This window comes from Cyphomyrmex costatus, unplaced genomic scaffold (genome assembly GCF_001594065.2).
Source record: "Cyphomyrmex costatus isolate MS0001 unplaced genomic scaffold, Ccosl1.0 scaffold181, whole genome shotgun sequence".
In the NCBI taxonomy this organism is placed as follows: Eukaryota; Metazoa; Arthropoda; class Insecta; order Hymenoptera; family Formicidae; genus Cyphomyrmex; species Cyphomyrmex costatus.
In genome coordinates this window covers 2,278-74,366 of record NW_017275836.1, presented here as the reverse complement: position 1 = coordinate 74,366, position 72,089 = coordinate 2,278, and the positions used below count along the sequence as shown (strand labels likewise).

General features: G+C 31.6%; 4 protein-coding genes and 1 pseudogene across 7 annotated transcripts in view; 4 read left to right on the top strand and 1 right to left on the bottom strand.

Moving 5' to 3' along the window:
* Window positions 1-10,350, top strand: part of ci (transcriptional activator cubitus interruptus) — a 96,066-nt gene extending 85,716 nt beyond the window's left edge. The window contains exons 8-12 of the mRNA XM_018537729.1: window positions 2,880-3,044; window positions 3,529-3,954; window positions 7,907-8,443; window positions 8,520-8,789; window positions 8,890-10,350. Of these exons, the coding sequence (XP_018393231.1) occupies window positions 2,880-3,044; window positions 3,529-3,954; window positions 7,907-8,443; window positions 8,520-8,789; window positions 8,890-10,350 (2,859 nt within the window). The remainder of the gene's footprint in view (window positions 1-2,879; window positions 3,045-3,528; window positions 3,955-7,906; window positions 8,444-8,519; window positions 8,790-8,889) is intronic.
* Window positions 10,351-19,004: 8,654 nt separating this feature from the next.
* On the bottom strand, window positions 19,005-27,176 carry LOC108772243 (paramyosin). 4 transcript variants are annotated; one of them, XM_018537736.1, is made up of 15 exons: window positions 27,123-27,143; window positions 26,239-26,422; window positions 26,012-26,113; window positions 24,336-25,235; window positions 23,599-23,992; window positions 23,159-23,517; window positions 22,652-23,083; window positions 22,405-22,578; window positions 22,024-22,236; window positions 21,612-21,863; window positions 21,247-21,530; window positions 20,781-20,883; window positions 20,517-20,699; window positions 19,298-20,443; window positions 19,005-19,230 (listed from the first exon to the last, which is right to left on the bottom strand). In XM_018537736.1, exons 2-15 carry the CDS (start codon window positions 26,401-26,403, stop codon window positions 19,135-19,137), a joined length of 4,803 nt encoding a protein of 1,600 aa, XP_018393238.1. In that variant the 5' UTR covers window positions 26,404-26,422; window positions 27,123-27,143; the 3' UTR covers window positions 19,005-19,134. The 4 variants fall into 4 exon arrangements, with proteins under 4 accessions (XP_018393238.1, XP_018393239.1, XP_018393241.1 ...); XM_018537737.1 differs by lacking the exon at window positions 27,123-27,143 and having other exon boundaries at window positions 19,304-20,443; window positions 26,239-26,454; XM_018537739.1 differs by lacking the exons at window positions 26,012-26,113; window positions 26,239-26,422 and having other exon boundaries at window positions 27,123-27,176.
* Window positions 27,177-30,932: 3,756 nt separating this feature from the next.
* Gdap2 (ganglioside induced differentiation associated protein 2) lies at window positions 30,933-57,611 on the top strand. The gene is made up of 12 exons (XM_018537728.1): window positions 30,933-31,095; window positions 42,022-42,210; window positions 42,336-42,478; window positions 42,557-42,689; window positions 44,187-44,296; window positions 44,389-44,625; window positions 44,718-44,883; window positions 50,459-50,612; window positions 54,762-54,901; window positions 55,374-55,428; window positions 55,792-55,935; window positions 56,018-57,611. The coding sequence occupies exons 2-12, from the start codon at window positions 42,026-42,028 to the stop codon at window positions 56,078-56,080; spliced, it is 1,530 nt and encodes a 509-aa protein (XP_018393230.1). The 5' UTR covers window positions 30,933-31,095; window positions 42,022-42,025; the 3' UTR covers window positions 56,081-57,611.
* Window positions 57,612-62,937: 5,326 nt separating this feature from the next.
* Window positions 62,938-66,211, top strand: LOC108772232 (2-acylglycerol O-acyltransferase 1-like; annotated as a pseudogene).
* Window positions 66,212-67,248: 1,037 nt separating this feature from the next.
* On the top strand, window positions 67,249-70,674 carry LOC108772231 (diacylglycerol O-acyltransferase 2). Its single transcript, XM_018537724.1, has 5 exons — window positions 67,249-67,517; window positions 68,206-68,480; window positions 69,060-69,246; window positions 70,185-70,384; window positions 70,517-70,674. The coding sequence occupies exons 1-5, from the start codon at window positions 67,291-67,293 to the stop codon at window positions 70,672-70,674; spliced, it is 1,047 nt and encodes a 348-aa protein (XP_018393226.1). The 5' UTR covers window positions 67,249-67,290.
* The last annotated feature ends 1,415 nt before the right edge of the window (window positions 70,675-72,089 follow it).

The following is a 72,089-nucleotide window of genomic DNA, read 5'->3' as shown; positions in this document are numbered from 1 at the left end:
CGTTTCTTATAGTTCTCGACGAATTCTATCGAAAACTGTCAGGTGAAATAGCGATTGGACCAAGGGTTTGCAAGATACATTTGTCAGAAGATCAACATTTTTTAAAGTGAGTATATCTCGGAAACCGTTGGTCCAATCGCTTTGAGCCCTGATACTTTTCGATAGAACTCGCCGAGAACTGTCCAGAACTCCGAACAGAACTACTCGGTACTCTCAAAAAATTTTTCAAAGATTTTTACTATTTTTAAAAAATTTTATTATTCTTCAAAAATGTTTTTTATGTATCAAGAACTCTAGGTATTCACAAAATAGTCCTGTTAAGCTGATCAGAACTATGCGACCTTGAATTTCGTTAAAAAGTTAGCACCTCATTTAAAAAATATTATTAAAAAATGATTATTAAGCGCATATGTCATTAAAAATCATAGAGAACTCTTCGTATTATCAATAAAGAAACAGGAATTATCATCAGAACTATTGTATCTAAAAATTAATTTTTCAAAAATTTTTTATTTTGTTTTTAATATTCGAAAATTTTTTTATATATCAGGAACTCTAGACAATCGCAAATTGAAGCTATTAAGCTGCTCAGAACTATTCCTCCTCGAAATTCGATAAAAAGTTAGCACCCCACTTAAAAAAATTTTGTTTAATGTTTATTAAACGGAACTCTTGTTATTAACTATAGGGAACTCTTCGTCTCGTCAAAAGGAAGTGGGAACTCTAATCAGAACTCCTGAGTACTATAGTTGGGGTGCTAACTTAACATACCCTATAAAAAATAGTATCCATTATTTAAGATACATATACTTACGTATTTAGAAAACACAATACATACATATACACAATAAATAATACATATGTAATAGATAGACATAAAAATATGCAAAAATTAAATTGGAGTACACATATATATTATTAACCAAGAAAATATCAAATTTCAAATGTGTGTTTTCAGTAGAGATAATCTTGAAAAATTCACACACACACACACACACTGTGATATTTAGATATTCAATCTTTCTTACAATTAAATTTTAAATAATTACAAAATTTTTGGTATAACTTTTTACCATTTAAATTATCATATAATATTTTGTAAAATTTTAAAAAGTTGTAACAAAAAACAAAATATTTTTTACTTTTTTTAAAATGTATTTTAGACTTTGCAAAATTTCAAAGAAGTATAATTAAAAAAGAATATAAGATTTTTATATTTAAATTAATGTTTTATATTCTTACAAAATTTTATTGAAATAAAATTAAAATTGACAAGGGATGCTTCTTTACTCAAATTTAATTTTATATTTTGAAAAAATTTGGTAAATTTTTGAAATTGTAAAAGAGAATTAGAGCGAGATAATATTTTTTAATCTCCTCTCAACTCAAATTAATTTTTAACAATACTTTACAAATTTTCAAGGAGACTTACCGTCGTTGGGTCGAACTGCTTTTATTTCGGCTGTCACAGTAATTTCTCGTTGTCTCTCGACACATCCGTACTACTCCATTACAATCGTGAATTGATCATTCGTGCATTTATTTATCCGGCGCTCTCATTGTTCAATTACACTTGCGACTAATGCGTGTTCGTACGTAAATTCTTCCGACGGAAACAGTCATACGCGAGCAGATTAATTAGGAGTAACGATCGTGGCGATTATCCATGTCTATTCGTCACTCCCGACTTGTTACGCGCGACGCATTCTCGATTGGTACGGGCATTTGGAATTCTAAAAGAAACGTTGACGCAACAGAGAGAACGTCTGTCAACAAGACACAAGCGAGATTATTCGTCTGAATTAAACCAGCATCGCGGCGGCTTATCTCTGACATCCCATCACTTTCCGAACGCGCTTGCCAGAGCGAAATATTCCGCGAAATGCACGTAAATTAGAAAATGAATGTGTGAACAAATGGCGCGGCGCCTCTCCAGCGATTCCGACATGACGCGACGCAACACCAATGTCGCTAAGACTATTAATTGCGGATGTCCGACCGATTCGTACAACCGGACGATTAACGTCGCCAAATTCGACGCACTCGACATTCGTTTGTACGCGGGATTCATCGCGAAACGGGTAAACAGATGCGAAAACCGCGGAACGATTACATTCCAACACACGGCGCGAACTGACCAACGCGGTGACGTCGTGCCTTTTCAAAATTGATTGCGTGAACATAGCTCCGCGTCACCCGCGCGCCGCGCCATGTTAATCGACGCGGGAAATATAGCGCGACATGATAGCGCGTTATTGACCGCGCTCAGCAGGATATCTAAAGTCTACATAAAAGTCGTAGACAACCGTATAGGGTCGCAAATCGTAAGAAATTTATCAATTCTAGTAGAGTATTCTCCTTATATTCGATTGTGATTACTTAGTTTCATACGACTTAAGACTCCGTAACCGTCTATGACTCCTATAAATGTAAATGACTTTATTTTACAACTGATTATATTTTTAGATTTAAAAGAATAAACTGATCTCAATAGACAATCATAAAATGGTTGCAAAATTGTTATGTGCTGCTGAATGCTGTTATTGAAAAAATCGTTAGTAACGATGGTAACTATAAGAGGCCTAGAGAATAGATCCCGATCGAAATTATTTCATTTTCCCCAGGAAACGCAATAGAAATCTAGAGACTTATTAAATAATTTAATAAGAGAGTGTTACGAGGATTTTTTTAATGCAGCTTGCAGTATTTCCCAAAAAACTCTATTTTTTAAATACTTTTTTCTTATCGATTTTAATATTTATACTGATTATCGAATAGTATATTTTCGAATTATAATCGATACATGCTTACATTATGTATACGAACATGTTATATCATTAAGGAACTAACTAAATTTTAAAATATTCTCTTGAATATAGTTCGAGGGTTGCTCCAAAGCCTATTCACGATTGGAAAATCTCAAGACTCATCTCAGATCTCATACTGGTGAGAAACCATATACTTGCGAATATCCAGGCTGTAGCAAAGCTTTCAGCAATGCTAGCGATAGAGCAAAACATCAAAACAGAACGCACTCCAGCGAGGTATTATCTTTTTTCTTATTATAAGTCAAAAATTAAAAAAATTGTTTAAGTTGAAAATTAAGTTAGTAGCTATTATTTTTTAGTATACTAATTTGCAAAAAAATGTTTTATTAATTATTATTAACTAGACAAAGTGTTCTTTTTATAGATTTTTAGGTACTGAAAATAATGGTGCAGGTCAAATTTTACCAGCGTGTCAAGTTTCTGAAATAATTGAAGTTTAATGTGAAAAAAAAGTTGTATTTTGTACCTCTTTGTTTTGTTAAACCTCAATTATTTTGGAAACTTCTTACTGCTGGTGAAATTTGGCTTGCAACATCGTTTTCATCATCCATTTTTTGCTCGTTTTTTAATTAAGTTAGTAAGTAAACTTTGTGTGTGTTTTATCTTTTGATCTATGATAAATGATGTTGAATAATAGCGATTACTATCTGAAAATTTTATAGGTATATGTTTAACTCTTCCACTGGTTTTCTTTGTCCAGAAACCGTATATTTGTAAAGCTCCCGGATGTACGAAAAGGTATACTGATCCATCGTCATTGAGAAAGCATGTCAAGACCGTTCACGGTGCTGAATTTTATGCAAACAAAAAGCATAAAGGCGGCGGTGGTGGTGATGGCGGTGGTAGCGACGAAGCTGGTGCAGGAGGTAACAGTCCCAGCAGGAGCGAGGATCTGCCTCCGAAGACACCCAGTCTCTCGAGTCCTAGCGTCAAGTCTGAAAGTGAAGCGAACAGTCCACCTGGCATCATGCAGCAACAGGGCAGTCCGTTGGTGGGTGGTTGTAACGACGAGGTCGCTGGAATTGGTGCTCTTACTGGCGATGGAATCACTCTTACTGAAGAACCATGGAACGAAGAGCCCGATGATTTAGATATCGCTGATCTCCCCGTAGCGCTGCGTGCCATGGTGAGTCTTTTGAGGATCATTCGACACTTCACTCTCTTCACGAATGATAAAACTTAAAGAATTTAATTTTTTTATTACCACGAATGAATGCCAAGTATTAATTTATGAAGCGACAAATGATATCTCAAGAGTCTGTGATCATCAATTAATGTTATATAGAACAAGTTATTAAAAAATATTCTAAAATTTTAATTTTCAGATATAAAGAAAAAAATTAAAAAATAATTTGCACTCAAAATATTTAATATTGTAGAAAGAAAATTTTATTTTTTAAATGAAATTGTTATAGTAAATTTTTTATTAGAAAAATTAAATATTTTGATTATAATTATTTTTATAAATTGTAATATACAGGGTGTTTAAGAAGTAATAAGAAGAATTTTGTCGCATAGGGGGTCATATCCAGCCGCGCGCTTGCATTTGGCGGTGGGCCGAACGAATTTGGATATTTTTATAAATTAATATCTTAACTATTGGAAAATTTGTAAAATGGTACAGGACTTTTCTCTCTTCTCAGTTTAGTCTATTCTACCCCTGTGCGACAGAATTTTTACTTACTGTCAAACATCCTGTATATACAGAAAATGTACCTAATTACCTATAATATATTAGAAAATGAAAAATTAAAAAAATATGAAAAAAATAAAAATGAAAATGTATATATAAAGAATATAAAGAAAAACATAAAAATGTATTCACAATGAGGCATTTAAAACAGATCACCTGAACAACTCGCTTGTTTTTAACAATAGAAGGAAAAGTATTAAATAAAAGTTGGTTTCTCGAGGGTTTCACATAACGTGATGTCAATAATTGTTTTTTAGATGGAGGCATAAAGGATAGGTAAAGGTCAAATCTGTTTTTTTTTAAATGGAATGATATGTTTTTTTATTTATATTCTGATATTTTAAAACGAATACAGTGACCTATAATTGAAGCTTATTCAAAGTTACGCAAGGTCAATAATAGAAAATAATTGAATGGAAAGTGAATTGTTTCAAGACATTCTTCGAATAATTTTGTGTCTTCTCTGCTTGTTGGTATACCGCTAATCGTTCAAATGTATCACGGTATGTAAATAAATATTGAACGTACGTAGCATTATCCATGATCAGTCTGAATTTATCTATTGATCGAAGTGCATGTCCTTGCGAAATGCGTTATACGAAAGCGAAAAAAGTCGATATGATTTCATCTATATATTTCGCAAGACATTGGTGGAATTTTTTGTTATAATGACTGCCTCCTCGTAGTTATGTCATTCTTATATTATTTTTTTTTCCCGACGAGTTGTGTCACGGCTGTTACTGAACATAAAAAATAAAATTTATAAGATAAAATTTATTCAAAATTTAAGAAAAATCAGAAGCATCATATTATACAATATGCATAATAAAAAATTTAAATGTTTATAAAAAATGATAATTTATTTAACATTGAAACGATAGATAGAAATGTATTTACAAGACTAAATATTTCAGATGTTATTAATATGAGTTCTGGTAAAGAAAACTGATTAATGCCTTTTTTTTCAACAAAGAAGATTCTAATAAAGAGAAAATTATAATAATTTTATTTTGTTAAGTTATGTATTGTTTTAGTTCAAATAATTTAGCAAGTATCGTACCTGGTGTAAGAATGAAATCTTTGATTCCGGTAAACAGACTTATAATTTTATCTGCAATAAAATATCCAGTAGTTATAATAATTCCCAGGAGTAAAAACACTGCGAGTAACGGAAACATCGACCTCCCGTTCGCAAACACTTTCGCAAACACGTTCAAAAACATAATTCTTTTAAGCAAGTGATATTATTACATCCGAACAAGATTCTTGTTAGAAACACAGCTATGAATTGAAGAAACTATGGAGTATATATACCACAGAAGATGTATCATTAATTAGAATTATCATAATAATGACAACCAATAGCATGACGCGACCATAGTAGAGATTAAAAGTAGAGATTAGTTCGATTCTTCAAGAGAAGATATTTATGATTCCTAGAAAAAAAAATAAACATACTTTAAAAGGATGGTTTTGTTGATTATCTAAAAATTTAACTAAATACTGATCTGAAAATAATTTGGTTGGATCATCAAAATAATTATATACAATAGAATGCATAAATGGATTGTAAGAATATCAAAACTTTTTTCAGACTGCTGATTGCTGATTAGGTTTGAAATTTTTACATAATTATTTTGATGATCTAACAAAATTATTTTTAGGTCTATATTAACTAAATTTATAGATATTTCAGCAAACTTGTTCTTTCTGTGTAAGACAAAGGTCGGTAGAAGGGAATTTATTGAGATATGAGAAAGTCGTGCGCGATAAAGAGAGGTAAAGCTTATAGCGCATGAGTGTAAAAAACAAACGCGTTCTTAGTTAAATTTTTTTTTTTATAGAGAGAATATGTACGTATATGTATACTTTTGTATATGTGTATGAGACAAATCAATCATCTTTTTGCATAAAATTGTATTTTACTAAACTCTAAAGCCCAAAACACATGAAATGCATAACAGTGCATAAACATAACATAATACTTCTGGACCCATGAGAATAATGTTATGTAAATCAATATAGCAATTTTATGCTGGATGTTTATTGGTCCAACGGTTTTATGTTATACTTATGCTCTATTATGCATTTCATGTGTTTTGGGCTTAAGAGTGTTTGTTTGTTATTTTTTACATTCACATGCTGTAAGCTTTATTTATCTTCGTCGTGTGCTCATTACATGCGGAAGGAACATAAAATAAAGCTTACACTGCGTGAACGTTAAAAAGAATATAGTTGTTTTTAAATTGTAAGTTACTTTAATTTTGTATTAATAATACGAAAGTTAATGTTTCTCTAAAAATGAAAAAGTTGTTTTTTCCAAACTTAAAGAAAATTTCTTGACAAATAGGTTTTTATCTCTTACAATTAGTAATATAAAAGCATGTTGTTTTTGTATGTTTGGAATAGTTTGTGTTATAAAATCAGCTTCGGCAGTTAAGAATATTATCTATTTAATTAACGGCTCCAAATAGCATTTCAAGAATCGATTTCGAATTTGTAACTTGTTGCATCCAAAGAATGATTTTGGACAACTAGCGAAATGGCATTTTCTCGTTATGGTATGTGAAAAAAGAAGATATGATGGAGTATGTTCAGTTTTTAAATGGGAAGCAATACGAACTGTGGTCTTCAAACTCCAGCAATATATCTTATTTTAATTTCTATAATTTTGTTTGCTTGGGCAGAAAGAAAACTTTCAACTATTGAAATTTTATATTTTAATGACAAACAATATAAAAAAAACAAGATTTCTTTAAAGTCGATTTTAAGACATACAAGCTGTCCTTATCATACAAAAACATGTTTTTATATTTAGTAATTAAGATATGAAGTTTTTATATTTATTACGAGATTTTAAAAATTCTGGAAAAACCTCTTCATTATCAATGAAACATTAGCTTTTGTGAGATATTAATAAAAAAACTAAAAAATATATATTACGAAACAAAGAAAAACTGATGTGAACTTTGAGATATAATTATTTATACATTGATTTGTGAAAAATACAATGATTTACCGAAGACAATTTTATAATTTAAAGTTATAAATGATTTTTTTAGAAAAATATTATTTCCAACTAGAATTTATAATTATAATTTGAGATTGATCTGTGATTTACTTTTTACGGTATTTCGTCTTAAATTTACAGTTGTAACACTGTACATTGTAACAAAGTCATCCATTAAATTAAGTTCCTGAGAAATCAATTTTTTTAATTTTACAATTTTTGAAATAAGGAAGCGATATACTATTTATCGAGTAGAATAAGAAGCGTCCCAACACAAAGTGATTCTTTTAAGGTTTATCGTTCTTGAGACTTACATTTCTTCTGTAATATTTTTTAACTTTAATTTTTAAATAATATTATTTTGATTATTTATAGGTCGGTGGTATGGAATCGCAACAACAATTGCAAGTGCCGGCGCCTACGTCGAGAAATCGCCTGAAAGGAAGACTGAACGCCAAGGGTATGCCGAACATGCCGATCGTAGGCGTAGCTAACATGCGCGGGATTCGTGGAGTTGCACCTCAGGGTAATATCGGTGAACTCAATAAAAGAATCACCGATTTGAAAATGGAGGGCAGTGGTGGTCAGACGCGGCAAACAAGTCTGTCCGATCTTCAACTGAGATTGCAGCCTTTCGGTGAGCCGCGAAGGGACAGCAACAGCACCGTCAGCACTTATTACGGTAGCATGAGATCGACAGATTTCAGTAGCAGAAGAAGCAGTCAAGCGAGCGTCGTTAACGCTGTCAGATTGGGCCCAGGACCAGAAAGTTTATATGATCCGATTAGTCCGGGTACGTCCAGACGAAGCAGCCAGATGAGCACCGCTTCCAGCAGAATCGATCAAAATCATTTTCAGGGACCTTACTCGACGAATAATCTCGTTGTTCAAACGCAGAATATGTCCCTTCAGGTACGTTTTTTTTTTATGATTTTTATATAAACTCGATAAAAAAGATGATCTTAAACACCGCAATATTCTTTTGCAGAATATTCAGGCAATTCCAAGCGACTGGAATAATCCGAGCGGTCATTGCACTCAACCATCGAGCGATAGACGAATGTCCGAACCTATTCGTAGTAACCCAGTCCAAAGGACTTCTCCTCCGATTCCACCTAGACCGAGATCTGCACAATTACCCGAGCTTCAGCCTGAGCTTCATCCCAATCAGGAAGTGATTTTGGACGAGGTGGGTGAAGGTGAAATGGTAGAGAATAAACTAGTTATTCCCGACGAAATGATGCAGTATTTAAATCAGGTAATTACGTTAGCGTATTTTTCTAAATTATTTATATGTATCATGTGTGTCTCTCTCACGCTAATTTCTTTTAATCTCCAAATTGATATTATCGCTACAGGTTCAAGCGGGCGGAAATCAAGTCAGCTATCGTGGCAGTCCTTTACCAATCTGCCAATCCCCGATATGTACGAATCCTCTGCATTACCAGCGACAGATGCAATCGACATGTAATTATAATCAGTCGCATCAGCAGAACTGTTATTCCTCTCAACAAGTAGTACAACAACCCTGTCCGAATTATCAGAATCCCTCTTCTACACCTTATGGCCAATGTCCGAATTCACGTGCAACTCAGCCTCCATCGCAGTATTGCCCGCCGCCTAATTATGGGTCTCAAGTAACAGGTGGACAAGTGGCTAGTCCAGTTGCGGGTCAAGTCATGTCACCGAGTTCCCATTATACCTCGACTCACGTGAGTGATCAGCCGTTGACATCTCCTGCAGCTGGCGCACTGGCACCACAACACGCGCCGCAAAATCTGCCTCAGAACTCCGCTCAACTTTCCAGAAATTGTCCTCAAAGCCACGCACATCATGGTTACTACCCGAGTTACGGTTGCGCAAGCCAAATAAATGCAAACTGTAATGGCACCGGTGGTCAAGTCGGTGGTCAGCATTCTAATCAGACTTGCACACAATCCAATCACACTATACAGATGCGACTAACGAACAACTGTCAGCAATTGTCGCCGCATTGTACTCAACAAACCGTGTCCATGCCGAATCCGTCAACTATTGCTCATCCGAGTGCTCAGTGTAGTCAACAGTCTGGTCAGTGCACAAGGCCAATCGTAACGTCCAACGGTCAAATATCCAACGTACACTCTGCCCAACAATCTCCGATAACTAATCAGTGCAGTCCGATGTCTCCTCATTGTTCTCAATTGAACCATGCAAATCAAGGAAAACCGATGAATGCGATTGCGACAAATCTTCAAAGCTGTCAACAGCAGACTCAACAATCTGCCACAGCGTCCTGCTTGCAGGTCAACAATTGTATTCATCCCAGTGGTGCGCATCATCAAGTCAACGACGGTAGCGGCGGCTCAAAGAGAACGTCACCACAACTTTGTAACGCTCAACAAGCTAACTGCAACAGCAGAGTGCAACAGCATCAACAAACCTGCGCGCATAATTGTCAAACCAATACGAATCCTCCGACTCAATACAATTGCAATTGCGCATGGACTTACGGAAATCAATGTTATCACGGTCAACATGGTGCCGGATCGTTGCCCGAGATACAATGCAGAGATATTAGCCAATCGCAACAAGGTTCGCCGATAAAACCGCCTCAAGGTATGAGACAAGACTCCTATCGCAGAACATTGGAATACGTCCAGCAATGTAGGAACTGGTCGATTAACGCTCAAACCCATGAGACCAACGTCTCCAGCTCGACGCATCCTTTGTCGTTGCCGCAACCTTTGCCAGCTAGTGCCAATATGGTTGTTAATGACATGACATCTTCACTTAGTTCTTTACTAGAAGAAAACAGATATTTACAAATGATTCAATGACCCATGTCTACTAATGAGAAACATCAATTTAATTCCAATATTGATCGATAAAACAATTGCGCTTAAACAATTTTTTACTTGACTGTTACAGTTAACATAAGTTTTATGTTTAATATAAAATTTATTGTACATAAATCAAATTAAAATATTAAACATGAAACATTTGACAAAATTTATGACGACGTATAATTTTATTGTAAAAAATGGTTGACTCGTAATTTACAGATTTTGGATTAATTGTCGCGAGTGTACTATCTTAAATAAAGTAATTATAATCCAATTCAGAAACTAATATATACTTTCAGCAAAATTTATTTTGCTGAAAGTATGTTGTGCGATAAAAATATTGACAATATTTAATAATTCAATAAATTTAATTTTGAATTTAATTGGAAATATTGTATTTATATTATCCCATCACTATGTCTGTCCTAGTAGTGGGGTTTAGTTAAAATTTTCGTGTAAACATACACTAATTTCTCCTTTATCATTCACATCTTCGCGATAAGTTAGCAGACATAATTAAAATAAGTAATCCAGATAGCACAGAGAGTTTAAATAATTCTCATACGTCATCAATTCTGAATTTATTTTTAGATGCAAAAAGAATTCTTTTTCTGGAAAGTTCGGAAAAGAAGAATTCTGAAAATAAACTCAGAATTAATGACATACAGTTGAATTCTTTTGAATTCTTTTTAAACTCTCTGTATTATCAGGGAATATTTGGACTCCGTTTTTAAATATAGCGGATTTTGTAACATTAATATATAATATAATACATACACGCAGTCAACTTTCACATGGATAAAATTTTTACAATCGCGATACATGACAAAGTGCCTTAATTTTAAATAACGTGCATTTTATGAGTGCCACTAATGTAAATTATTATATTTTATAATTGAAAATGTTAATTCATGACATTAAGTACCTCGACAATTCCGCTAGTAACTTAGAAGTAGGCAATAGATTATAAAGATGATGATCCATATATATATTTTATCTACGAATAAAAATAAAATATTGTTTCTCTTTGATACCAGACAAAAATTAAATCAATCACGCAATGTATGATTGATAAATTTTATAGTGCGAAATATTTTTTAAAATAAACTTGTGTACTTTAAATTATTGTAAATATATTTTTATAATATTATATATACTTTTTGTACATCATTTTATTATGCGACAAGCGTGCCAATATAGCATTATCTTACTATAATTAAGCTCAATAAGGTATAGTGTACATCGCCGTACAGTGTGATAAAAAAGAAAGAAGATTCATAAATAATTATTTGTGGTTATCAAAAGTAATAAAGTAACAAAGATTTTAAATATAAGAAATGGATTAATCTCAATAAAAATCCATTTGTATAAGAAACCAATATTGAAATAAAAAATGTAGATATATACAATTTAAGATAAGCACTATAGAATGAGGATAAATGTAAACATAGGAGTGTGTGCGGACACGTTCTAAAATGTCTTTCGTAGATATTATTTTTGAAATTTGAGAAAATAAATATTACAACGCATACAATTGCCTTTGATCAGTAACAATATTGAAAGTATTTTTAAATATCTTCAGTAACTATTAGAATATAATAATTAATGACAACTAATAAAAGATGAATATTTTATAACGTATTTTAAAAATCTGCAAACACATCAATGTATGCCTAATACTGTTTTTGTTATATAAACGAATTTTACAAGAAATTAAATTTTATTAAATTACAATTACAATGTTAATTATTTTGTGAATATTATACATATTTACTGTAGTAGATACTATATGCTAATAAAACATGTATGATAGCCTATTTGAATGAAGATATTAGAATGGAGCCTTGTAGAAGTGTCTATGCATTTGCAAAATTGTTAATTATTTCGAGAATAAATCATATCAAATTTAAAATCATGTTTTTTTCTTAAATAAGATATCCTTTGCGCTTACAAAAAGCCACATATTTAGTATTTTATATTGATTTTATATTGAAACAACTTCATTATTTTTCGTCGAAACAGTGGATCATCCGATTTGTTCAAATTAATATAACACAAAAAATAAATAGATATTTATTAATAGCAGTAAAATTATTTTTTTTTAAATTTTTTCTTTTTACAGTTGTTCAACTGAAATTTTTGATATGGGATATATGTGTATATTGAATTCCTTATTTATATGCCTTATTTATCGAATTATGTGTGTTCCAAAATTTACTGCCAGTACTGAAAAAATGTATAGTCCACATCACATGCATCATAGATTTTCAGTACCGAAAAGGGAGCCGAAAAAAACCGTAAACCGAAAATAATTTTATTGATTCAGTTACATTTCCGGTATTACAAATTTTGTAGAATTTCGTTTCGGTTTCAATTTCGGTTCATCAAAAAAAAGGATTCCGGAACAGTTTTCGGTTTGGTCCGGGTCCCTGTTGTCTATACTAAATTAAATAATATTTTATAAAATACAAAATAATATAAGTTTAAATATTAAACAAAAGATATTAAAATAATATCGATTTTCAAAGGTTCAACATTAAAGAATAAAATAAATAATATACAATATGTGTGGGGTATTAAATTAATTTAAAAATTTTAAAAATGTGAAGTAGAATATTAATTAAGAAAAAAAAGAATACAGACACAAAATAAAGTCATTATTCAATAAAATTACTCAATAAAAAGTCACTGTTCAATTTATTTTATTCTGTTTTATTATTTAATTATTAAATATAAAGTTTTGTGCAATGCAAGTATTAGTTGATATTTTCCTTGTATTATGTATTATTGTAAAATATTTTTTCTTCTTATTTCTCTCCATTATCTTACAATATTATATAAATTATCTTATAATAATTTATTTAACATTGGAAATGACCTGATTGGTATCGAAACGTTTGTAATTGTTTTTATCTTCATATTTTAAAATTTAAATCATAAATGTTCTTTATTATATAACTGGCACTAAGATCTTCAATTGTTCCATTTTGTTTTATATTTACAGAGCCTTATTATTATTTATTACTTTTTCTTCTGTGACTTTTATACATCATTTATGTTAGTATTTTTGCTTTTTAGATATGGAATACATTGCAAACCGTCTTTTATTTATTTCATGCTATTATAATATAATATAAATTGTAATAAATTATTATGTTCTTATGATTGCATTGAATACATAATAGTAAAATAAGAAACGGATGCATTTATTAACTGTAAACAATTATGTTTGCTTTTATTTTACTGCATTATAAATTTATTTTCAATATATAGTAGTATATAAAATATATGTTTTGTGTACCGTGGCAAAACATTCTAAGGACGAAATAAACAATCCACCAATTATCATACCAAAACTTTTACTACCTCTTTGTAGTAGAATCAGTATTAGCCTTTGTACACGTAAAGAAGTTACGTACCATCGAACTTTATATCTAAAATTAATGACAAAACATAAACAATTTGAAGAAAATAAGAACACTTACATGAAGCTTTTTTATCATATATACATATACTTACTGCTATACTAATATTTAAAAATTTAATTGCTAATGTTTTTTATTTTTATAATCCAGGTGCCTATTTCGTAACTATAAACGATTGTAACTGTATAATCATTCAAAATTACAGAATAGACTCCTAAAAATTTCTTTTATAATATATAACTACAATATAAAACAATTTATATTACTTACGCAGTGACAAATATGTTATTATTATGATCTATAATTTGCTGTCCCATCAAATTAGCTACAAACATGTATATTAAAACAACAGATGCAATTATGAAGCATACGATAAATTCTTCAGTACTATATTCGAATAATATAATATAAAAGATCTAGCAAACGAATATATTAGTAAGATTAACCTGAGAGAATATAATATAAACGTAATTGATAATTATTTAGATTAGGGGACACCTCACCGATGACCTTGACCTTGACAACATATGTCAAGGTCAAGGTCATCGGTGAGGTGTCCCCTAATTTAAATAATTACCAAAATTTCAATAGATTTTCATGTTCAACTCGCCAGCCTTTATAGAATCTAGCCCCTCAACTTAAAGATTCATCAAATTTATTATATTATAAAAAATCAAAAACTGTATCAAGTGAATTTCTGACATTAAAATTAATAGTTATATCTTATTTTCGACATAATCATTTTTATTTAATATTCAAAATTCCGATATTTCAATAATTTTAAATGAGGATGTATGAATTTGAAAGTTATGTCAATGAATAAAAATATGTATACCTATATCTCAAAATTGAAATTTAAATAACCTTTTTGTAAATTATTATTGTATATATTCTTAAAATATTGATCTGATCTTCATCAATGTTTATTAAAAGAAGACATAAGAATTATTAATCTAAAGCAACGTAACGAGATAATATGTGCAATCATTAACGTTAATTCATAAAAAACAAAACTTACTCGAAAAATATTTAGGCTCAAAGAAAGAACTCCGACTGTTATTAAAAGCATGAATGAGATTTGAAATCTAGATACAAAATAGTTGGAGAACCTAAAAACAAATGTATGTTATTACGAATGTTATATATTTATTACAAAATATGTAGATACCAACGTCATAGATTTTCGATGCATATCTATAGCACGAATTAGACCTTTATAAACCAAAATCTCTTCCTGCATACTAATATTGTTTGATAGATAAATATGTATCGCTCTCTCGATACGGTAACTGTAAATAATTTAATATAATTACCCCAACTATAGTAAGAAGTAAAAATAATTTTAAAGAAATAAAAGAAAACAATAGCTTGTGCGTGCGTGCGTGTAAAATATCAAGTAATAGACTCATAATCATTATGTAACGAATGGAACACACACACACACACACACACACACACACACACGGGCGGGTGCAAGAGGGTGGCCTTCGCCCCTCCCCCCCCCCTCGCACCCACACCGTCGATAGAGGTCTGCCCCGACAGTACTATCATAGCAACAGTACAATCGTAGAAGTCGTGTGCCCCTGTGCAGGGGAGGGGGGTGGTAAAAGTTACTTCGCGTAGAAAGTTCAACGTTTCTGAACAGGGAAAGGTGTAGAATTATACTTGATATCATACGTATATAAAATGAAACGTATATTTTAAAACTATGATTGTTAATAACTTTTTAACAAAGGACGAGCGACGGCTAAAACCTGTTGTAGGTTACTCAGGGTCATGACCTTGATAACATATGTCAAAGTCAAGATCATCGGAGGGTGGTCCCCTTTTGTAAAGGTTTACCAAAAAAAAACTGATTTCTACAGACCCTCTCGAATGACCGTCTCGAAACATTTTTCTCACTACGCCACTGTCATACTATATAGATTTTTATTACTTACTGTTAATTGTGTATATACACATTATAGTCTTATAATACTTTGTTAAATTTGTAATTATTCCTATGTTTATTATTTTACCTAGCAATTTTAAACATTCCGCAGGCATGTTGAAGAAATGCAATGAGTAATGTTCCTGTCGCAGATATTACTGTACACCCTATAGCCACAGTTGCGTTTACATGGAAAAATAATAAGTAAAAATATTTTTGTTGATTGATAAAATATTCTGTTGAGATTTGTAGGTGAAGTGATCGAGATACGTTTGCAGATAATACAATATCGATAAAAGTCGTCCACAGAGAGGTGCCAATAAAACCAGATATGCTACAAACAAGAATTACTAAACAATATTATAAAGTGTGTGTGGTAATATAAAATATATTTTTTAATACGTTGAAATTTTATAAAATTATATTACTATAAATATCATATGTCTAAAATACGTTATACATATATGAAATTTTTTACAAGTTAACTAAATATACAATGAATTTAACAAACAGATTAATTTCTTGTTCTATTATTTTTAATAATTATTATTCTTAAATATATCGATTTGAAGAATAAAGTTTATTTAATAACGTTTATTGAATATTTGATATATTAGATGATATATACATTTATACGGGAAGTGTTTCATTTTTATTTACTACTTCCAAATATTTTTTTATTTTAGAAAAGAATTTAGGTAAATGATTCAGGTAAACACACGTAGAACAATTTCGAGGAGGAACCTATCTTCAACACGTCGTTTTTCTTTCATTGGTGGAAGCGCGAAAGGATATGAAGGTCACTTTCACTTTTTAAAATAGAATTATATGTATTTTTTTAAATAATATAAATCCTCTATTCTGCATATACAAATTTAAGTTAAAATATGGAAAAACCCGATTGCTTAAAATGAAATGAAATATTTTATACTTTATTTTAATATATCTTAATACGAAATATTGAATGTCTCGTTTTAATAAAAATATTATTAAATAATTTCCAACATAAAACGAAATAAAACGATGTCTTACTTGTTAACACAATCGTATACTGTTTCGCATTATTTCCATATTTTTCTATGATAGCAACTTCGTTATTGTCGTTTAAATCGTTATAGATATGTTGAAGTTGTTCCATTAAATTTTTTATCTATCCTATCAATATATTTTTATATTATATGTCTTATTGTTAGTAAAATTTAAAGAAATGATAAATAATATTATAAATATATATATATATTTTTTTTTTTACTAAAATAGTTATTTTAACAAATATAGTAGACAACTTGCCGTTTGACTGTTAATATAGAAAGAATTATATTTTATAACAAAGCTGCTAAAAGCAAATGCAGTAGAAAGAACTTTAATGATTAATTCAGTAGAACATGTTGAAGTCAAAATTGTTGTAAGCTGTAAATAATAATTTTTGTAAGAAGAAATGAAAAAAACATTGTTTTCTACTTTAACATATTTGAACATAAGTATTTTATACAACAATTTTTATCAAGTTGTATAATTACGTTTCTTGGGTTAATTTACATTTAAATTTATTATTAAAATGCCAACATTACGTAAACATTGCGATTTATTTCATCAGGGATGAGAGCAATCTGGTACCGTGTCAGATTGGTACTGATGAAGTAAACTTCAATGTTTACAGAAAACATATCATTTTAATAAATCTTCTTACCTGAAATATAATACAAGTTATCAAGATGCTAAGTATACAGATTATTTGCAATCCAACAAATTTTGATTTTTCATATGGCCACAAACCAACTATCAACAAGAGAGTTCGATTTAGACTGAAATATCTATCCATGACATTGATCATGTCTCAGCTAGTTCTAAAATGCGTTTAACAGCATTGAAGTCAACAAAGTGCTTTTATTCCCACCATTCAGTTAATCGATTAAGTGTTATCATTTTTTTTTCTTTTAACTTAGAACATATTCCACAATTCAAGTCAATTTCAATAATTCAGCCAATTAGACTAAATTTACTTTTTTAGACTTTTAGAAAATTTTTTAAGTTTTCAATGGAAAAAATACTGTGAAATATGTAATAAAATACTATTATAATATTACAACCCTCGCAATTTAATATTGCTTTTTTAAAATATTGTCGCCGTTTAAGTGTTCGATTCAATTACGAAGAAATTCGACAGATGTTCTTTTCTCGTAGAATAACATCTATAAGAAAAATTGCGTAAAGCATAAAGTAAATAATAAAACCAGCGCAAGCTCTGTAGTTACTTTTTCAATAACGTGTATTCTCATGTTCTATTCTAAAATACGCTCTTGTAAGTTACGTTTGATTATTTAGGGCCACTACTAGCAACTTTAAAATATAGTAAATTAATTATAAAATTATCAGTTCGTATTTACATCTTACTTTTAACAATAAATGCGCGCATATATTTTACGCTACATATTTTTAACGTAGTTGTTAAAAATAAAGTGTAAATTTTAACTTAAAATCAATAAAAACGTATAGTGGACTTTCTAATGTCTAATTTCTTTATCTCTAGATAACTTTATCCAGAAGATATCTCCAGGAATACAATAGAAATATCTCTTGGATAAAATTATCCACAATTTATCTAGAAGTGAGGAAACTGGACGTATATAAGACATGTAATAATGTTAAAATTAGTATTTTTATACAAAAAATAAATTTGCATTGTGTACATATAGATAAGTATATGAAGTATGAGCATAGACTATTTTATGAACGTAATTAATATTGTTTTGTATACTTTTGTAGTATCTACTTCGTTCTCCGCGTGGAAAAGAAGATATCTTAAAATATGACAATATGACTAATTGTAAGTAAAAAGTTTTTGCAAACTGGACATAATAAAAATTTTCTTATTGTTAAGCACGTTTCATTTTATTAGTATTTTTTTGAATTTAACTTCTTTTCTTTTATTTTAAAAAATTATTTAAAATAAGTTATCTTGTACATAAATAAATATCGTGTAAATAATTTTTTATGTTATATTGGATATTTTTTGGACTTTTCTTTATTAATTATGTATGCGAAGTACAAAATAGAATCTAACAGAAAAATCACATAAATTTTCATTCAACAACAAGAAGAAGAAACCTGTTACATTGTATACGATATAAAATTAAAATATAAATAAATAAAAGTGAAGTTCCTTTATTTTTTAAAATTAAAATTGAAAGCATATTGAAAATGAAGATCAATATAGGATCATGTTTTAATACAGCCTATTTTACAATTAGCTGCATTAATATTACGATAAATAAACTTTAATTATATTCGGGATACGTCACGATATAAAAAATACATTGCTTAGCGATGCACTTTTGTATACAGAGAGGGGATTGCAGTTTTATTTGCTCAAAAAAAAGAAATATTAACTAATTTTTTTGCAAGTAAAAGGTTATAAATGTTTTATGGCACATTTTTATTTGACGTTAAAGCATCATTGCTCGAGCTTTCATCTTCGATATTTTTCATATTGTTAGCAGCGGATGACGATTCAGGTACCTACGAAAAAAGATTAAAATATTAGGAAATAAAAATTGAGGATATTATCTATAAAGTTATTACATACTTTTACCTGATGAGGTAGATCGGACAAGGTGCATGGTAACCTACAGCTAGGTAAAACGTCTGGCATAGGTGGAGGAACCGGCGGTTCACCATAAGTATTATGAAGTTCCTCTAATCTTGTGCAGAGAGCAGTACCACGTTTACTCGTAGCGTTCATTTTTTTCATAAGCCAATCAGCCTGTTCCTCCAAACGTTTCAATCGATCGGCCCGTGTCGATAAAATTTCTTCTGGAGTTCGAGGCTTAGAAACTTCTTTTTCTGTTTGCGCGCTTACTTCGCTTTCCTGTAGCTCGTCTTTAAACACCGATGTAGACGAAGGCATAGAACTAATGTTGGCCGTAGGAGATTCTCGGACCGTATCCAAACTCGAAGATGAATCCACGGAGATGCTATCAGAATCTACGATGTTGTCTATTAGTTTGGAAGATCGTTGCGCCGTACCTTCTATCGACTCCTCTTCTTGACTTGATACTACTGACGAGGAAGACCAAACGTTTGACGAGGAGATAGAATTATCCGTAAAATTTTCCATTTCTGTCGCGGTCATACCAAAGACTGGAGCAAGAAAACGATTAGACGGGCCCATGATTAAGGGATCGCTAAACTGCACGCTTTTTATTGACGAGGACGATACATTAGATATAGGAAAAGGTCCAATGGAAAAGACAGACATCGTGTTGGTTGTATTTGTAACAGTAGTACTGAGTGTTTGAGAAACGGGCGATGACGGAATACTTTCGGATTTTATTGCCTCACCGTCATCGTCTTCATCACGTTGTTTTGACAAATTTCTGGTCGACGAATCATATGATTCACTATTAGACACTGTTGAAGGCAGGTCAATAATTGTAGTTGTTTGTTTTAATATTTTCACATCGGGTGACGAATATTGAGATTCGATAGTCGGAGATTGCCAGTTATTGTCATTTAAATCTGTCCTAGAAGTTGTCGTTTGATCAGTTTTTGTGACATCGCTGGTTTCAAGGACTGAATTGTCGCATGGATCTTCGAAAGACGTTGTCATATTCTCTCCCGAAGCCAAGACATTCTCACTTGATTCTCCATCAATTTTTATAAGATTTTGTATAACGTTGGTGAGTGCTTGATCCAAAGGATCCAGAATCTCTTGCGTACTTTCCATAATGCTCTATTCAAAATTATATCGATTAAGTCATCAATAAAATAAAAATTTAAATACCATTTGCTGCAATTTTGCTTACATCAGCTTCCGTCATGTTAATAAGTTCCGGATGCACGATTTCTGCTTCGTCTAATTCCGCTTCGGTTTCTGGAGTCGGTGTGCGTTGTTCCAAAGTCGCCGAGGAACCAGTCTTCGACTCTGATAATTCAGTATCTGTCGGTTGTTCGGATTCTGTGTCCGATGTAGGCGCTCTAGAATTCTCCTGCATTAGTTTAAGCAATATTTTATTTTAAAATAATGAAAAATTATAAAAGCTCGTATAAATAATTATTATAATAAAAACCTTTCGTGTCCGTCTGCGCGGGCCGTGTCTAATTCGTCCCTCAATTACTTCTTCTTCTTCGTCAGTATCATCACCTCTTTCATCACTGAAACCGCTTTCAGCGCTGTATAAAATGATTAAAATATGAGTTAAGAATTGCAGAATAATCTTCGTATTAAATAATAAAATAATAAAATTAATTCTGCAATTCTCTTTAATTTTTCTATAATGGAATACTAAAATATCTTGCATAGTTTTGAGATATCTTATTAAAAGAAAAGATCTGATACTATTTTTAGAGTTTCTAATAACTAATAATAAAATTTTAAATACCGAGATATTAATTAAAGTAAAAATATTCTTAAAGTCTGCTTAAAAAAATAAAATAAATTTTCAATATTTTTTATTCTTGTTATTTAAGGGCATTTCATTATATTAGTATTAAATTAAAACAGTAATATATACAATAAAATTTTAAATAAATGACCTATTGAAAGAGTCATGAACAGCTAAAGCTTTTCGTGCAGCGAATTCGCGACGTAAATTTCTCCATTCCCGTTCAGTATTTGTGTTTTTTTGTCTTGCCGATTCCCATTTCTCTCTGCAGTATTCTAATTCCTGTTTTAATTCTTGCAACATTTTTCTCTTCTCCTGCAACTCGTATCTTAATATCTCTTCATGCGTGTGCAACTGCTGATGTTGCATCTGCATCCGGCCAACAATATTCCATGTTTTTGTCAATTCGACCGATACCGTGGAAAGTCTCTTCTCCTAGATATAAAAGAAGCAATAAATTTTGTACAATTTCGTATCATATCATATCTCATATAAAAGACTTAGAACACCATTTACCTGTTCGCCCAGTTTACTTTCCAAATGAGTGTTCAGCTGCTTCATGCGGTTCATCTCTTTCTCCAAATGTTTTTTCTCCAGGATTAATTCCTTCAAACGAATATACGTTTTGCTCACGGATATTACCAATCTTGGGCCGGCCGGAGTGTCAACAGACTTGTAGCAGCTGTTCGGGTCAGAACAGGATGCAACGGAAACGCTCGGAGAGGTCACCGCGTGACAACTAAGTAGTTCCAATAAAACGCGCCACACCTACAACGTAATTGCACAATTATTTTAACAAAGTCAATCTATGTATTAAGCTTTTGAAAGCACGCAATCATATAATTGTCAATATTACGGTGACACAGTATTTAAATTAGTATTTATAAATATATAGAAATTATATTAGGAATTAATTATTATTTGTAACCTTCGGTAAATTATGAGCGATATCTTCTTCTTGAAGATCATCTTCCTTTCTATCAACTTCGTCAACATTTTCTATACTATTGTCTTCACTTGCATGTTTCTGGGACGCTTTACCGCCTTCGACTTGCTCAATCAAATCTAAAAGAAGTTTAGGAAGAGCTGCTGCTTCGGTACTTTCTTCCCTGGCTATCTCACTTATAAGATCGTGATTCTCCTACAGCGTTAAAATCAAATTAATTATTATCGTTACTTTTGTTATTTACACTCTCTTTCACAAAATTTAGTATAAATTTTTTAAATAAATATTTAAAATAAATTTAATTATTTCTCTCTCTTTTATAATTAATTATAAATTGTAAATACTAAATCAGTATTGCAATACCTGTAGCAACTGAGTTAATCGATCAAGATCCATGTCCGCAGAAGAAGCTCCGAGCAACATCTGCGTGAATAATCCATTAATGAGAGACATCTGATTTTGAAGATCTCTGCAATCTGCCTTGGTTAATCCCAATTGCGATTCTAAGTTCGTGATTTCCGAGTCTTGAGTGTCGACCTGGCGCGTATAATATAACATAAGAATCTCAAATAATTAAAATGTGTGAAATCGAACGGTAATACCTTAATACCTTGTCTTCGGCTCTCTTAAGCTCCTCTTCTAAATTCTCCGATTTTTTAAGAACATATTCCATTTTTTGTTTCACATCCGTCAGCTCCCTAGTCGCGGAATCTTTCAACTCGGTCAAAACCCTCAATCTCTCGTTGTAAAGACTTTTCAACGCGTTTATATTCTCCAATTGTCGATCGCATTCAATTCCCGCGTCATCTTGAATTTCCAGGAAACTTCTATCGCCCAATCTAACCAGCAGTTGTGCTAGATAGTTCTTCAACTCATTGGTTTGACGATCTCGCGCAATGAGAGACGTGCGTGTCTTGTTGGTCACTTCCATCAAACAACGAATACGTTGTCGGTGACGCTCTGGATCGTTCTCCAGGTGATAACGAAGATCATCCGTCTTCTCAATTTGATATCGCACGTCTCTCCTTAATTCATCAGATACCTGAAATAAACCTATGTTTATTATGTGTACTTATTTACGAATTTTAAGCAAGTAAAACGTATAGCGGACACAAACTTTTAGGATACGCGTCAATCGTTGCGCTTCCGCGCGTTTTAATGCTTTCTCGCTTTCATCCGTGTGCTTGCGTTCTTCTTCTTTCATCATAGTCTTCACAAAATCGCTATTCGCGGAATCGAGATATTGCGGATTTCGATTACTACAGACCGAACGTAACTGAGTCAACATGTTCGACGTTTCGGAATGAGACTTCTTCTCAGCATCCAATTCTCCTCGAAGTCTTTCCATCTCAGATGAGACCGCCGCGATAGCCCTATGTCTAGCTTCTCTTTTCAAAGTTAATTCTTTTCTAAACTCGTCCATACTGGAACTGGCAGGATTTGGGTTCGATATGTCATCTATTGATTCGACAATATCTACAGCACATAAACATCTAATTATATTTTGCGAGTTAAAAGAACAATACAAAAGAAATTGAGAGATAATATAAAATATACCAATATCTTCTCTTGAAACAACATCATCTTCATTTCTTCTTTCAGTCTTCATAATCTCTTTCAGTCTTTGAATCTCCTGCAAAGCGTCTTCAAGAGCCTTAATTTGTTTCCTTTTATCAGAAAGTTCATCGGACAGTTGTGTTCTCAATTCTGATATCTTTTGGCTTTCCACATTCTTAATCCGTTCAGTATCGAGCAATGATTTGTGCAGGTTCTGTTCCAAAATTGAAATTCTCGCATCGGCAGTGTCTTTTTCCGATTGAAGGATATCGATCTCTCTCAGTAATTTCTCGATTTCTTTCTTAGCGCAGTCTAAATGTTTCGTCAGTTCGTCGTATTGTTGTCTGCTTTCATGCAAATTGGTTTCCATTGTTACGTATCGCGTTTCTAATTTCTAAAAAAAGATAATTTTTAGTTATCTAATCTATATATTTATTGTTTTATTTTAAATTAACCATTTTTTATATTATATTGATATTGTAATGTAACCCTTTACAGAAATTTAATACTAGTTGATTCAAAATTGAAAGACTATAATTTATTACTTATTTTAAATATTAAAAGCTCTGTTCAATGTTTCTATAGTATTCCAAACAAATTATTAATTACAACTTTTCGGTAATAAATTAGACAGTATTAGATTTTCTGTAAGAAACGTCTTTCGTTTACTAAACTAAAAATAGCAAGAGTATGTATGGTCAAGATTTTCCAAATTAAAAAATCTTAGAACATCGTACCTCGTAATCTATGCTTAATTTTTCTACCAAATTTTTCTGATCCGTCAAGCTGCACAGTAGTCTTTCGTTCGCACTTTGAAATTTCAATCGATCCGTTTTTAATTTTTCAACTTCTTCGGATAATCTGAATATTTCTTTGTCTTTTGTAAATATTTCTTCACTTGCTGAATTTCTTGTCGGATCTTCGTCATTTCTCAACCTTGCGCGTCTTCTGCGCATTTTATCTAAATCTACGTTCATAGAACACAAGTTTTCGTTTAACGTAGGAATATTCGTCTCGAAATCATCGGAATGAGCACTACAGTAAGTATGAAAATCCGTTTCCTTGCTGGCAGTGCCTCGATGATCACCAAAACCGTCATCGGGTACTTTACCAATGGCTTCCGTCACAGTGTAACTTGTTTGTTGCTCGGAGAATTCACAAAGCGGTTCTGTGGAACTCGAACAAGAATTCTCGTTCTTTATATCTTGAGTTTTCAGCGAATTCTCCGATCCATCCGTTCTAGAGCGCAGTTTACTATCCTCTTGCAAGCGTTTACACTGTTCAAAAAAACTCGTCGCCAGCAATTCTTCTAGTTTAAGAACACGCTGCTCCAATCTTAGCATTTCTTCATTTTCAATGCTTTTATCGTACAATCTTTTCCGAGGAATGTCCCCGCATAATTCCAGATTTTCTGTTGAAATCTTTTGCTTCCGGTTCTCTGTATCCTTCGACAATTCTAAATATAACATTTCCATGCGCGCTAGCGTTGCATTATGCGTACTTGCTAATTGATGATTGGCCATGGCCAGCTGCGAAATAATTCGCGAAAGCTCGACGATTTCATTATTCTGTTGACACATTGGATGATCGTGACCATCGGCGGACTGCCAACCTGTCATTTGCGTAGCACACGTTAACTGTAATATAAATAAGCAGTTTGTAATTTCAGATTATAATTCGTTAAAAACTATATAGAATATATCGAATCATTAATTATTCCAAATTAACGATTAATATATCGAATAAAATACGTTTTGAACATTTAGGTACACGAAGTGTACAACACATAGGTCACAAATGATGAATCACGCAATTTCAAACAAAGAAATCTTTGTTTCTTTTTCCGGTTTCTTTTTCTTGTGAAAAATTTCACGCAAATTTACGTTTTCAGGGGAAAAAGATTTTACTGACGTGTTTGAAAGACAATGATCCGGTCTCGACGATTCGCAATAGTATACTGGCATGAAACACAATGCTCCCGCGAATCGACTGAGAATAAGCACGTGATTGCGACCGATGACTGTGGAGACAGCTTTTCGTGACTGTGAGTCAGCGTGTTCTCCCGAAAACGTGGATTGGAGAAGAGCCAGCTTGTCGCGACTAACAGAGGAACCGGCTTTCGCGAGACAAAGCCGCGTAATTTTTCTCCGATAAAACGCAGGTGCAACTTGACGATGGCAATGCCCGAGTTTAATTTAGCTGCCATCGTATACAAGCAAACTGGTCACATAACTATACAGTCGAGACATACAGCAGTTGGTAGCAGTTTAGCAGTATACTTATATCTCGATGTCAATCTTGGAAAAGTATATTTGCCAGATCCGTTGTTTCTTATAATTAATGAAAATAACGTAAAACATAAAATTAAAAATTGAATATAACAAAAGAAAAAAAAGAATGATCAATGGTTTACCAGAGTTCCGCGTTTAGAAGGCAGTACATTCGATAGGCTGGGTGCCGTTGGCCTCTGACCCCAGAATTCGCTAGTACTCAAGGTCGCGTAGGGGTTTAGACCCTGTGTGCCAAAATATTAAATAAATTCATAAAATTTTTCTCTTTCTCTATCTATCTAGCTATCTATCTCTTTATCCATTTCTATCTCTTCAAATACATATATTCATACTTTGGTTTGCAACGTACTTGTGACCGTGGCTGATCCTCGTCTTTGTAGATGCTTGTTCCGACGTACGTTCTTTGTCTTTCGTCGTTCGTGGAACAAGCATCTTCCGGATACAGAGTTTCTACTTCATGCTTGCTCGTAGAGATTAAAGTCGGCGGACCACTACTGCTACTTGATACTCCCATTATTTAAACTTTTCACTTACTATGTACGGAAAATATATGGAGACTTTGATTAATTTTTTCAGTAAATTTTACATGTTAGTATGCTGTTATTCATATTCCTAGTAATGAAATTAATGATCACTTTTTCAGATAGCAAGCTGGTCATTATTTGTCGTTATTTTACACTACTTGGGTTCTAATTATGAGTAATATAAGTATAGATATAGATATATACAATCTTGTGATTGTCTTTAAAATAAATTTGGATTTTAAATGTATCAAAAATGATTTATAAATTAAAATGTAATATGTTTCTCAACAGTACAAACTACATATTTAATGATACATAAGTGTAAAGTTGTAAGAACAAAAAGTTTGGATTGTGTCAGCTTTTATTTTTAGAAACTAGTTCGATCTAAATTGTATCCCGACTCTCTGAAGACTAAGTAGGGTAAAAAGAACTAGATTAATGCAGTAAAAATAGAAACACAAGTCGATTTAAAGTTTCTAATTACGATTCGAGGATAATAAATAATCGTTTGACAAAGGTAAATATAATATGCTGCAATAGTATGCAATACGTTTATACATATCATATAGAAAGATTTGCTTAAATAAGGTTTGATGTATTAAATAAATCAAGCTAGAGATAACAACGAAGATGTGTTTTTACGAAAGTGACAGCCGCACAAGAGAGTTTTCGAATACAGTGAGTCGGAATCCAAGTAAAAGTCGCTCACCAATGATCAATTGAAAAATCGTGAAATTCGTGGTTTCAGCTTCTCCGAGGGTCAACGACGACTCTGTCTGACTGCTGTCGTCGTTGCTAGCGGGCACCGACTCGGATTTCTAAAAATACCATTTCGAAAGACCGCCTGCGCAAAGCCGACGATACATCTTTGCATCGAATTCGTGCGCAGAAGCATCGCTTCAGACTTCCGCGCGTATTTCTCATCTTAGGAAGTCGTCCATCGAGCTCTCTTCCGATAATAAGAAAACAAATTTATGTCAAGAAAGATTTTCCGACAAATATCAAACAGATATTGCGTAGTTTTAATTTCGTATCATTAAAGGTTGATGTCTTTATGTAACGACAATTGATTCTTCAAACTTTTATTTTAACATGAAATTTACAAAATTAAAAAAGATTAATTTAATATTCTAATCACAATTTTTCCAGATTTAGTATTTTCAGATTATTAAAATTGTGTTTAAAAAAAAAAAATACACGTTTATTGTTCCTTAATATTTTCCTAATGAAATATGGCAATAAATCGTTATAAACCGTTGCAAAAGTGGCTTAGGGTACTAACTTGATTTACCTCAGTCCATAAATTGAGCATGCAACATTTCACGCTCTGATGGCGATAGATCCAGGTTTAACGCAGCTTAATCGCCAGAGAACTACAATCTCGTCACATAGGGACGGAGCATGCATGCTGACAGTGCCGAACAATGTACACGTTGCTATTCATATTATGCTTGCTGCCATATCCGGCGCCGTTCAATAAGGCGACTTCAATGTTGAACCACCAAACAAAAAATGATCTCACGTGCCATACTCTCTTCCGTAATGACTTTCAACAGAGTAATGGCGTTACGATTATTCGTCATAAACATTTTGCCTAAACGATGGAAAGGAGATTTCCACATTAATAGTAGAATATGCGAAATGTTTATGACAAATGACCATAATGCAATTTCTCTGCTGAAAATCATCGCACGGAAGAGTGTTTGACACGTGGATTATTTTTGTTTGGTGGTTCAACATTGAAGTCGCCTTATTGAACGGCACCGAATATGACAGCAAGCATAACACGGATAGCAACGTGTACATTGTTCGACACTATCAGCATGCATGCTCCGTCTCTATGCGACGAGGTTGTATAGTTCTCTGGTGATTAAGCTGCGTTAAATCCGGCTCTACCGCCATCAGAGCATGAAATTGTTGCAAATTATCAACCGCCAATTTCGCATCATGGCGTGATGGCGATATTAGCTTTTGGATCGTCGGTTCTCGTCCCGGCCTCCAATACTGGACTCATTAGTAAGGCATTATACTGGATGCCTACCTTATATAGGCCTACCTTATAGGCCTGAGAGTTATTCAATCGAGATTCTATATAAAGAGATATACGCGTGTTAAAGCACTTGCGAGAATTTGCGAATATCGATAGACCTTTGATCGGGGATATAGACCTCTGGCGGGTCGACGTAGTAATATTCTTCGCAATATTTACCTAAAGTAAGAACAACGTCCTATTAATAATTAACCAATATACGTAGTCCCCCAAATTTGCGCGCCAAACATTCGTCGGTCTTGAAACGCAATTCTAATAATCTGAAAAATCCCCCCCAAATTGCGCGCCGAATAATCGTCGGTCTTGAAACGCAATTCTAATAATCTGAAAATACTAAATCTGGAAAAATTGTGATAAGAACGCATATTTTCACCCGCGTAAAGTAGTAGTGAAGGCCGGGACGAAATGCCAAAAATTACGCAATATATCAGAATAAAATTAAAGATTGTAACGAATTTATTGGCTCGTAACCCTGTTTCTCTTTATAATTAGTTTTAACTCAATATAATAAATATTTTACAAACTAAATAAAAATATCTAATTAATATAGATTTGATTTAAAAAATAATTTTGTTGATTTAAGTAATAATAAATAATTCAAAGATTGCAACGTGAATTATTGTCGTCACAAGCTCTATCTTGAGAGATGCAGATCTCACAGTTAACAGAATAAACAACTATTTTAAGGTGCTTTCAAGCTTTCAGACAGTAATTGCTCTCGGAAAATGTAAACGTCCTAACAATAGCTCCACATGTATTCTATGTTCATGTTTCTGATAAACTACTATAGTTCATCAATATAATGACAAATATTCGTCATTGTTATCGCTGCATTTAACATTATATGTCTAATCCAACAATTAAAAGCACTTAGATACATTTTTATTTTTTATCGTATTTTGTCTTTAAAAAGAATAGAAATATGATTTAAATAAAACTTCGTTCCAAAAATTTTTATTTTTCGTGATACAATTTCTAAAATTTTTTAAAACAATTCTACGTGTGTGTATATTAATATTCAATTTTAATAATTTAAAATACATATATAAAATTTTATTTAATATTAACGTATTAACAAAATAATAAAATTATAAGTTAAAATATTCTTATCACCACAAACAAACATTAATCTTTTCTTTTATTTCTAATTTTTCAAAAAAACGGGAAAAGTTCTTTTCATTGTATATAAATATTAAAAATAAAATATAAAATAAATAAAATAAATATAAAACAAAGTGATTGGAGTAAATAATATGCTAGGATCGAAGTACATTTATTTAAAATAATGAAACAGAAAAGGGTTACAAGTCAAAAGTGTCGTTATACAATTGTTAGTAAATAAACGTTGCCATTTCGTTGCCATTTCGTTAGAATCAAACATTTATTTAACAATAAAGACGAATGTCGTAATAAACGCTAACAATTTGCTAACAAATTGATCAACTGCGGATAAAGTAATATTCTATATTATTCTATCATTCCTCTGTAGGTAAAAGGTGCACGTTGTTAAATTTTACCAACAGGACATTCGCTAAGACATTATCGGTAAAGTGTGAATTTCGCTGTAAAGTTATCGAAAAGCGGAAGTGTATCTAGATAACGCATCGTATAGGAATCATTACAAAAATGTTGTTCTGACATCTCATTTCGTTCTTCCTGTTGTGCATTTCGGGTCACGAATGAAAAACAAAATAAATGAGAATTCATTATAAAATTCATAGCTTCGTACTATCTAAAACTTTTAGAGTGAATCCCATTTTGAAAAGTAAAGTCTCATTTTCAAAGATTAAAAATTGAGCTACTCTTTTCCAAGATTAGCTCAATTTTCGCTCTTTAAAGTAATACTCCACGCCAAAGAAAATTTATAGAGTATATGTTTAATAATAAATTCCAAATGAGAGAGACGTGGAGTTTTCGTGGATAATTTGAGTTGCAAATCATATGTATGTATAAATCATTATTTTACACCCGAAGCTGAACACCTCCGCGATTATAGTGTCGCATTACAGCGGTGTGATCCAAGTACTCTGTGTGTGTGTTGTGTGTTATACTTCTTATCCTCTAATATTCCTGAAACATTTATAATGTCTAGATACGCCGCGTTCGACCCGCCAGAATGACTTAACTCCAGGCGCGACGCACTCGCATACTCCGCTCCAATGTGAAGGAGCGCGCGGCCGCGCTCGCGCGTTCCGCTGCCGCACTGCCGCCAGCCGTGTACCGATCGGCTTGGTCTGACAAGGCCGACGCGCGCGTCCGTCAGTCAGCGTTCGCGCACGAATGCGACGGTACGGTCGTCGGTCGTCGTGGCGGGTTTTTACTCGGCGCCGCGCTCACGGGTGCTCCAGCTCGGGAGAGCAGAGCTGACGTTTCTACGCGAAGCGGGAAGAGAAAGTGGTTCCGCTCCTCTATCTCTCTCCCTCTCTCTCTCTCTCTCTCTCTCTCTCTCTCTCTTTCTCTCTTCTCTCATTTTTTTTCGCAAACTTTCCCCTCGATCTTTTTACTTTCCTCTTGCATTCTCGCAAGTCTGTTCACCGAAGGCGTTTCGCTGGGCATCCGTGCTACCGTTGGGGCTGTGACCTGCTTCCGCTCTATCCTCGCAGCGGTCCGACAGGCGGACGAGCACTCGCAGGTGAGAGGCGCGTGGCGCAATATATACGCGGACTCCGCATCGCCGTGACGGATGCGGAGGATCCTCCGCATCGTCGTATGCGCGACAGATTTCCTCCGCCTCAGCGCGACGCGACCGATTTTGGCGCGTACGCGACCATATATCATCGCGCGGCGCATCTCGGGAGAAACGAATCGGGATACGTTTGACAGATCGAACACGTCCCTTTCGGGGTGTTTCGAACATCCGCGGCGAGAATGGCCATTTCCAATCACACGGTACCGCGGACGCAGTGTTACATGCTCGGGATAACACGCAATTAACATTCCATTGCTAGATCGCGCTATTGTGATACATGCGCGGTCCATGTCAAAAGGGTTAAGCGCGATTACTGTGTGAACCGATTACGCGATATGTGTTTGTTGAACAACAGGAAGGATTTATGACCGAAACAATTACCGGTCAATTACGTCGGAAATTTCGCCGAGATACGATCGCTATCTGATAAAGATATAAGTGGACTGATTGCGCGAGACCACGTTCACCAAATTCAATCCTCTCACGCGATCACTGTATATATAGCACGACGAGGGCCGCGCGCCTTTTAATGTACAAACATGGACAATCCGATACGGCGCATTCTATCCGAAGGATATCCCGAGGATATTCTGAGAACGTTCTCAGAACATTCTCTAGACGTCTTTAGGGCATTCCTTGAAGGTCTATGGTGGTAAGGAACGTTAAGTATTCCCGGATCGTTTTGTTCTTTCGTCTCGGCGGTAAATCTCAGATATCGCGGAAGAAGGAGCGTTCGAGGAGCGCGGCACAAAGGTCAAACGCGACCTATCGAGTAGGGGTATCCCGCAGGTGTGTCTGCGAATGTCATCCCAGACACCTGACTCGTGAGAAATCTAATCGCGCAGGTGTTGAACACGCCGATGTGGATCGTCCCTGCCAGCGCAGCAGCGGTATAGAATTTCTCGCGGAAACTCTCCTCTTCATTACGGAAGGTCGAGAAGTCGATGCTCATCGACTACCCGATGTGGCAAGCGGCGCGGCGCGGCGCGGCGCGGCGCGGTGCGCCGCGACCTTGATCGCGCACATCGGCTGCCAGTGTGCCACCGGTATAGAGGTACGCACGGCCTGCGCGTCAACGTCGATAATTCGCGCGCGGCATACATTCTCTCCGCGTGTCCTCGTATACTCGATGTTCCCCCCGCGCCTCCCTCTGCCGCTGAAACGTTCTTTCAGTAGCGGATCGGGGAATTATTTCGGAAAACGCGGAGCTCTCCTCTGTCGCGTTCGATATAGGCCCTCGCGCCGCGCTCCAGTTCACGATTTGCCACGAAAATCGAATCGATATTCGATAAGACGCAATTCGTTTTTTTTTTTTGGGGGGGGGGAAGAATTATTAACTGCGATCACGTATGGTCAGCCTATTACGGTGACCTTTCTCATTTACATTTGCATAGAAATGTATGTCTTCCTTGGAATGTCAATCTGAAAACTTGATGTAATGCTCTACCTGCGCGTGGTTCTCCAAACACTCGAATCAATATATGATTTTAATTGGCTATAATTATATTTCTCAGAATTTCCATATATAAATTACTTTTAATAATAAGCATTCTCGTTTATATCAAGTTCACCAATTAAAAATGATGAAGACGAAACATATGATCTTTGCTCATTTATTACAAAATTATTTTAATATACAAAATTCAATATTACTGTATAATTATTAGACCACAATTTTGTACATTACTTATTTTGATATCTAATCATGAAAAGTAAAAATAATGAAAATACGACGTTGAATGAAATTTCCATTTCAACGATCTGATAATCTTGTCAAGAGCTTAGCATTAACATTTTAAACAGTGCACGTGTATTACTTTGCAATTCTAAATAATTATTTACATATTAAAGATAAATGCATGACGCAATAAAGTTTAACTTGTTATGTCGAACATGTAACTCGTGTGTGTTATATGCTTACTATTTAATCCTACTATATAAATCAATCCAAAGTAACTGCTCCCAAAAATTGTTCTCAAAATTGTGTATCTTATAAGCAGCTCTATAAATTCGGATTAATCCTCATTTTCGCGATACCACGACTATTGGTGGGTCATGCCTGTCGTATCTATCGTGAGGTCGCATATCGATAATATAGGTCATGCATTTTCGGCCTTGCACATTTGGCATCTATATGTTGATTGGTTCGCGCGTCCCTGTGGACCGATTCGGCTGCTGTTCCAGGAGATCTATTGTTCTACCTATATTAGCTTGACGAACTCTAATACGAAGCAACTGTCAATTTGCGGTTGACAGTTTAATTTACTTGTAATGCGTAAAATTGCCTTGTAATCACTGATTACGTATCTTCGCTATTTTCTGTTAAATAGAAAAATTTATTGTTACTTTCATTCGTAGATAGAGTGTGTGCGTTTTTTTTCTTAGTTTGACAATTAAAGTGCAAAAATCTCAGCGAAACTTAATTTAATACATTAATTGCTAAGATTGCCTAACTGTATTTAATCATATCATCTTATCGAAGATATCGAAAAGTCATATTTTCCAAGTATCCTTTTTTAGATTTTTTTAAACAGGTGTTTTATCTGATATAAGAGTATGAAACGATAAACTTCTGCCAATATTTTTGACGCATTCATTACGTCAGCTGTAGATTACATTAGATTACGTACATTTTATTTAATATACGTTATTTAATATTCTCTACTAAAATTCGATATCCATTTGCTTCTAATAGAGAGAGAGAGAGAGAGAGAGAGAGAGAGACAGAGAGATAGATCCAATTCAGGTCATACGTTCGTTCATATAATTGCGTGTCATCTCAATGTCCTTCGGTTCAATGTGTATCGTTGATAATTCAATGTATTAATTTATTCGAACACTTGAGAATAGCAGAACGGTCATCTTTTATTACATCATATTCGTTATTCGTATTTCTAGGCACGGTCATTGCTCGAACGCTTTCGTGACGCTCGAATGATTTATTGTGTCGGGTTATAGCTTTTTATGTCGTTTGGCACAGCTCGATCCTTGTATTTTATATGTGTATTATTCATTACTTTTTAGGTTATATTTCATTATTTTCCGCCTGTCGGCTGCTTTATATATACTTGCAACGAGAACGATATATTTATCTTATTTTGCTTAGCTTGTAAAGTAGTTAAAGAAATAATTACAAGAATCCGACAATTACAAATATAATGCGCAGTATCTGAGTTTGACGTCAAAATACGATGTAGAGCTTTTTTTAAATCGATGCTGCAATAAAGTTTATGAATCCGCCAAAGATAAAAGAACCGTCATACGAGAAAATCGCGCAAGAAAAATAATTGCTCTCTCATAAAGATAACACTATTTTTATTTCTTCCAATGTAAAATGCGCTTGAATTGTAGATCTAACTTTGATATGCTAATGGTAATAATATATATTAAAAAAAACTGTTTTATTAAAGTATTGCAAATTTCAGCTAGATATACAGATCTGAAAATAATTTTGTTCTATTATCAAAACAATTGTGTAAGAAATTCAAGCACCTAATATACCGCAAAAATTTTTACTTTTTAACAATGAGCGTTCTATATAATTATTTTGATAGTTCGACAAATTATTTTCAGAGATGTGTATCTAGTAAATTAAATTTTCAGATACTTCAATAATAACACTATTTTAATATATAATATTTTTAAAATATTTTCTGTTCTTTTCATGTGTATATATATTGTTGCAGAATTTATGTAGACGAATGTATGAATTTTTAAACATTATTTAAGAATATATCTGCATATGATGCAGTAATGTTTACTTCTATCTTTATAATAAAGTTATAAAAATACGTGAATACATATATATATGTATACATTATAAATAAAAAATAAATTTTAATATTGGACGCAGAGCTGATGATATGTACAATATGAATATACATATAATATATATATATAATATATAGATATAAAATTATTAGTTTTGATTGAAGTGCAAGAATTTTCCAATATCGAGACGCTTGAAAAGTATTATATACGGAGGAATATTAAACGTTTCTACTTAATCTCTGATAGTTTCTTACAACTTCTGTTAAAACAATGTTTCTCGTAGGCGTTGGTAGATATTCTGAGATGATGCAGGATATGTTTTTCAACAGTTCCTCCATTTACTCAATAACAAAGTGTCTTTCAGGATAAATCGACAAACAGAAAAATCAATCTAAATGTTATGGATGCCAGAATGTGACTTGTTTTTGAAAGCACAGCGTCGAAACTTTACGAATCATAATTTTGCGCTTTCTTCAATAATAAGTTGGAAAAAATTAATCTACGATTCCCAGTAAAAATAGACGTGAGAATTAATCAGTTGTTTACAGCTATTAGTCGAAAAAGAGAAAATTTGCCATATTTCATAAAACTATTTTATTAAATTGTGACACGTAAAGACAGTAATGTATTTCAGTACGAAAATGTTAAAATATAAGAGAGAGAACAATTAATATTTTTTTATTTTTAACTATAATTTCCTGTTATTAAAGGTTAGAGGCTCTTTAAAGACTCTTGTAATTAGTTTTAAAAAACTGACGTGGAATAAATTATTTGTTAATGACTGCGGCTTATTCACCGATAGTCTTGAGTGTCAGGAAAAACATTGTATGATATAATACACCAAATATGTCATTGCCATTGTGTGTTAAACGTCATCATGTGATACATAACTGGCGCTTTACCAATACTGTCGCATTTGTGCTTCAAACAGATCATTAAATCAGAAACATCTCTCAAAAATGTCAGGGATAGAGAGAAGAATGAAATTTCTCGTTTAAGTTAAAACGTAAACTCTTATCTAGGTGAGAACGAAGTAGTCGGAAGCATGAAATTCCTATGTTAATTACGATGGATATCTGAATTAAAAATAGTTCAAATTTTTATGATGAATTCAGACATATCTATGGTGACAAATCGATATTACTAATATTTAATAATAATTAATTTGATTGGTAATTTTTTCGTACGTATTCAATGGACAAAGTATTGGACAAAAGAATGTTGTGAATATATTTATCTTGCGTCATTTACTGAGTCACTGTTGGACTTTTATTTCTCGTACTTACAAAGTCACGTAGTGTGTTATAAAGAAGTTAGATAAGTTTTATACCAATTTCTTCATATCATGTTAGGAACAAACCATATAATAACGAGATATAAGAGCAAATAAACGTGACACGTAAACGCGATAGTCGATACACATATAGGGTATCTCAACTGATTTAAAATTGAGACTTAAAGTAACTCTATATCTTGAAGGAATTAATAAAAGGCACACATATATTAGATAATTTTTTATATTCAATTATATATTAGCAAAATTTTTGAACAAAAAGAATATCTTTTGTATTTATTCTTTATACAAGGATTTGTTTCGCCAAAAAAATGTTCTATGACACACAAATGGAAAACTTGTGTTAAATTAACACATTTTATTTATCCAAAATGGGCCATTTAAATATTTATGTTAATTTAACAGAAGATGTATGTGTTGAAAGTAACATAAATATTATGTAAAAAATTAACTCAATATTGTAACACTGATACAATTTGTAAGCAAATTGTGGAAGTGTATTTCTTTAGTAAAATAAGCATTTATAATATGTTAAACATTTAGTTTAGTGAAATTAAGATATTTATAATACATTAAATAAATACATTTTATTCATTTATTTTAAAACATAAGTGTTAAGATTATTTTTATGTTGTTTGTTCACTTATCAATAAATTAGGTTATTTTAATAAAAAATGTTGAATATTAATGAAAATTGATTAATTCAAGACAAAATATTCAAACAACACAATCACATTATGTTAAAATAATTTAGAAATGTGTCAAAAAGTTCAATAAAAACTTGTTTTAACATAAATACAAAATAATTTTTACTGTGTACTCTATGCATTCTATACATGATAGTATATGGAATTTTTTTAGAAACACTTTAAACAACTAATAGTGTAGATAAAGTAAACACAAGCCTTTTCTCTATAATCAGTCGACTTTTTAGCGTAAGACTACAAACTTTATCTTGGTTACGTATCGAAGAAATATCATTATGAATAAAACGTACCGGCAGCTTTTATCAATATGTAAACTGAGAGGGGATCATCAGATGAATGTTATCAACCAGATCTGCCACTCCTTTGTCGTAGACGGAAAGATAACCGGACGCTAATAAACTATTAATAAACTTAAAATAGTTTATGCATTTCGATATTGCTCTAACATTTTGATGAAATCGCATTCCTTTTTTGGGCGTGACTTTATTCCTTGGAGTAACATTCTTTCCAAAAAATGGAATTGTGCTTTAAAAGAATGGAATCTCACTCACTCCCAAAAAAATCTGCTATTCTCGTTTGAGAATAAAAATATTTTTACTTTTTTCCAAAACTGATGTAATTTTCAGTGTTTTGGAGTAAGATTTCAGTCCAAAAGATTTAAAGAGTATGAATATTTTTCTGCACTAATAAAAATGCAAAATTTTCAATTATTTCGTTTACGATGACTTGTGCCCGATGAAATAAATTCGTGGAATGCGCTGAAGATTCTCATTTCATGTGCATTAATAGACAGCTATAAATCTTGATTAACCGTGATAAGATTCATTTTCGCTGAAAATGTAGGACACATATAGATTGAATTATACGTTCATTAAAGAGGACAAGAGAGGGATGCTTTCAGTATATTTTATTAATTTATTCTGTCGAACGTGAATGCGAACAGTGCGAAAAGAATTAATTTGCCTGCACATATGATATGAGAAAAAATCACACGCGATTTGTTATCTGTTCTTTTGATATCAAGATCAAAATGTATCTACAGTAGAGGATCAATAATTTTAATTATTCGTTATTTCTAATGAATTATCGTATTATATTTGCGTATTTTTTTGTATTAAATGATCATTCAGTGGAGACACAAGGACAATTTAAATACCTTTCTGAAAACAACCATGCTGATTACATCGATTTATTATTTGAGATTTTTCGAGCTCTTTCACTTCGCTGGAGACTATGCGCGCACAAAGGATTCGTTTAGAAGCCTCTCTCGTGTTGCGGAATACATGTAACGCTGAACTAGAAAAGGCTTCAACGGTGCATCGATGCGTTCCTTCGTTCGTTCGATGTGCCCAACGACAAAATCGAACCTCGCATACGAAGCCGTTATTAAACTGTCTCAGCATCGGCGGTAGTGACTTTTGCGTTGCACCGATTTGTCGCAAGCTGACACATTACTTATGTATGTTGTGCTTCGAATCTATTTCTGAAGCTGAATTTATCGAACGGCTTTGACCCTCTTTGTACTCGACAATGTTATCGGCCGCTATGAAATTATTAGACGTAAGGTCGTTAAACGCACAAACCCCGCTCGCTTCCGTAACTTTACAACTTCGTGCGCCTTCATGCATCATAACGGGTGCACTTCGCCGCACTAATGTAACGAGACATTTTTAAACGATGAGATAACAAATAGTATAATTGTCAATTATCTGCCATTGTTTTAATTAAAATTGATGACATTTAATTTATATTAATACTGCAATATTAATAACAATATTAAATATTAAATTTCTATATTTAATACTAAACAGTGAAATAATAACATCGTTTAATCGAGACCGTATATGTTCCATTAAAGAGCTTAAATTTACGTCATCTCTAAATTTTGCTGTCTAAAGATATCTCGGGTATATTGAATTGGGGCAGCCGATATAAGACTACGATATTCAAATCCGTCGATTTCTGATCTCTGTTTGAAATCGGGTGATACGACGAATGAGATGACGAACATATTAGCAGTAAAAACGAGAGTTCGGTTCGCGCGAGTCCGGAGTTAAGTATCGATTGATCGGTCAGCCGTATGCGAGGCTGTTTATAGTTAGATAAGAGAATTGACGTAGCTATATTACGTAAATTGTGAATTATCCCGTGGACTTAACCCTCTCATTCTTAACACAATTACATACACGTGGTTGGATTCATCAATCATCTCATAACTGAGATTGAAGTCTTCTTTCTAAAACTATGTAATTTAACATGGCTCACATTATTGTACTAAGAAAATGTATTAAATTTTAATAAATATTTATTTAAATGGGACTAACTATAAATATTTATTAAATGTAAACATATATTTATTTGGTACACGAATTATTAATTCAATTTAATCACCATTTGTTTTATTAAGTTAATATTTAATTATTGTAAGTAAATATTTATGTGATGTAAAAACTGACAATTCTGAACCAATACAGGATATTCCAAAAAGTTAAATCTATATGTTAAAATTAAGTTTTCATCCTAAGAGAGAGAGAGAAAGAGAGAATTTAAATTATTTTCTTATTATCGTCATACGATTCAATCAAGTGCTCGTTGAAATTTTATTTTTAACTATTTAGTTAGTTTTTTGTTTTACAATATAAATCTTATGTTTTTATTTTAAATTTCAAACTGTTTCTATATGCATTTTCACGAAACAATATTTTTATTTCTCTCGTATCTACTATAAATATATAGATATTCCCTTACTGAGAATTTTATAAACATTTTATCTTCAAGATATTTGTGCTAACTTTTCTCTTTAAATTTGAGTTTTATTTGAGTTATCAGCAAATTTATAATAAATATTTATTGTTACGTTTGTTATTTCCTCTTTGTATTTTAATATAACTCGTTATTTTTACTATTGTAATTTGTTTGTCGATGCGATCGAATAAATTTATGTCTTGTCCGAATTATCGCTAAATTTTGAATAAGTGATGATAATGTGTGGATTCAATATCCAACTCAATTTATCGAGATTACTTTGACTCTTTAACGGAGTGAAGAAGTAAATGTTTCATAATATCCGCGTCGTTTTATCGCTTCGAGATATAAATACAAGCGATGGTATTTTTTTATACCAATATAGATTGGTGAAACTCTCTTACGTGAGTAAATGTGAATTATTCTGGCTATTGTATCGAGGTTGACGGTCCTGTTCGTTAATGGATTTGCAGAACGCTTAAGATCCGCTTGAGGCCAGACGGCGCCAGTCTCCCGTCTCTTCGCCATTATCGGCGGTGCACATCCTGCTATCTGCATGCACAGCTCCAAATAATTCAATCCAACACCAACGAACAAAGCAATGAAAATAAAAGAACATTATAAATTATGAGAAGGAAGCAATAAGTGCAGAATAAATTTTTGCTGTAAATAGCATTATAAGACATTATTAGTATTATCAGTATTAGAGTTATTAGAACTATTATGTAGAGCAAAGATGGAGAGTACTTTCGTATAATAGGAACTCTAACTATCCAACTTAAGCCTATTAGAAGTTGGTTAAGTTACTCAAATGCTATAATTTAACGAACTTCTAAAGCGACTTTGACCAAACTTCAATTAACTTTATCGTCAATTGATACAACTGACGAAATTATTTGCAACAAAATTTCGATAATATATAATTTATCCCCCTCTCCTCTCTTTAATTTTATATTTCTCTCTTATGTTAAAAATAATAATAATTCTATCCATATTGATCAGTTACTACTATTCTCGCTATTATTTGATGAGTTAATCAGAAGTTTGATCAAAATATCACATAACGTGTGATCATGTCCTTATATCGATTTGTATGATATACTATATATTTATAAATTACGAGCATTACAAATGTATTTCTCCATTTTTGCTCTTATAATTCTGACGAACAAGATATTAGATAACAGAGGACAGCTAGAAGCAGCGTTCGATCGCGCAAGAATTTGCATTAAAGCGTAACATACAATTCTGTATTAGATATTGCCTGTACATTGAACAATCATTTATGACCTTATATCTCTTCCTTACTTTATACCTCTTGCAAAAAGTACGGAGATACAATTACGAGTCCACGAAATGAGTCTCTCAGCAGCTAAACCGATTAATGCTCAATTTCTTCACCTCTATAGATAACCTTTATCCAGAAGATATCTCCCAGAATACAATGGAGATATCTCCTGGATAAAGTTATCCATTACTTACCTGGAAGTAAAGAAATTGGGCATAATACTGCTTTCTCAATTCTATTGGCAAAGTACATGTTCATAATTTATTTCCTTTGTCTTTTAATTTTATATAGAATTAAATCCGTGTATCTTCTGAAAGGATTAATGGTTCTGATACGCGACGAGCTAAACTCTGAGCTTGTACTTTCGAAGCATGCTCGATCGGATCTGCGTCCTTGGTCGAGCTTCGTTCTCCTTGCCCGTGATGCGCGGCCCACATTTTTATCGACGGAACTTTATTTATTTTTAGAAATATACGATGAAATACCGACTGCACTAACACGACACTTTCGTTACGAGAATCGAATGAGCACGCGTTCGAAATAGCTCAAATAATATAGTCCAAAAGTAACACCGCGTTTTTATATAGAATACCTCGCGACTATTGATCTCTGCGCTATGGAAATTTAATTTAATAAAACACCCTAAAAATTTTAGCTAAAACGAGAACTGAAAATTCTTTCTCTTTCTTGAAGAATCTCAAGTTGTTAAAATAATATTAAGTTTTATATTATTTACATTATTACATAAAATATTAAATGTAAACTTCAGGCATGTATAAGAGTAATTATTCTCTTATTAAATAATTCTATTTGCAAGATGTAATGTATAAATTTTGTATTGATTATCGCGTCAAATATATTAGTCAGCTGAGCTGTATGTTACACGTACTCTTTCCGGGTCAATGACCGCGCCGCGTATGACGCACGTCAGGCAGAGAAATGGCAGAAATGAGGTGAGGTTAGGCTTGAAACAGCTGATAGGAAAACAAAGGGACGCTACTCCGTTTTTCGTCGGGGTATAGACAAAGCGACGTAACCGCTCTAGCGTATGGTACGATTTTCAGCTGGATGAGGCTGATGGAACCGTTGGGTATCGCCCAGGACATCGTGGAGCCGGCAGTATTAAAACGATGGGCTGATTATCCCAACCAGCATCGATACACGGATTACTCTGATTCTATTCGGGAAACACCGCATCATACCATAAGTCCTTTCCCTTATCAACCGTCGCTTAACAACAAGCTCGCGCTATGGTGAGACTTTAGACAAATTTTTAATTTCCTCATTAAAGTTTTTTTTTTAATTATTGCAGAGTTACGTTCTATTAAGTTAATAATAAAAACTATGCCATACATTAATGCTTCATAAACTGTTTCAGGACTGGAGATATCTCAATATTACAAGTAGATGCAGTCGTAAATCCTACGAACGAGACAATGGATGATAATAGTATTACGTGCCAAAAAATATTTAGTCGAGCCGGTTCTGCACTCAAGATAGAAATATTTAATGAAATAAAAGGTTCGTATTTTGACACGTGTGTCGACAATGTTGGAGCTTGTCTCAACAAAATATTAATTATCCAAATTTTAATTACAGAGTGCAGAACTGGTGAAGTGAGAGTTACACAAGGTCACGGATTACCTGCTCGTTTCATTATTCATACTGTTGGACCAGTTTACAACGTAAAATATCAAACAGCTGCGCAAAATACGTTACATTGTTGCTATAGGTAATTTAAACGTTTAATATATGTAGACAAGCATAAATATTATTTTTATTTTTATTTTGACATTATTAAAAATAGGCTAAAAATGAATTCTCTTAAAAGAAGAAACATATAAATTAATTTTAATCTTTTTTTGCTATGGACTAAGCAAAAAATTCTATTTATGCATATAAATATTTTAGTATTTATTTATGTTATCTTAAAAATGACATAAAAATCTCGCGAGAAAATTTCGATAATTCTGTAATTAAAATATTCTAATTTTTTGATATCAGTATTCTATGTATAATACATCGATACGCACTTACTCAATATTTAAATTAAAATATTAAAATTCAACAAAATATAGCGGCAAAACGAAAATCATGTTTTAATTTTTAGCATTCCTCACTATTTTTATTTAAAAAAGGATTAAATAATTGATAAATATAAACAAATTGTAGTCAATGAACTGCAAAAAGTATCAATAATAATTATGTAAAATTTCAAATTAATCGATCAAGTCGATTTTTTTTTTATAAAAATTTCTCAAAATTTTGTAAACATAATTTTCAGAAAAATACCTTTAAATAAATTGATTCTCAAATTTAAATATTTATAACAAATATTATGCATGTAAAACTAATTGTAATAGCCAAAGTTTTTACTTCATTTAAGTTTCTCCAATTTTTATCCTAAAGTTGGGGATTAGCCTAAATCCCAACACAATAGGTTAGAAACCGGTCCATTGAAATGAACACAATAGACTCGACCTTTCGCTACCTGCTCGATTTTCGTCTCATATAACATTTTAAAAAATATCCATTATCTCACAAATGTTTCTATTTCAAAACTGCTTGGGGTCAAACTCAATCAGAAATTTAAAAAAATTTATTTTTGAGTTTTGATATTTTTTTACAAGTAAAATATTTTAAAAAACTCTCTGATAAGTTAATCCGATTAAAATTGATGACGTTATGGGCGGTCAAATACACGTTTGACTATTTTAAAGTTGTGCGTGGAACAAAAGTAACCCCTTTTTAACGTTTTATGAATCGTATAGAAGATACTTGTATTAATGAATACAAAAAATCTTATTATCTTTAAATTTAAATTTTATTTATATTTATATTTTTATTTATTATACTTGAAATTAAACAACATTGTTTTGGCTCGTAATCATTCTAAATTATTGAATTTTATTTTTATGAGCGATATTACTTTATTATATAAGATATAATATACATTAAGAAGAACTTAAAATTAATAAAGTTATGTATAATATATTTTATAACGAAACATATGCTGTTGCACATTGTAATAATACCTCGACATTTATTTTTGTAATACAATGCCGCAAAGAATTATTTTTATATTATTATTTTGGACTAGTTATTTGCGAGCGCGCTTTATTATAGTCGTTCGTATAAAGGATAGGTTTTTAGATAACTACTAGATAGGTTTTCGTAGCAAAAGAATTAAGCGCCTTCTGATGTTACAATATAATTTTCTTTATCGTAGAAATGTTTTACAAAAGGCAAGAGAGATGGGATTGCGTACTATTGCTCTACCTGTAATAAATTCGATACGGAGAAATTATCCTCCGGATGCAGGAGCGCATATAGCTCTCAGTAAGTACACTGCAGCGAGTATTTGTGCTAATTTAAGCATACTTTATGTATACATACAGTATGTGCTAAATAAATGATTTCTCCCATTCTAGGAACTGTACGTAGATTTCTGGAGCAATACGATTCGTTAACGTGCGTTATATTTGTATTAGAGCCATGCGATCTTGGAATATATGAAGTTCTTCTGCCGCTTTATTTTCCTCGAAATTTGGCAGAGCAAGATAACGCTTGCTGGCAGTTACCGAATGATATTGGTGGCATGGATGGAGAACCTTTACTTCCGGATAGACAAATCAGAATTATTGACAATCCTCAGCACGCTTTACACGGTAATGAATTACTTCAATGTAATATTGTAGCTATATATATACACAAGTGTTTAATATGATATAGTTTTGAAAAACACATTGCACTTTTACAGGCGACGATACAGTGGAACTTTCAACACAATTGGAAACTTCTGTTAATATCGGTGAGCATGCTTTTGCGCAAATGCAAGGTGATTTGGACCGACAGAGACTTTTGGGAGAGAGACCTGCCGATCCTCTAGCGGATATTATGCTCAAGCAAATGCAACATAAAGAAAGGTACGAATTTGTGAGATAGTTTTTAACACACAATCTCGTTAGGATTGTTTAAACAATATATAAGTTTTTTTTTATAGAAACAAGATTAATTTTTAAAGTAAGTAAAACTCTAGAATAATAATTCAAAGTTAAAAAAAAGTCTATAAAAGTCAAACTTGGGTCTTTCTTTCTAACTTTCGAAATAATTTTGCAATAATATCATTTAACATTGTAATTAATTTTGTAATAAGTTAATGGACAGTAGCTATGAGTAATCAGCATGTTTAAATCAAAAAGCTGACACGAGTTTATTTTTGTGGTCAGATTGAAATAATATGCGATACATTACTAATGGTGGAAAGACGTTGTTTATTTTAAAAGTTCGGAGATGATATAATCAGATCTATCTTTTTTCTAATTTTTTTCTCAGATTATATCAGACTGATACCTGATATACACAATCTGATTTCTGTGAAATTTGACAAATTTACATTTATAGTTCATCATTTGCATAATTTTTCAATAAATTTGAAGTTAGCTGACCGTTATTTAACAGAAAATTCAATAATTATTGTAAAGCTGGATTTTTCGTTATCACATAAAGTTTTAATGAGTTTTTGAGAGCAATGTTTCTCTCTTCTTTATCCACGCAGTAAAACGAAAAATGTATTCATACAGAAAAACTGTATCTCCTATCGATACAAGAATCGAATATGTTGCCGTACGATAAGTAAAAGATTTCTTCTGTATCGACATAAAGATTAAAAATGCATTGTATTTATGAATGTGTAAAATGAATAGTAAACTTTTTAGGATATAAAAGACATCAGCCAGTTGTAATTCAGTTTATCATATCATTTTAACAATGTAAAACCTCGGACGTTTGATTTTCTGTATTTTTTCCACAAATGTCGAAATTATCGCAAATTTTTTCGAACTTATTGCTCTTTTTATAGAGTTCAGTACTTACTTTTGCAAAGCAACTAATATTAATTAATTATCTTAATTAAAATACGCAATTTTAATTAATATGCAAATGTTATTAGCTTAACATATATTCTTGGTGTAATTTCTATGAAAAGCGTCATTGGAAATTTTTATTTTCTCTTAAAGTTTTTCATTTGACACTAACTTCATATACTCAGACATAAGTAATTTTATGTAACAAAATTCTTATATAATATTATTATTTAGTTTTTAATAATTAACAGTGATAATGTTCACGCACGTTTATCACAAATAGTTATTGATTATTCGATATTATATATATCACAGTTGACAAAACGATATGTCATATCTACGATATTCGATCAAATAAGTAGACAAGCAATTTAATATTATTTTGATAATAAATATTTTATTGCAAAAAATATTAAATATAATATCTCTTAGAGCCGATTCGAATCCAGATTTCCCGTATTCCGTACAGGATTCCTTCCAATTCAACCACCGAGACATGTCACATTAATTTATGATATTAGTGCTCCAGCTTCGATTTGGGGGACTGTATTTCAAGACGGACAAATAAATCGGCACACAGTTTGTATAAATTGTATAAATTCACGAAAAAAATATTATTATAGGTATGAAGAATCATACTTTAACATTTTTTCATGAATATTTTTCCACTTACATGTGTTTAATTTTGTCGATTTTTACTTAATATTGTTTATGTCTACGAATGATCGATTTTAGTGATTATGACGCACGTACAAAAGTTTGCTTTGTAATACCTCTATCTAATTAATTTCAGCGCTGAAATATCATTTGCGTCATAGAAATAAATCAGTCGTTTCAGATCTGACATTTCCTATCGTATTAAATGTTTATTTTGAGGCTGAGATTGTCATCGATGTCATTTTATCGTGATATGTGGAGTTTACTACAATGACACGACAAACCCATGTATGACTCGAGCCATTGATTACACTAATGGTTGTGATTCATTAAGTGAGACTTTTTCAAAGTAGACTAATCTATTTTTTGCTTTAATGAAATAATAACCAATTGTACTGGTGTGTTATATAATATCAGTAGCATACTATTGCACATAATGTTGATCCAAATAATTTTGTGATATGCAATCAATTTATTTCCAAGTGCGACAAAAGTTTTATTTGCATATTATCATATATTCTTTGATTTAAAACACAATTTTATCTTCATTTAAAATTTTACAAAACTATCTAAATGCATCAGGAAATACTTTTATGTCATACTTTCGGTAAGATACCTTGAATCTGTTTAATTGAGGTCAAAGTCACGAAACCGCAGTCTTAAGCAACAACTTGATGTAATCGCGTGCAACGTCCTTGTAATTTATTATCTAATTTTAGAAATAATAATTTGAGAAACAATGCATGTATATTACCTTGCTTTGTTTTTAAATAAAATTGTCAATTTTATCTAATTAAAATTATTATTTATACATATTTTTAATGTAAATTATGATGGAATTTGTTCTGTCACTTATACGCAGTTCTCCACTTATACGAGTTATCTGAAATTTCGCGAGATACGCCGTTTGCCCTGATTAATCTGTGAAGCATTTATTAATTTTTTTTAATCTAAGATAATCTTAATTAAGAATGCCAAATATTTCTATTGCGCACAAAAGTTTCAACTAATTCGTCGATATGTATCGTCACACACACAATGCGTGTCTTTTAGACACGTTAATATTTTTTAATTTATATATAAATGAAGAGTTTAATATTTTAGGTTTACAAAATAATTTATTCTTAGAATATTGGCAACAAGATTGCTTCTTGTAATGATGGAAATATATAGTTTAATGTATAAAAGCATTAAAAAAAAATTGTTTTAAAAAATATACATTTATACAAAGAGATTAACAAATATTCTTGTTTAATATGAATTCGATCGAAAATAGATGATCTACATCATGGAAGGGTGTTTCAAAGAAAGTATTAAAGTCTGTATTCATACTAAGACAGTTGTGTTCTTGACTACAAATAATTCGTTATTAGTTCTAAATTGCGTCGAATTTATCGTCCAAAAGTATCAGATCGTGCTGAATAACAAAATAAAAATTGAATGATTCCTTATAAATAATGATATAATTTATTATTAAAAATTTACTTTTTAAAAATCTTCGTCTTTTTTTTAAATAAAAATTTATATGTGGAAGTGCAAATGGTGTACAATTTTTTTTAATTTATAATATTACGCGGGCATGCTTGGCGAATATAAATAGCGCGAACAATCGTTTGAATAGATCATTCCAGTTTCCTGTCTCCCATTACAAAAATGATATACACAAAAAATACGGAAAATGACAAATGTTGACAGTCATTCAAGGTTATTACGGGAGGTAACATTACTCATAATTAAAGGAATACACATCGCGATCGAATTAAACAGCGGGCTCGCGACTCCTACTCCGCCTGATCACCTCGCGCGTATCGAGCACGCAGCGTTGCAAGCCGGGCAGGCGCCGTGCGATGCCTCGACAGGACCCGGCGCGGTGCGGAGCACCTTATAGACGTCGTAGTCATTGTGGCTGTCGCGGACGTAGCAGCCGAGAGGCCGTTCTCCTTCTCTAAACAAGACGGTTCGGTTCGGTTCAATTTGTTCAGTTTGCCGCGACTCGTCGTACTGCTGTTATCCCTCTCCGTCGCTTCCCTCGGCCGTGCACTGATCGAATGACGTGAACTGTGCGTGGGTTTTTCAGTCCATCATAGTACCGCAACTCTTTTTTGATGGATGTCGCGAGAAAAGGCAGTTGCACTCACGGTTACTAGTGAGCCTTGATCGAATTTCTCTTTTTTTTCTTCTTTTTCTTTTATCAAGGAAAAATCGCGGAGGGTGAAATCACACACGAAAGGAACGTGACATCAGTATGGTCATGATTGACATGGTGGATGTCATCGAGGATGAGGACCGGTGTGTATTGAGAGTAAAATACTTGTCATTTGCTCGCGCGTCATCGAACCTCGTGTCGAGAGCGATTTCGATGAATCTCGGTTTCGTTATTGGCTCGTTATTGATCCCTGTTCTTTATTGGCGTTCGTCCAATACGTTTCTACACCGGTTACTGTTGAAAAATGTATTGAAGCTGGTAATGATCGACCTAGAATCGAAGAATTCGTGCACAGTACGGTTTTGTCACATTGATTTACTTCACTTGCGTTCAGCAATTTTGAAAGAATGAGCTTAAAAATTGACTGACAATTTGCGATATACTTAAATGAAATTTGATATTAGCTTTATTCTTGATTGACTACTCAAATAAAGAATAAAATGCAATAAACGTAGAAAGGGCACTGTAATAGTAAATATTAAAAACGTAAAGTTCGATGTTGTGATAAACGCGCTTCCATGAAATTTGTACGTTTTGCACAAAAATGTATTTTTATGTGTGTCACTGTTTGCGATTTATCTTATGCAAGAGCAGTACGATTTTCTGTGAGATAAAAAATAATGTAATGAAAGTTACATGATGACAGGTCGTACTGTAAAATTCGAGGAACGCTTTCGGACACGTTCCACATTACGCCGCGTTTTCTTTCGAATTTGTCGCGAATTAACATCGCAAAATCGATGATTTCGTTTTAAATGAATAGTGTTTCTCATTGGCAGAATTGATGAGTACTCAGTGCGCATTAAAGCCGATGTATACTAATCTAATCTGAATATAAAAGTGAGATATCTCAATTGATAAAATGCCGAATGTATATATACTTTATCTGTGTGTGTTGTCAAATAGTACAATATTTCACGGTTTAACTCGCGTTTCTATATTTTTATTAAACGTACATCCTTACGCCAATTTATATATATTACCTTTAAAGTGCACTGAGTACGTATTTGCTGGCAATTCTGCCAACGAAAAACGCTGTAACATTTCTTTTGATAGTTGCTTAGTGTTGAAAAATAATTTCAGATTAATAATTCGGCGAACCAAAACCGATGCACATTACGTTTTTGTTTTTTTTTTATTGAAGGTCTCAGGTACTAATTATTTACAAAATTTTCCACGCATACGTGCGCAAATTTGAGAACCATTAATGGAACATATTAAGATCATTATAGCGTCTAAGTATAGCCTAGTTTGTCTTATCGTGCATTATCGTAACCCTGAAAAAACAAAACGCGTCCGTAAAATATTACCGAGCAATATATTAATATAAGTATATTAAAAGAGAAACTCGTATACCGAACATATGATAAGTATAAAATATTACCGAGAAAAAAAAATATATTAATATACTTTTTAAATCCTTTACAATAAAATCTCACTCTAAAGAACGAAAATTAAGCTAGTCTTGAAAAAGAATGATTCAATTTTCATAATTTAAAGTCGATATTTATAATCGATTTTTATTTTAAGACAGTTTTAAGTAATATCTTTAAAAAAATGCTAATTTGACTGTTTTATTAGTTTGACATATCTTAAGATTGTAATTTAAAACAGTTTTAATTATACGAATGGAACTATGAATACCAGCCTAAGAGTGAGATTTCATTCTTTAGAGAATGAAGAAAATAAGATTTACTCTAACAATTTTAGAGTCCAATAAAAAAACTTGCGTATCGAATGCATTATAAAGCAAATGAAATCGCTCTTTTGTAGGTACGAAAGACTTCTTAGGAGGGCAAAGACGGAGGATCTGACTGAGGTCTCGGGGATTGGTTGTTTGTACCAGAGTGGTGTGGATCGACAAGGTCGACCGGTGGTGGTTTTTGTCGGCAAATGGTTCCCGGCCAGCAAAATCAATCTAGATAAGGTAAGAACCTTTGCATGTGCCCTGAAAATCAATGTTGCTACGGATTACAAAAAAATCTGCTGCTCAGCAACGTTACAGTAGAAACGTTATCTCGATTGAATTTTCACAAAATGCTATTGTTGAAAGTATAATCTTCTTAAGTAAAATAAAAATTATATCGCAATTATCTTACTACAAAGTAGTTTTCAAATAATTGAAGATTTCAATGCTGTATATCACCTTTCTATAGTCATTCTTCGTTGCCCTTTACAATTTAATCGATTCGTTTGGAATGTATAATAGAAAGTGTTTTACAGAGTATTCTTCTGTTGAAGTTGTCTTTGATTTTTGTGTCCTTGTCATATATGTGAACATTTAAACGACATTATTGTACATGAACATGTTTTGATCAAACATCATAATTTTGACTATTGACTTTTCTGATAAATACATTTCTTCAATTAATTCTTATAAAAAATATCACATATTTATGTTAACTCTCTATCGATACGTATAATCGGTTTCTGTGTTTGTGTGAAAAATTGAAATATACTGAAGCTATATATTATTTTGTACCATCACATTTTAATTAAATATTATGGAGCATTTCTTTACAAGTTAAAGCGAGATATAATTGTATGACAACTTATTTTTCAGATAAAGACAATTTTTTAAATAAGTTATGCATTCATGTTTTCATGTCACTCACATAATTCATAAAAAGATCGAATTACTTTTTTTAATAACTCTTGAAAAAACTCGATAGCCAATAATAAGAGAATTTGTACCACTAGTTTACAAATGTTCTTATCAGACATCGGCAACGTTCCAAGATCATTATAGGAAAAATGTCTCTTTCAGCTACAGGCACAGTTGAAAAATTACACCACTTTCCTCTACCTCATTTCCAGATATTCTATTCTAGATACGTGCCGGCTCTATCGAGTCCGTGCATAGAATCACAGATTCGCGCATACCGCTCGATTGCGTCGAGTCCAGGCCAAGACTTGATCATTTGGCACCTATCTTTGCGCCAGTTGTGTCCCGTTGTGTCATTTCCTTTTCCCGTCAGATTCATCCTTACTCCACTCATAGCCGGAACGTAGTGAGATATAGCGGCGGGTGGCGAATCGATATTTACACGTCCAGAAATAGACCGACCGCGGAACGAGTTTCCCTATGGGAAGGGCGAGAACGAACTGCAACGTAGCCGTCGCGACATACACCCTCATCCTCAATGAAACTTTCTCACCCTATTAACCCATTTATACGTCGACAATGATTTACGAATATCAGCACGTGAGATAGTCGGCAATCAGAAAACAAAAAAGTCGATCGATCATCAAAACGTTCCTTATTTTTCCCTTTTCGTAAATATTAATCCGCAATTATAGCTATGAAAACGACATCCGAGTTGTAAAGTGTTCTGTTTGAAGTATAGAATGCAAATAAACTTCCGCCTTACAGTAATTGAGAAAAGTTTACAAGTCTTTTAATCTACAATTTAAAAACCTCATTATAGTATCGTATACTGAGAAAAAAATATCTCAATTTAAAAAAAATATTTTTTTACTTGTATTCGAAAAAATTATTTCATTGAATCAATGAAAATTTCTTTAAAATTAAGACATTTCTTCACTTTAAAATCCTACTTTTTTAAATTACAAAAAATATCTTTATTTTAAAGAAATTTTTATTGAACCAAAGAAATAATTTTTTCTAAATACGAGCAGAGAAACATTTCTTTTAAATTAAGATTTTTTTTCTCGGTGTATAAATTACAATTATTAAAATTTTTGCTTTGGATTTGTGCCACGTTACAATCGACGAAAAAATGAAATAACTTATGATACCTTGTGTCAGCTTTCTTCATACATAATAATCGTGACCTTCTATATATATGTATATATATATTGTATATATACAATAATTTCTTCCTTACACATTTTCCAATATGATCGATAGCAACGGAAATGTCTCGGTTCAAATTAAATAAAATATGAAATGAACGTTCATATATTCTCACAAAGCAAGTTAATCCGTGAAAACAATTTTCTTAAATCAAAAAGAGGACTGTGTTAAATAGAACTTGCATTTTTTAAACTCACGACTTTGATCGAACGAGAAAGCTCGGTATATATTTTGGTATATGCAAAAAGAAAACGTGCAACTTCGTAAATCATTCTTACATACTCGTGTAATAAGGTGTAATCACTCGTGTAATCACGAATGCTTAGACACTCATTTCTTAAACCAACATATCTACGTTTCTTAAGTCAACATACCACCGTGACTTGTATATTGCAAATTATTTAACAGCGTGTTCCACTTTCAAGAGAAGCAAGAAAGTAGAGCTTTCAGCTTCACTTACTCCAATTTTTTTGTTGATTGCGATTTGCTACCGGTGATCTAGAATGCCTCGTTACTTTGGCTTTAATCGAGATAAGAATATCAACAACGTCATACAGAGATTCGTCGGTACAGCTAAAAATATACACTTGCTATGTAGCGACTGTTGAAACAACGTCATGTATACAGAGGGTTCGCGTGAGGTGCGTGTTCTAAGGCAAGAGATTCGATGTACGTAATATATCAGTCGCTATTAATACTTTCCATTAAGTTTGTTAATTTAAACATCTGCGCGATACTTCCCTCTGCGCCTTTGTCTCGTATTCACTGACCCGCTTTCGAGATGAAACGTTTACTCTCAGTCAGAATGCTAGTTACAAAGCGACTTGAAATAATGTGTTCCTCCAGGTTCATAATTCAGGTAGCGACACATTTTGCAACTTACGGAATAACATGACGTCATTTCAACTTGACCCAAACAGTATTGTTGACGACATCACTGATTTACTTTCCATTTTTTTCGCTTCAAAACTCTTGTTAAAACGGAAATTCTAAAAGCGAAAAAATTTCAATTTTTTTATTGTCTTACATTGAAATAGTAACGATCGCTGTATATACGTTGCGTAATGATATTATTTGATTGTAATCAGACACGCATAGTTGATTCATATAAGAATATGTTTGTGGAATAACTGAGAAGTTCACATTATTTTCTTACAATATTATCATTAATTTTATGTTAGTAAAAGAACAAAGAATTAATAAAATAATAATAAAGTAACATTAGAATTGTTGTTAATAGACGACATAAGAATTGTTATCCAGTAAATACCGATTATATAACTACAACACATAACAATCTCTCTAAAACTTTTAGAATTCACTCTGAAGAATGAAATATCACTCTTTTCAAGATTAAAAATTAAGCCATTCTTTATCAAAACTGACTTATTTTTATTCTTTAGAGCCAGATTCCACTCCAAAAAATTTAGAGCGTATAGTAAATCATGTACATTTACGTATATATTATATAACAGTTAAATTTGTGTTTGCTAAATATGTATATCTATACATAAAAACTTTGTAAATATACTTGCATGTCCGAGAGATTTTAGTTAATTGTCTTAGTACTCTTGATAATTAATTAATCCTTCCGTTATAGACCATATAATACATCGAGAGAGAGAGAGAGAGAGAGAGAGAGAGAGACAGAGAGAGAGAGATTTCCGCAATAAACAGATTTCTACAAATTTGTATAATTTTGTAATTTATATAATCTTTATATAAATATGGAATTTATATAATTTTTTTATTTATCTAATTTCGAACTACAGTTCAATTCTATATCACAGCCTAAGTTTCTATTATTATATTTCTCACGCTAACGCAAGATATATACATTGCTATGGGTTGATCGTCCGAAATTCTTCGACATTTATCGATCTCCGACATTATTGATCGAACTTTCAGATTACTCATGAAGGTGAAACGATGAAATCATAATAGCGTTGATTCTTTCAATAGAATCTGTAGGGAATACATCACATATTCCACGACGTAGGAAAGCCTTGCGAAACATATTCTGTATATCTCGTCGCTGACGTCTCATCGATCCCGAGAATATTTACGCAGCGTTTATTTTAGGACATATTTATCCCTATTACCCTACTTTACTTTGACAACGCATTTTTTTTATCCAATATGGATTTCTACCATATATTTTAAACTATTTTAAAGGATGTGTCGCCGCGGTTTATTTTTATCATCGATTAGCGAAATACATTGTTTTTTTAATTATCTTCGTATCTTTTATAATTTTAGGCCTTGCTGTACCTGATACAATTGTTGGATCCCATAGTGAAGGGAGACTACGTTATCGCGTATTTCCACACCCTTACGGCCAGCAGCAATTACCCCAGTTTACACTGGCTGCGCGAAGTCTACAATGTGCTTCCCTACAAGTAAGTTGTACGCTTGAGATATCGAACGCATTGATCGCATTTTAATGTAGAATCACGTCTTTTTACGGTACGTACAAAGTGCAGGATAAAATAAAATATTTGAGCGACATTAGTTTGGTGACAGTTCTCTCTCTCCGATTATTTATTAAAAAAATCTTACGATATTTTTACAATATTTAATTAACTAAAAAAATTAAAACAACAAAAAATATAATTTTTTAAAGGTTTCTTTTTCTTATTACGTGAGGCACAGAAAAAATATTTGGACGGTATTATATGTCACTATAGAATGAAAATAAGATTTTTATTTCTTTTTACATTGCTGAGAAAAAACTGAAACTAAAATATTGTTAAATTACCGGTTTCAGTTATGCAACGGCAAGTTGCATCAAGTAGTTAGTTACCTATGCAACTTGATTCCGCTTGTTTGCAGAAATTTGATAGCGATCTTGAAACAGAATTCTTTTTACAGATATAAGAAGAATCTAAAACATTTCTACATTATTCATCCTACCTTCTGGACCAAGGTTAGTAACAGTATCATCGCGTAATTACTGACATAATGAGGGCTTGATAAACGTTGTTTAAGGCGCAAAACCGCACCTGTTAATGAACGTTATTATTGCACTTCCCACGTGTATGCATGACGAATCATCTTCAGAACGATCGTATCGAATTTCCTGGCCTTCGTTAGTAAATACGTTTCCACACAGTAATTTCACAATCGACAATTTTTTGCGTGAATTGTTAGAGAATACTTTAACGATAACTAAAATTCGATAATGGTTCTATCACCTTTATGCAAGTTCTACTCTTGCTTCTGTATTACAATTTTTTATTAAAGAAACTCCAATTTTTATTAAATAAATGCAACTGATCGTTTGTTATAGATGATGACGTGGTGGTTCACGACCTTCATGGCTCCAGCTATTAAACAAAAAGTTCACAATTTACCCGGAATAGAATATCTTTATGAAGTTATGCCACCTGACCAACTTGAGATTCCAGCGTACATCACGGAATACGACATGACGGTATGGTGATTTCAAATGGAAAAAATAAAAAAAAAATAAATAAAAAAATAATTTTCATCGGGAATTTTTTTTCTTTATATAGATAAATGGCCTGAGGTATTACCAACCGGATCAGGTCTTATCGTCGCCATCAACGTCTACGTAATTCGCAGGTGAAAATCTAAGCAGCGAAACGTCAAGATCGAGGCTAAATCGAGTGTTCTGTGCATTCGTGCGGTAAACTATTCGTATTTTTGCAGTAACACCCGTGTGCCACTTAAGCGTGAGACTGGACGCATGAGATTTGTGACTGCTGGTGTATCTCACCGGTTTTTGACAATGATGTATGACATTATGACTGGATATGATAATTCGTATATTTGAAAAAATAGCCCGGCTCCGCAATAATTCGAAGTCGATTTGTCCAAGTGCCTCGTGATGGACCGCTTAACAGAAAAAAGGACGAAAGGACGATCGGCCGCGTGAAATATTAATACGAATATTAACTTAAAAACTTAAGAAACCACTGCCCACCTGCTTTTGACGTTGATTGGTTCTTTTACTCGTATGCTCGCTAACGCATACGGGTTTTTACGTCCCTGAAAGTACGAAGATAAAACTTGGTACTGGACAATCCACGTTAAGATAGATAATCTAGAGAAAGCTGGATCGACCGTATGCAGCTGGAGGTGCATTGCTAAAAACAGAGTGTATTCTCCTTATCCAATATAGAGCATAACAAATTACTATTCGCTTAGAGCGAACATCGGCTGCCAAAATATCAGTAATCAGTATTTTCATCATTGTCGTCATTCGCAAAACGAAATCCGAAAAGCTGAAATATTAATCTTTCGCCCTCGTACGTACTACGCTATTCGTGGCAGATTCTTAGCTTTAATACTGCCTGTGAAAGAGGTAGAAAGGATAAAGGGAAGCATTTGACGACGCACTAGATTAAACGTCGGCTTAATACAGACCGTCGATCGCTTTCTGTTATTTTCATATATCAATCGTTATACAGCGAAGAGCGTCTATTTCATTATTGTACATTGTCAATACTTTAATCACATCGTCGATAAAGAGATTGCGCTGCGCTGCCGCCGCCGTCGCCGCCGTATAGCCACGGTATTTTCGATATACTAATAATAAATCATCGGCTACGAACAAAGAGCGGCTGAATGTTTTACTGTGATGTCATGTCTTCGGCGCTCAGCAGGTTTGATCAATTTTAAAATTTCATTTGTCTTCTCTCTTGCGAAGACTTCAATCCGAAGTACAGAACGGTGCTCGCGGAATCGTTATCGTTGAGCGCCGAAGTCGTATGTACGGGACAGTTCTAGAATAGAAGAAGCAATAAACTTAAGAGCTTGCTCGCGAGATGTATTTCGAGAGGCAAAAAATCGTTATCCCCGTTGTTAAGCATTTTTAGCGATTAAAGAGATAAATTAAAGAAGTTAAAACCTGTTAATCGCGTCGATTAGCCCATTTCTCACGCCCGCCAAATTGCAAATGTTTAATTCGTGGCAGGTATAGCGTCATTCCCTCTACTTTTCTGTAATTATTTGTCAATTAGTTTTTAGCATCACGAGAAAAGAAGAAGTTATCTGTGCTTACTTAATCGCGGATGAGTTGAGAAGGCAATGGGTTAATTGACCACGCTACCTCCGCCGAAGATACAATCGTCCGTGTGATCGAGTGCATAAGTGTTTATACGTATTGAGATATAAACAATTATGGAATCATAAAAAGTATTACACTCGTAATCATCGTACGGCTGTACTTGGAAAACGCACGAGTAAACGCGTTATGGTCAGTTAATACATTTTAACATGTATTTTAAACGTATAAAACATGAAATCATTCTAACGATTTTTCGGAAATTTATCAAAAGAAATCTATATTATGAATATTTATAAAATTTATCAAAAGAAATCCATGTTATGAATATTTATATGATACAATATAAATATACATTTAAATTTGCTGTCTTCTTCCGAACTAAATGTTCTTTCGATTTCTGTAAATGAAATTATTTATTCATAATAATTTTTATACTTTTGATATTTGTATGATAACATGCGACCCTCTATGATAAAAGTATCAGTTGTAATTGTTCTTGCGATTTTCTTCATTTAAATACATTAATAATTTTTTTCACAATGCTGCTATTATATCATATCATAATGATTAGAGAGTTATACATTATTTTTAAATTCACTCACTTAATTGCGTAACCGTTGTGTTTTCTAAATACAGTCGTTTTATTCGCAGCGATGGGATAGTATTTTTTCAAGTTGTTGTATCTACATATGTATGTCTCTGTTTTGCAAAGACTTGCTATTCGCGCTGCGAATAGTCGAAAAAAATTAACCTCGTACTATTCGGAGGGGCCAATAGTGTCAAATAGGCTATTTTACATTTTTATTTATGTTTAATGACCTCACTGTCCGTCCCTGACAATCGAGTTTAATATATGTAGTTAAAAATTACAAGATGTAACATCTAGAGAGATTGCGCACGTGCGCATGGGCGCATTATCGTCTCTATATTTTATACTAGTCGTTATTACTTTATTGTCTCAAAATTTTAATTGAAAAAGACTCGATAATTCCTGTGTAGTACTATATATTAAATGTTTTAATAAATTTCAAAATTGTTGAATAATAACGATTAGTTTATAACACAAAGGATCGCTAATTGTTCATGTATGACTTACTGTTATCTTTGGCAAGCTTGTATACGATAATGGGACTCGAGAACGATGAATACGGTTAAAGTTTTGGCCTTAAAATATATCATATTGAGATATACATATATTAACTTAATATTGTTTATGTTAAATAATTGATAACTGAGTCTACGATTGTGTTAACAAATACTTATTCGACAATTGAAGAGAGTTTCATACATACATATAATACTTTTTAAGGTCCTAATCTAGTCTCTTTAGCTAACATAGAGAAAAAATGTATTTTGAATGAATATTGCACAAGATTATATAGGTCTGTTTTTTATCAAAGAATCTTCTGAACTGGTGCACACAATACAATAAACTAAAATTAAATAAACTATATTTATTTCACTTTAACTTATTGCATTGGTGTGTATCAGTATAGAAAGTTCATTAATAGAAAACAAATCTATTATTTATATCGCAATATTTATTTTACTTTTAGTGCACTCAATCTTCAAGCTTTAAGTCTTCCCGCATTACACCAAGCAGAAGACTAATTAGGATGTATTTTTTTCCTTTTAGTATCTTTTGCTATGGCCGTTCTGTAAAATAAATGCATATACGATATATAATTAGAAAATTTAGTGACTCTAATATGTAATTATTATGTATTTCTGATGATAATATGAATCGTCGAGTTAGTTTTGATTGGTTTAGTTGAAAAAGTATGTAACTAGACTAGGACCTTAGCGAAATTGGTCAATCACTTGATAATATTGCCGCATTGAAATACATGTGATTGTATGTACGTGAAGTGAGAGTACGATCTCGTCTTAGCACCATGAGCTAAAATGTTCTCTTTTATGAGAAAAAATGATTTTCTGGGTTACGTTTTAAAACTTTATTTTAAAGCATTCTACTTAACAATGCTCGCGAACATTAGTTTATTCTCGTTGTCCTAAATGTTAAATAAGAATGGAGTATTGTACGCAAGCATGCAATTGTTAAGTGAAACGCATACTAAGTAAGTCCGATATTCATAATCGATTTTTATGTTTAAGACCATTTTAGTATAGTCTTAAGATGTCACGAACCAATCATATAATATGTTACTTAAGAAAGTTTTAAAATAAGAATGGATTATGAATATCAGCCTAAGTGTTAATTTATAATTTGGTATTCTCATAGTCGATTTTTAAATTATTTCAAAGACGTCTTAAATAATGTTTTTAGATGTCTTAAGTAGAGCCATATTTATTAAAAAGGAAAAAGAAAATAAAGCCATATTAACATTTCAAATAAGATTTTAAAATAAGAACGAACTGTATAAATTTCTTCTTTTATTCTTAGAATAAAGATTTAGAACGTAACCCTGATGTGATCGGTATTTATATTAATTGTAATAATAGCAAAATGTATATTTTATTTTTATTACTCTGACGTGATAAGACAAGAAGCAATAATTGATGAATTAAATCTTCGCCTTTTGCACTTTTACTTTTTCTATATAATAACAAAATAATTACTATTTTCCTGCACGTTACGCCTGCAGTGCCTGCAAATGTTTTAAAAAATAATTTTTAATAGTTTTTTGTAAATCAAACTTCTCTATCATTAAATTTTTATTTATCACATTAATTTTACTTATCGCGCTTGTTTTCTCCAGTAAGACAATATAACAATGTCTTTTAAATTTGGGTCTGATAAAATCTTTTTATACGAGTGTCATAAGAGTATTATACTTGTTATATCGCTTGCGTAAAGACTGTTATTCTTAATCTTGTACTTAAGCCAAGTTAATAGAAGAGTAGATATATGTGATCATAATAAAAGAAAAGAGAGAACTATAATTGCGATGGTGACGCTTCGCGATCGTACACACTGTCATGATTTATATGATATATGAGGAACATTGTTGAAAATTTGTTTCTGTAAAATAAATGTATATACAATATATAATTAGAAAATTTAGTGACTCTAATATGTAATTATTATATATTTCTGCTGATAACATGAATCGTCACGTTGATTTTGATTGATTTAATTGAAAAAGTATATATCTATAGATTAGGACCTTAGCGAAATTGATCAATCATCATTGGTTTCAGACCTAGAAGTATTGAAACAAAACTGACATTATTAATTACATGCTGAGCTTTATTATTTTTTTACATAGTTATTAATATTATTGCTGGGTTATGAATATTTTATAATCTAGGGAATTATATTTCTTTAATTATGTCGTGTTTCTATAGTTCGTATTTAAGGATATATTTATTAACGAGAAAAAAGCCCTGAGCGAAACATCATTTTTCCTTTATTGTTTCTTCTCGATGTCGGCGCACGACCTTTTAACAGGTGCACTTCTTTCTCTGTTGTGTGTATCCTTTTTTATAGACTACAATAAATATTATTTCAGTAAAATCTATATTATCTTATACATTTTATTTTGAATGCTAACGTATTTTTTGTGTGAACAATTTCAACAATGGTAATATATTAGAATCTCATATGAAATATTGTTATTCTATACCTAATTTAAAGTCGCTTTAATTAGTATTTTAAAGTTTAGCAATAATTTAAATTCTGATAAATCGTAAATTATAAATGTAAATTATAAATCATTATTTAAAAAATATTTATTCATGATTTATTTTCAAAGTTGTAGGTTTTCAAAATATTTATTTACAAATATTTTATGATTATTTTACGAGTGTTCATATTCATTCAAAGAAAACATAAACTAAAAATGAAAGTTATTGCCAATGTTTTTAATGAATCCGATTGTATGCATTACTGCACGCATTGGTGCACATTAGAGCCATTGTACATCGATTTAATTTTAATGTATTCGTGAAATGCAAATACTTTAATTTATAAAATATATTTTTCCACAGTTCAACTTGTTTTTATATTTATATTAAACACACATCTTTATATCAATTTGCGCATGGCTTTAATAGAGCTATGTGGAATGTAGTAAATAATATGGTTTTTTGCATAGAATGAGAGTGAATGCAAAATAAAAAGTATTTATTATCATATTCATTCAAGCCGAATAAAAGATATTTATTCATACAAAAAAATTCATATTCATATTCACTATTTATTTATTTATTCAAATATTGGATATATACTTATCGGGCACATTAATTAAATATTAGTTATAAAATATTAATTATGTAAATACAAATATGTGAAAGTATTCATGAATGATAAATTGAGTAAATTAATACCTATAAAAAACATGTATTAACAAGGACAAGGTAGACTAGATATGAGAGAGAGAGAGAGAGAGAAAATAACACAATAAATTTTTAAAACTATGATAGGTATATGTATGTAGCCACGAGATCTGCTAGATAAATCAATATTTGTCTATTAGTTTCCTGCCAATTGTCACGGAACATACAGGTACGTATGTATATAAAGAGATATACGCGTGTCTCAGCACTTGTGAGAATTTGCTACTATCCATAGACCTCTGAAACGCCAACTTGTTATATTCTTCGTTTCTGCTAGATAAATCAATATTTGTCTATTAGTTTCCTGCCAATTGTCACGGAACATACAGGTACGTATGCAGTGGGCCTATTCTGTAACTTGTAACGACAATTCGGTATCGTTATACTGTCGTTGCGCAGGTTTTATACCATGTAAAATATCTGTGCAACATCCCTAGTTAGTAAAATTGTCGTTAAAGAGTTACAGAATAGGCCTACAGAAGTGCAAGAGTTATATTGTCTTCATTCCTTAAGTAAATCGCATTGCATGCAAGAAATTAGAAATTTATTTTTTGCATATTGAAGGGAAAGAATAATATAATACCTTATTATTGTATATGTATATATTGTATATACTATATGATTTAATAATTATGTATGGTATGTTGTGGTAATTGTACATTTTTCAATTTTTATCCAGATATTTAAATAATTTACTACAAATTACAAAATATTTTTTTCTTAATTACATTATAAAATTTATAACATAAGAAAATTTTATTGTCAAATAAATTCTATATACAAAAATTTTTTAACGTAGATACTTTATAAATATTATAACATCTTAAATTCAAAATATTATTTTTGTTTCCGGTCTCTATTTTACAAAATCGATTTTTTGGGGGGAGATAAGAAATGGATTTATTTCATGAAATGTTAATTTGCGATAGATGCAACCAAATTATTTAGCATGCTAATTTATTTTAAAAATCGAAAAAAAGGATATGACTTCCAGTTGTACAAAAATTTATCCCACAGGTATAAAATATAACATACGAGTTAAAAGAAAGGATTGGATTTCTGTGATAAAAAAAATGGATTTTACACGGTGATTTAACGAAAAACATGGAAATTTTAGGAGTGAAATTTGCACCGTTAAATGAATCTTTAGAAAGAAAATTGCAAGAGTTAATTGTCGCAATATGGATAATTATCTTCGTTTGCGGTTGTTTTGGGGGATGTTTAATCACGATTTATCTCCTACTCTACACGAAAACGATACGCTATATCTTGCTATTATACTTCCTTTGGATGTATTACGATTGGGATACTTGTTCTCGTGGCGGTAGAAGGTAGCAATTCTATTAATTTTTATTAAAGTAGTTACTGCAAATAAATAACAATTTATTTAATAAATTTGGACAATTAATTAATAATATAGGCAAATTGACATATCTTATTGTTAAAATTTAAGTTACTTTGCAGGACTAAAACTAATTTGAGTGATGTCAGATAACGTAATTAATTAATATAAATTTATGCAATTGCTTGAAGATAATTCTTACACTTAGATCCAGTAAAAAACTTCAGGCAAAAACGAATCATATTAAAACATCACTGATGAGTACTCACTAAAGATGTTTATCGTTATTCGATAATATCAAATATTCGATATTTTTTGCTGCTCAATATAAAAATATCGAATAAAAAATTATGAATAAAATATTGACTAGATATTTTTTTACTATTCATATTCACTTTCCATTTTTATAAATACTTTTAGGAATTTTGGATGCATTCAATACTCAGTAGTCGATACTACGCTGACTGAGCGTTCAATGAACTCTTGCATCTGTTTAGTTGGTCTATACTTTTGGATTCAACGGAATATGCCAATTGGATGCAAGCGTTCAGTGAGCGTTGTCGAATGTAAGTGTAATGTAATTAGTAATACACTGAACACACCTATTGTATTTCATGGTTGGTAACATTGTCAGTGACAAGATGCGCGCTAAAATACTTGTTTTAAACGTGTGTTTATTTTGCTGTGTAAAGAATATATAATTCTGAATTTTTTGCTTATGTTCATAACTTCACAATAGGTCTTGTGTGGAAATATTTTACAAAATTAGAAAAAAAATTTTGTAAAATGTAAACTATAATGTTCCAAAGATATAAGGAGTTCTAGGACGACTTCTAACTTCGCACATTTAAAAACAAAAGATTTATTTGCATATAATGATTGTGTAAAAAAAGAAAAAAATCAAAGATAAATTATACTACTTTTTACACTTATTAGATCTTTTTTATATTGATACACGTTATTTGCTTAGATATTTTTTTATATTATAAATTATACTGCTTTTTTTATACCTTCGTTCGTAAGCTTTAAAAAAGTGACGTTTTTTTGGAATTTATTCGTTGTGCGATATATTCGATAATTTGTCTATTCTTTCGAAATGAATACAGATAATTTTAAAATATCTGAATATATTCATATGTATATATATATGTATATCGATATTTTTGCTCGATATTAGCATGTCTCTATATTGGCATATCTATTATAGCAATATTTCAGTAAAATTCCAGCAATGTTGCAGTAACATTATATTATAAACATTTCAGCAAACTTCTGTATAATACAAAAATATTCATTAAATCTTACGTTAGAAAATAATTTTAACCTTAATAAAAACTCTTTAAGGATGGTAATCATTAATTGTATTGATAATTATCATTAATGTTTAAAAATGTATTTTATTTTTCAGTGAATTTTGGACAAAATGGACGAAAAATAATGCATTTTGGCGTTATTTTTGCAATTATTTTCCGTTAAAATTGTTAAAAACAGTTGATCTAGATCCTAAAGAATCTTATCTTTTTATTGGTGTACCGCATGGCATTTTTTCGGTGGGGATATTTGGTTCATTTGCAACAGACGTACTGAAATGCAAGGAGACATTTCCTGGATTAGAAATACGTTTAATTATCCTTAGTCAACATTTTAAAGTACCTTTTCTAAGAGAATATTTTCATTCCTTAGGTAAAGACTAATTAACTTTTTACCTTAAGTAAAAATTATTAGATATTCTACTTTTCTCTCTCTCTCTTCTGGACATTCTTATTTTTATAATAAGTAAATCTTGTAATAGTACAAAGAATACTTTCAATGTCTATGCAATATGCATTGGTATATTTATAAGTAGTAATATTATATCAAATAATACTATATTAAATAATAAAAGAATATTATATATTTCTTATATAAAAAGAAAGTTTAAACGTTCATTAACAAAAAACAGTTTGACATAATTTATTGAATTTGTAATAATAATTTACGTGTATGCTCAAAAGAGATATTTAACATGTAAATGAAAAGATGATTAGTTTATCACGCTATGCACTTTACGAGAAGACTATAACAATGATAATTTTAAATGTACAGGTTTGTGCTCTTCTAGTATGAAAAGTATTAAGTATTTACTATCAACTCCACCAAAAAGCCCATATACAGGAAAAGCTGCAGTTCTTATCGTCGGTGGTATTTCCGAAGTGATGGAATCTTTACCAGGTACTTAACGTATCATAATAAAAAGAAGAAAAGGCTTCGTAAAATTAGCGCTAGAACATGGGTGAGAAGTTAAACATTTTTTTTACATTCGCATAATTTTTGCTTATTTATTAGTATAAATTACATATTCATGATAGTATTTAAATTCCATCTCAACAAAAAGTTATTCTGCAATATATTTACAATCCCATCACATCTCAACAAAAAATTATTCTGCAATAAGTTTACATAATGTTTCTTATGAAATATAAATTATACAACATAACAAAGATAATAGACACGCAATAATCATACTTAATATAACTCAAATCTATTACAATTCTATGATTCAGTATATCATTGGTTCCCGTTTTCTCCTTTGGTGAAACGGATTTATACAATCAAATATACAGCCCAGAAGGATCGACTTTCAGACGCATACAGAACTATATGTTCGTAATCTGATTGGATTAACATCTATTGTTTTTTCGGGCAGAGGATTCTTCCAGTATTCATTTGGCCTTATTCCGAAGCAATTACCCGTTACCGTAGTTGGTAAAATTTTATTTATGTACTTACAAAATTATACATATTTATTTATATTAAAATTTATAAGTTAATAATTAGTAGTCATTAATTACTAGTTATTAATTAGTAATTTTTAATTTTATATTTCTTTTTATTTTAGTTGGTAGTCCTATCAACATGCCCAAAATAGAGGAGCCCACGTCTGAAGAGATTAATAAATATCACAATGAATTCATAAAACATTTAATTAAATTTTTCAATACACAAAAGCATAATTATATAACAAATGCAGAAAATGTTACTCTCGAACTCTTATAACATATTTAATCATAACTTATTAATGATATTCAATAATATTAAACGTTCAATAATAAACAGAACGTTTATTCAAACATGTTGAATGACAAGACAATTCTGATAATCAAATATAATAAAGGCTCATCAACTTTTTCTCCTATATACACATAAATTTACATGACAAGATATTGGTTTATGAAACATATATAATCTGAAAGACTCCATCCAATTGTTAAATAATTAATAATAAAATATACGTAATATACTAAAATAAGCCTCAACGTCGAATTTTGACTAAACATTTTAGAGCTTCGTTCATGGACAACCGTCCATCTGCCTGTGCATGTGTGACTAAGTAACCACTTGTGCACTCCATCGGACATGCTTTCTCCTCATGCTACGACGATCCAACAGTAAGACATATGACGTCGTGCTAACCGTTCCGTGTGGAAATCGTCTCAAGAATATAAATATATTTACACACGGCGCATACACGAGGTCATCATATTGCGTGAAAACGTACTATTTCATCTATAGAAGACGACAGTCTGACTTGGTGATATACTAAAAGAAAAGCTACAATCCGTAAAATACGTAAATAGAGTAGAAAGGAAAAGATAATGATAGAAACGACTTAAAAAATTAAATAAACAATTAATTTGCGACTCTATGTTAAAAAAGTTATTAGAAATAGGATATATGAAGATATAAATTCGTTCCTTGTTGAAATCAAAGATAGACTTTGTGCGTCCACTTGATAGTGTCAATTCATATTGAAACCACTATCAGCTAAAGCGATGCACAATCGGTATTATAAAAAAATAACTTAGATTCCATCAATGTAAGATTAACTCAATTGTTTCTTTATTTTTTCTAATTCTAAAAATTAGGATAAGATAATAGTAAGTTAAACTGAGAAATAATTAAGTTAAAAGTCTAGATCAATTAATCTTTTTTAGAAACTATAAAATATATTTTACTATTTCTCTGTGATTATATATAGTAAAATCGGACCTTATATATCAACCCATACACATAACTAAACGAAAAACTGGTTTTCTCCGGTGATTTGAATTTTGAACGAAGATTTAGTGAGAAACATGGAAATTCTGGGCGTGAAATTTGCACCGTTAAATGTACCGCTGGAAAGAAGATTACAAACGTTGGCTGTTGCGATATACTTTATTGTACTCCCTTTTGGGAGTGTTTGGGGATACCTAATTACAGTTTATTTTATATTCTACATAGAACCGCTACGTTATTTCCTGTTATTATATTTTCTCTGGATGTATTACGATTGGGACACTTGTCATAGTGGTGGTAGAAGGTAAGAATTCTATTAATCTTTTTTTTGTAGTAATCGGTAAAAAGAAAAAATTTTGACGACACTTGAAGACAACTTAATCCAACAAAGTAAATGAATGTATTCAATAGAACGCAACTCTTGCGCAACGATTTATTGACAAGTTGCAACATTTGAGTGTTCTGCTGAACGCTCTTTTGACATAAACGCTAAAACGCATATTTATTACTAAAAGTTAAAGAAAAAATTAGATAAAATAGCAACCATAATACTATTTCAAATTCATCTAAATTATAATTATATTTTTATTTTCTTATATATCAATATTTATATAAATTATTTTGTAATCTTTTATATTGTATATATTGTCAAAAGTATATCTATTAAGTTGTTTAAAAAAACGATACATTGAAAACAGCCATTTTGAGCAATACCTTTTGCTTGAGACTTAATGTTAGCGTACTTAATTTGCTGAAAACGATGACAATCATTGAATAAACGTATTGAAACATTAAATGCATTTAAGACCGTTCAGCAGGCAATTATAAAATGGTTACGAAACTGTTGCGTTCTATTAACCGCACCCAATGAGTAAAAAAATATTTATTCATTGAATTTAAATAAGAAAGAGTCATTTTAGCCACAATAATTAAACTTTTTAAAAACATAAATTATTAATGTTTCAAAAATAAATATATCTTACATTTTTCAGTGAAATGTGGACAAGAGTGACAAGAAATAATGCGATTTTGCGTTATTTGTGCAATTATTTTCCGATAAAATTAGTGAAAACAGTAGATCTAGATCCTAAAAAATCGTATCTTTTTGTTTCTGAACCTCATGGTATTTTTTCTTCTGGAATAATTGGTTCATTTGGAACAGACGTATTGAACTGTAAGAAGCTATTTCCTGGATTAGAAATCAATCCAATTACTCTCGATCAATTCTTCAAAGTACCTATATTGAGAGAATATAGTTATTCTTTAGGTAAAAATTTAATTATATTTCTCGCCTTTCATTAAATTTTTCTCGCTTAATTGCGGATAAATTTTGCAATAGACTATAAATACTCTTTTAATATTTAAATATAAATATATTATAATTATAGTAAGTAGATAAAAATTATATATATGCATAGATATATTAATTGCATTCAGTAGATAGTCAAATTTTGTATCTTTGTTAAATTCTTTAACATGATTAGTCTTGCCATTACTTTGTTAGTTGCTCTCAATAAATAAAAAACCAATTACATTAAAAAATTTTACAACAGTTACGAAGCTACTTTTCTGCTGAATGTAACTATAACATTACATATTCTTTCTTGTTTACAGAGAAAATTATTTTATTTAATTTTTTCTTATAAAAAGTATTGTTATTATACTGGTTTGCATATATGTTTACTATATATATAGTATTTAAAATTTTATATATATATAGTATTGCATATAATATTTGATAACTGATTTAAAAAAATATTTTTTTTTTAAATCGATGAAGACCACTTATAGAATGTTATATTTTTCTGTAATTTGATTATAACGATAAGTTATCCAACACTTTTAGGTGCTTGTTCTTCTAGCTTAAAAAGTATCAAGTATTTATTATCAACACCACCAAAAAATCCACATACCGGAAGAATTATAGTTCTTGTTGTCGGTGGTGCTGCTGAAATGATGGAATCAATGCCGGGCACATATCGTGTCATTATAAAAAGAAGAAAAGGATTTGTGAGACTAGCACTTAAATACGGGTAAGTTATGTACTTTTTAGATATTAATATCGTTTCTTTACTTAAAAAATGACTAAAAAATGTAATTTTTAAGTTATTATGGATAAGTCAAAAATAAACATTAGGGTAAGACCGCCTGAAAGTGCGCTCAAGATTTCTCACTGACAAGTAAACCTACCTAAGTGTTAATCTCCGATTTTGCTGCGCTTTGGATATGTTATAGAACATGAAAAACTAAGAGACACGTATTTTTTTATAGCTGCGGTAAAACGCTTTTAGGGGGTGAAACAGCCCCCCCCAAAATTAGGGCGAAAGTGGAAAAATGGTGATATCTTTGAGGATAGTGAAGCGATTTTAATGATTTTTGGTAGAAAAGTATCTTTCGGTAGAAGACGAATCGGCCTAGACATCTTGGAGGGGGGATGAAAATTAGGGGGTAAACTACCCCCAAAATGACCACTTTTATTGTGAAAAAAATCAGTTTTCAGGACATCGTTTTGAGCATCTTCTCAAATAAATTTTTTGTCAGAATAAAGTATAAAATATCTCGTAAACTAATGGTTTATTGTTATCTCTACATAAATACTTTTATATGCAAAATAATTAGAGGAATGATATTATCTAAAAAAAATTACATAATTCCATTTAAAAAAGTGGAGATGATATCCTTAATATCCTTTTAAACATGACAAAAACGTGTCCCTCTCCACACTACTCCATTTTCATTTAGAACATTTTTCCATATTATCAAAAATAAACGAAATATCGAAGATCTCTCTTCGATTTAAGTGGACCACCCTCTATAGGTAGTCATCTCATAAAATGTAAATCGTAAATAAAAATATAGGAAAATCTAAAACATAAAAAAAGAAAAAAAACGATAATTACGTATGATATAATTATGTTCAGCAATCATATTCAATACAATTCAAAATCTAATATGTAACTCTATGATTCAGTACGGCGTTGGTTCCTGTCCTCTCTTTTGGCGAAACAGATTTATACAATCAAATATACAGCCCAGAAGGATCGACTTTCAGACGGATACAAAACTATATTCGCAATTTCGTTGGATTACCACCCGTTGTTTTTTCGGGTAGAGGATTCTTTCAGTATTCATTTGGCCTTATTCCGAAGCGATTACCGGTTACCGTAGTTGGTAAAACTTTTTTTATGTACTAACAAATTTATACATATTTATTTATATTAAAATTTATGAGTTATTAATAGTAGTTATTAATTTCTAGTTATTAATTAATAATTTTTAATTTTATGTTTCTTTTTATTTTAGTTGGTAGTCCTGTCGAAATGCCCAAAATAGAGGAGCCGACGTCTGAAGAGATTAATAAATATCACAATGAATTCATAAATCATTTAATTAAATTCTTCAATACACAAAAGCATAATTACATCAAAAATGCAGAAAATGTTACTCTCGAACTTTTATAAAATATTTAATTATAAGTTATTAATGATATTCAATAAGCGATTATATATTAATATGGTATTTATTAAACTGCAATGTTAACACTAAAAAAATTTGAGTAAACAGAACGTTTATTCAAACATGTTGAATGACAAGACAGTTCTGATAATCAAATATAATAGAGGCTCTTCAACTTTTTCTCCTATACAAGTAAATTTACATGATAAGATATTGGTTCATGCTTCATATATAATCTGAAAGACTCCATTCAATTGTTAAATAATTATTAATAAACTCTACGTTATATACTAGAATGAGTCTCAACGTCGAATTTTGACTAAACATTTTAGAGGTACGTTCATGGGCAACCGTTCATCTGTCTGTGCGTGTGTGAATGAGTAACCACTTGTGTACTCCGTCGTACATGCTTTCTCCTCATGCTATCGACGATACAACGGTAAGACACATGATGCTGTGTTAAACGTTCTGTGTGGAAGTCGTCGCAAGTATAAATATATTTACATACGGCGCATACACGTGGTCGTCGTATTGCTTGGAAACGTACTATTTCATCTATGGAAGACGATAGTCTGACTTGGTGATATACTAAAGAAAAGCTACAATCCATAAAATACATAAATAGAGTAGAAAGGAAAAGATAATGATAGAAACGACATAAAAAATTAAATAAACAATTAATTTGCGACTCTATGTTAAAAAAGTTATTAGAAATAGCCCGAGTAAAAATTTTTTGTATATATAACCATACATAAACATATATAACCATATACAACTTATATATAATTGTATCCAATTGTATATGATATGGTATATGTTCACATATAATTATATATGATTTAATACAGAGTCATGTATGAGTTCATATACGATCACATATAATTTTATACATGAACATTTAATATTTCTATTGAACAGATATATCACAATTATACAGATGTTGACATTTACATATTTGTAGTTCATCGAAGTACAGCAGTTCCTGTACGATTGTGAAGGTTAAGCATGCGAGGTGTGTTATTATGTCTCCGGATGGGTGACCGTTTGGGAAGCATCATGAAAAAAAATTAATTCTCGAATTTAGAGGAATATTTTTTTCATATATGGCATATAATAGTCATATACAATCTTATATAGCAGCATATGTAGTCATGTATGCTCATATAGAGACAAATATCACATGTATATGATTATCTATACATAACAATTCATATATAATCATATAAAAAATTTTTACTCGGGATTCCAACAATGTAAGATTAACTCAACTTTTTTTATTTTTACTAATTCTAAAAATTAGGGTAAGATTATAGTAAGTTAAACTGAGAAATAAAGTTAAAAGTCTAGATCAATTAATTTTTTTTAGAAATTATAAGATAAATTTTATTTTTTCTCTGTGATTATATATAGTAAAACCGGA

Bases quoted from the DNA above. Each gene is read 5' to 3' on its own strand.
- LOC108772243 (XM_018537736.1), bottom strand. From the start codon at position 26,403: ATGGGAGTATCAAGTAGCAGTAGTGGTCCGCCGACTTTAATCTCTACG. The intron at 26,114-26,238 runs GTACGTTGCAAA...TTTGGCACACAG, and splicing joins AGGATCAGCCACGGTCACAA to GGTCTAAACCCCTACGCGAC. The intron at 23,518-23,598 runs GTATATTTTATA...TATGTGCTGTAG, and splicing joins TGTTTCAAGAGAAGATATTG to ATATTGTCGAATCAATAGAT.
- Gdap2 (XM_018537728.1), top strand. From the start codon at position 42,026: ATGAGGCTGATGGAACCGTTGGGTATCGCCCAGGACATCGTGGAGCCG. The intron at 42,690-44,186 runs GTAATTTAAACG...TCTTTATCGTAG, and splicing joins ACGTTACATTGTTGCTATAG to AAATGTTTTACAAAAGGCAA. The intron at 55,429-55,791 runs GTTAGTAACAGT...CGTTTGTTATAG, and splicing joins ATCCTACCTTCTGGACCAAG to ATGATGACGTGGTGGTTCAC.
- LOC108772231 (XM_018537724.1), top strand. From the start codon at position 67,291: ATGGAAATTCTGGGCGTGAAATTTGCACCGTTAAATGTACCGCTGGAA. The intron at 69,247-70,184 runs GTAAGTTATGTA...TCTATGATTCAG, and splicing joins AGACTAGCACTTAAATACGG to TACGGCGTTGGTTCCTGTCC. The intron at 70,385-70,516 runs GTAAAACTTTTT...TTTTTATTTTAG, and splicing joins ATTACCGGTTACCGTAGTTG to TTGGTAGTCCTGTCGAAATG.